The sequence below is a fragment of the Saccostrea echinata genome, unplaced genomic scaffold (genome assembly GCF_033153115.1).
Source record: "Saccostrea echinata isolate AGI-Se365-2 ecotype Australia unplaced genomic scaffold, CSIRO_AGI_Sech_v1 ptg000057l, whole genome shotgun sequence".
Classification (NCBI taxonomy): domain Eukaryota; kingdom Metazoa; phylum Mollusca; class Bivalvia; order Ostreida; family Ostreidae; genus Saccostrea; species Saccostrea echinata.
The window spans coordinates 7,782,166-7,854,254 of record NW_026889806.1 but is presented as its reverse complement, the minus strand read 5'-3'; the positions used below and the strand labels follow the sequence as shown (position 1 = coordinate 7,854,254).

At 34.0% G+C, this 72,089-nt stretch overlaps 1 long non-coding RNA gene across 2 annotated transcripts; it reads left to right on the top strand.

Moving 5' to 3' along the window:
- Positions 1-42,590: 42,590 nt before the first annotated feature.
- Positions 42,591-57,680, top strand: LOC133174225 (uncharacterized). 2 transcript variants are annotated; one of them, XR_009719093.1, is made up of 6 exons: positions 42,591-42,728; positions 46,927-46,996; positions 47,980-48,123; positions 53,269-53,378; positions 53,596-53,761; positions 56,108-57,680. It is a non-coding gene; the product is annotated as an uncharacterized LOC133174225 (long non-coding RNA). The 2 variants fall into 2 exon arrangements; XR_009719094.1 differs by lacking the exon at positions 46,927-46,996 and having other exon boundaries at positions 42,701-42,728.
- Positions 57,681-72,089: the final 14,409 nt, after the last annotated feature.

The window sequence follows — 72,089 nt, the reverse complement described above, 5'->3', positions numbered from 1 at the left end:
TATGGAAACAATCAACCTGTGGTTTCCCGGAAGTTTCCCAATATGGGAAACCGTGGAAACATGCAGTAGTGGTTTCCACGTAGATTCCCGATATGGAAGCAATCAACCTGTTGTTTCCCGCATGTTTCCCAGATATGGAAAACACGTATGCTGTGGTTTACACCTATTTTCCTGGTAACAGACATTTTGGAAACGTGTATCAAAAGAATAATTTAAAAAAAAAAAAACTGTTAGTGTAATTTTGTGTAATAAAATTGAACATTCTGTGACCGTAAACCCAAATTAAATTTTTTTTTTTTAACATTTTATTCTCGGTAAAACTCATTAAAAACACGTGAATTGGAATTAATCGAGAAGATTTAATACAACTTTTAATTTTAGAAAACTCGGTGTAAACTGGTCAGATAAAATTCAATCACTGTGCTGACCCTTGTAATCGCGGACACCTGTTCTCACGTGCCACAGGTGGAGACACGTGTCGCGAAGACACATGCGACTGTGTATTTTTTTGTATATGCTATGTGATTTGAGAGTTTTTTCTACCTAAGGGGAACAATTGGCTGTGGTAAAGCATGTACATACACATAGTCTCCGCAAACTCAGTTTAAATTTAGGTGATAATTTCTGGCCATTTATATGATTTAAAAAAAAATTAAATTATCAATTAGACCACAAAATATTGATAAAATAAGCTACTAACATTAATTTTAAGATATTCAATGAGAGAAGACAAAGAATTCTATTAAATTTTCAATTTTCATTACTGATTAAAAAAGAAAATTTCCTAACCGTTTAAAAATTATATATACTTTTCTATTGGTCTAGAATAAACCTAAATTTTCGTTATGTGTTAAATCATAATTCTTTTTTAAATAAATTTGAAAGTGAATAAATAAATGAAATGAAATTTCTTAATCGGTAATTAACGATCGTCCTTGTGTGACATCAATGTAAACATCAAATATTGTAAACATAGAAAGAAGAATTAATTATCAACTTTGTTGCCTGCTTAATTCGCAAATTGCTTATGAGAAAGGATGCAAATGGATCTATTATACAACATAACAACCAGATTACTAATGTTTTTGTGTGAAATTCTAATATAGTCCTCTTCAAAGAAATTGATAAGATAATACAGCAGAATAATATTCATATACAGAATTAATGAGGGTTAACTAAATAACTTTTTTTTATTTATATCTGTACACAGACCTTGATGTAGTAAATGTCTTCATTTTTCGCATGAAATTACAATAATGTTCGTCTAAAATGCATACATGCACGTATATTTAAATTAGCCATTTTGTACACAAAGATCTAAATAAAGAAAAGTCTATTATATTTATATAACATGATTTTCTTCTTAAGAACAACGTCTACTGAAGAACGGCATGCTACGGCTATTCATTAAAGAAAAAAAACCCAATAATTTATTGTTTTACACGTAGTTGCTTAGCGAAAATATTTTTTTAAATCGTGTATTGTGTTAAACAGAAGGTTACCCTAATAAATTTAAGCCCCCTCCCCTACTTCAAAAAATGGAGAGAGAAAAGTGTCTTTCGATATTTAGGTATCATATACTAATGTGGTGATTGTCAATACTATTACATGTAAAAACATTTCTTTATATACGTCGTCCATTTCTTGATTTTTATACGCCGACATGTACCATTACTTATTTTAAAAAAAAACTGCACTTAAAACTGTCTACTCAAACTACAAGCCTGTAAGAAAGTAATTTCAGTTTGGGGCACAAACTTTACCAGAAAGCTCTAAACTAGCAAACCTTACCAGAAATTACCAGAACAAAGTTATATATGAAAGATACAGGGCGGTACTGGCTAAACGGCTAAAGCCACATATATACAGCCCTGCACATCAACGAGTATACACCGGGCAAAATTTTCCAACAAATCAGATGATCAAATATTGACAAATTGTTACCAGTCACAACTAAAATTAAGAATGCAATGGACATAATTGTAGGTTACCTACAATAATTCATATAATAAGTTTAACTAACACTTGCAAACTTCAGACTTTAACAGTTTAATGTATTCAGGTTTTTTTTAATCGAAAATGGTTGCAAATATTTGTCATTTTTTGTCCACGTAGTTTTCTATTATACAATAATGTAGAAATATAAACAGATTAGCATTTAAGTCTAGTCTATCATGGTAATGGTTTATATTGTCTGCACCATCTATTGGGAACTATGAGAGAGATTTTATGAAAAGTTTTTAATCAATTCTTTACAGTAGTAAATTCTTTACAGTAGTAAATATCAAAGGATGAAAATCCTGTAATTTGAGGGTCTATTTCAGGAATATACAGTGTAAATATTTTTAACTACGAAATGTTCTCTGTCTTATTATAAAATTAATGTAAAGTAATATAATATATATATATATATATATATATATATATATATATATATATATATATATATATATATATATATATATATATATATATATATATATATATATATATTAGTTTCTTTACATGAAATTACAGTCATGTTTTTCTATTTATTTTAAGTGACAATTTTTCATCAATCAATCTCATAAAGAATAAAAAGAATGGCCCATCAAAATTACTATTGTAAAAGAAATTCACTAGTGTCACTATATGAAATGAATGTTCAAATTACTTTCTTCCTCTATGCATCTCAAGACTGTACAAGATACTATTTGCATGTTCGTCGAGAAACTGATCACACCTCTGATGTTTATCCGTGTTTGCTCTGCTCCTGATTGGTATTGTTTCAATAGACTTTTGAGTTTAATTTCTATTCATGATCTCCATATTTTATAGGGCAAGTTTAAGAGGGTTGTGCATCACAGCTGCATGCAGATGTATGTCTGCATATATGAACTGATGACAGTTACAAAAGACCTTGCACAGAATTCAGTGTTGAACAAAAGTGCTTTTAATTATTTCATTCTGCAAAGAGTAAAATTAAGAATCCTCCATCTACATTACTGTAACACTTGTAGAAAAATGTTGTCACACCCTAATGAATGCCCCCAAAACTACCTGTCCTATCACATCTTGCACCGCCCCACATTATTGATAAATAGTGTCTAGTCCTTAAAAAGAATCGCTTTGGTGGTGATGGGTCTTCAGAATAGTCATTCTTTGTGTAAATATAGAGATGGGATCAGGTGCGATGAAAAAGTGAGCATTCCCTGCCGACCGGTCACACCAGCCGTGTACGCCTTGTCATAATCGTAAAAAAAACGGAAAAAAATCTGTAGACAATATAGTGTATAAGTAATGGCCTAACAATTAGTATGGAAAACATCAGTCAGCATTTGACTCAATGATAGGTTGTATGTTCTGACAAGGTCATTTTATCGACCGTAAAGCTTGCGAAATGATAACTTTGAACGAGACGCTTGATATCCTTGTTTCATTTACTTGTTTATCAATAGCTTGCCTCGTTTTAGAAATTGTTCATACGTAGAGCATGCTCTTGCGTATCGAAACAACTCAGAGACAAAACCCCATATGCAGGTGATAAGGGTATAATGCTACAGGTAAAAGGCAAAGATAACGAACGGTGATCGATCTCGAAAAATCCATAAACAATACAAATATATGAAGAGGGCATAAAACAAGGACCCCTTGAAATTCTAGCGGTAGGATCAAGTGCCTAGGAGGAGTAAGCATCCATTATTGACCGGTCACAGGTAGAGAGAAAATTCGCTGTCAATTCAGTACAAAAACAAAGGCTTTACAATTGGTATGAAACAAGTCACCCAAAATACACCCCAATGATAGATTATATTTGCTAACAAGGTCATTATAACGACCATAAACTTTACGAAACGCTGACGTTAAACGAGGCTGTTGAAATTCCTGTAACATCAATATATCAGTGAGTAGCCTGCCTTTGCTCTAAAAATTGACCGTACTCAGAGCCAGCTCTTTAGTAGCGAATTAGCTGGGAGACATAAACTCCATATGCAGGTGAGAGCGGAATATTACTACATAATAGGGAAAGTTAACTATGGAAAAGCTAAAGTCATCTCGTTTGACATACAATTTAGTTGTTATTCGGAATTTATGGTCTCTATTCAATAATCATCTAAATATAAAACAAAAGTGTCAGATTCTGTGGTGTCTTTTATTTCAAGTTAAGTGAGATTTCTATTCTTATGTCTATACGATATATCCTGGTGAGCTTGAAATAAAGAATACCACAGAGTCTGACACATGTATTTCATATTTGGACATTTTACTTGAAAAAGACGTTAATGGTAATCTATCCAAGCTTTATGATAAACATGATGACTTTAACTTTTCAATCGTCAACTTCCCTTACTTATGCAGCAATATACCTTCATCACCTGCATACGAGGTTTATATCTCTCAGTTGATTCGATACGCAAGAGCATGCTCTACATATGTACATTTTCTTAAACGAGGTAAATTATTGACAAGTTGATGAAACAAGAATATCAACAGCCTCGTTTAAAGTCATCATTTCGTAAGTTCTATGGTCGATACAATGACCTTGTCAGCAAATTCAATTTATCTTTGAGTCAAATGCTGACTGACGTTTTTCATACTAGTTGTTAGGCCATTATTTACACACTGAATTGTCGACGGATTTTTCCGTTATTTCCCAATCATGACAAGGAGCACACGGCGAGTGTGACCGTTCGGCAGGGGATGCTCGCTCCTCCATGGCACCTGATCCCACCTCTGATGTTTTAGAGGTCCGTGTTTGCCCTGTAAAAGTTTTTGAATAAATTCTGCTTCATTAAAATATAACAGTCGCAGGTAGGTTAAGAACGCCCATGAAATATCCGCCTTAAAATATTCAGAGAAAATTAATACAATCTTAATATTTTTTAACAACATTAGATTTCATGAATGTGAATTGTGATGTTTGCACTTGTATGTTTGTCACGTGACAGGTTTAAAATTAGAACATTTATGTACTACTACAAAGATCGTAAAAGTTCAACGATATACGGGTAACTTTCCGCTATATGATTTATTCTGTTTTGTTTGAGACAAATTTCTTAACATGAAAAGTGCTGGGGGCAACTTCCTCATGCTCGGGAATTGTGTAAAATTTAGCCGTCTTTCTATAAACTCCAGACATAGATCTAATATAACATTACGCAATAGATAAACAATGCACAACCAGCTCCCAGCACTTTTCAAAATAGTAGGAATAATAGCTACACGTGCTTAAAAATTCAGAATTTATAGTGAAGCGGATATCGTTTAACTTTGGACATTTTCGAGGGGCTGGACCGGTCATTCTAACACGTCACTGTACAAAGTGCTCCCTCCGGCTATATATAAAATCTACACAATATCAATTTAGTTTGAGAGTAAAATGTTGATTAATATATCTCAGAATATGTCTCTAGTTTGGTCCGATTACGCTTGTTTCGTATTTAGTTTTATTTTCGCATACACCGATAATAGCTTGATCCACGCCTCAAGTACAGAGAAACTGCGTATCAAAGTAAGAAATGACGTCATCTCAGTCAGTACAGCGAGATCAAGCTGGCTTTCATTCTACATTCGCTAAGTTCTATTATGGCATGAAAAGTTGCACATTCATATATCTTTACAATATTTATGAGAAATTTAAGTATTTGAGTGTGTTTTAAAAAGCACATATGGTTTTTATTCATCAAGATTCATTTGTATTGTTTCAACGTGACGTCATAATAGCTTTCCCGAACCTCTGCCTAGGCTGACGTAAATATGGGAGTCCTTAATCTAGCTGCGGTTCAGCTAATAAAGGAGCACAATTAGTTCCGATCGGTATTCCAACAGTTTGTTGTAAAACCTGGTCTTCGAAGACTACATAAATGTTTTCAATGAGAAACTCCAGTATCCTTTTAATATTAACATCAGAGTAATTGTGTGTACAATTTTGCTGATGACCAATCACAAGATGTGAAAAGTTCCGAGTTACGTTTTTATTTAAGAGGCAGTTGATATCAAATAGTCTAGATTTCAATTTATGGCGAGGAATTGTTTCATAAAGTGTAGAAAAGTCGTAAATTTTGATGTTATAGACCATTGAAAAATTTAAATGTTTCTAAAAGTTCTCTCGAGTTTTCGATGATCCATGTCTCTTTTACACCACCTCTATAATAAGCTCTTACGCAGTACATCTGAGGATTCTCCTTTACAGCAGTTAATATTTTTGTAAAGAGTAAAGATAATGGCTTGGCAGAGCATTTGCTGGACCCAGCAATGTATCTTTGTTTGTAACGATTTTTTGAAATTAAGGAATCCAGTACAGGGAGGATAGATCGAACTCACCTTGAATGACTAGTATATTAAATGCATTAAACATTAAAATATGATTTTGAAGAATTTCTTCCTTGGAAAGTGAACTGTAAGTATATGTAGGATTTCCAGACGTAGAATTAAAACCAAGTTCTTCCAAAATACAATTATAATAATGAGCCTTACAAACAAAGATGACATTCTTACCAGCCTTGTTGGCTGGAATCATAACATATTTTCGTGTAGTCGTTCTAACTCTTTTATCAATTCCGGGTTAGTAAAAACGTAATGGTAGATGGATCGCATCTTGCCTTTAATAAATTTCTAAAACACTTTATCAATACGCTCTATTTCTACTTCAACTTGAAATATCATTGAATACAAGACTGAATATTTTTATGATTAAGAATATTATATATGTTCACAGCATCTATTCCTTTGTTTGCTAATTTAAGCTGCTTAAGGAACCGACGGGTAGGGTCAGAATTAGGTTCCAACAAACGTGGTGGTTTTAGGAGCCAGTGCTGGGCAACATCCATAATCACAAAAACTAGCTTGTATTCTGCAGATAAAGAATCTACGTATGAACTTGCTTTAGCTTCTTCAAATAAGTAAGGAAAGATGACGATTGAAAAGTTTTGTTGTTAGGTTACCATTAACGTCTTTTTCTAGTAAAATATACAAATATGAAACAGATGTGTCAGACTCTGTGGTGTCCTTTATTCAAGCTCACTGGACATATCGAGTCGAAATATGAATGGAAGTAACTATCCTTAATTGAAAATACGTCATCGATATACAGAAATGTCGAGTTGAAGGCCACAGCAAGCGTTTTCTTTTTTCTCATGTAGAAGTTTTTGAATGAATCCTGCTTCATATGAATACGAAAAGAACTCTGCTAATAATGGGGTGCAATCGGTACTCATGGGAATTCCAACATCTTGTTGGAAGACCTGATCTCTAAAAGCTGCATAGATGTTGCCAATCAGAAACTCAAGCATCTTTTTAATATCAACCTCTGAGTTCTTGTGTGTACAATCAGAATGTTTTTAACAAAATAATTTTGCAAATGACCAATGACAAGGTAAGGTATTTACGAGTTCCATTTTTATTGAAAACGGAGCTGTCTATGAAGTAAAAGCCTGGACTTCAATTTATTGTGGAGAATGAATGTATAAAGTGTTGAAAAGTCTTACGTTTTGATGCTATTGATTTTGTTAAAATTTTTTGATTGCAAATTTTCTAAAAGTTCCTTGGAGTTTTTAATTATCCAAATCTGATTTACACGACTTCTCGAATATACTGTTGTACAGTACTCCTGAAGTTTCTCCTCCATTGTTGTAAATATTTTCGTGAGGAGTAAAATAAAGAGGCTTGGTAGAACATTTACCGGAACCCGCTATGTTTGTAAGGATTTACATAACTTATCCGACTTTTTTGATTATTTTCGCATCACATCATGTTAGACCATTTAGACTGGTGTATTTTTTCCCTAAAAATCGATTAAATCAAAGTTAATCATAATGTATCTTGAAGTTTCTACACTTTTATCACATTCATCGCTTAGTTGACAGTTTGTCTCCACAAAGAGTCTGAAGCTTTTGTTTTTTTCTATACAATATTTGTCAAGCCTCGTCTTCCACTTGTAGTTGAACACAGATCAGCAAACACACGAATCTGAGCTTTTTCCCGAACACCTGAATTTGTTTTCTATAATTTCTGACAAAACAGACTCATGTTTCGTTCTATTGATAATTTCATTTCATTTTACCACCAATGCGTTTGGCAGACAGCACATCTTTTGCCTCTTGGATAGATTTGACGGCGTGTTACGGTACTCTTAGTCGCCCGCGTGGCGCAGTTGTTAGAGCGTCTGCTTTAGAGTCCCGACGTAAGGAGTTGATCCTTACGTCGCGCGTTCGAATCCCACTGTGGGACCTGGGGACCGGTCCTTCGGATGAGACCGTATAAACCGAAGTCCCGTTTCGCAGTAGGTGCTGGCACGAAAAAGATCCTTCACTGCTCCATGGCCGTAAGTGCCGAGTATAGGACAAAATTTGCAGCTCTCCACCGGCAAGTGGTGGCGTCTCCATATGAGTGAAAAATTCTCGAGAGGGACATTAAACAGCATATACAACAAACAAACGATACTTTTATGTTATTTATAGGGGTGTTGAGTCAGCTGTTTGATGTTTTACTTTTTTTGTGTGACGTCACTTATTAATCTTCGTGGATTGTCGGATGTACGGTCGCAGCCGAGGAATAGAAGCACTCGATCGGTTGCTAAGTGGCAGAGTCAGCAGAATAGCATAGTCAGAAAGCTTAGTCTTATACGAGAGGGAGAGGAGGAGAATAAAGAGTTATTTCCTTCATGTGCAATGGCTAAGAAACTAGGGCATGCTGAACAGAAGTTAGACATAGGGAATGACTAGATGAGACATTTTGTCAGAGATATTAAAAACAAAAGATCTCTTTTCCCTTGATTATCTACAGTATCAGTCTAACGGTGATGTTTTTGTTTTACAAGAAAAGTTAAACAACATATCTCATACAAGAGATAACTTGATATTTGAACAAGAGTCAGATGTTGAACTGCAAGGTCTCATTGAAGAGGTTTTGTCTTCAAAGGAGACAGAGAAGGTCCGTGTTTGTTACTATAAGAATAAGTGTTTGCTACTAAGAAAATGGCGTCCCTCTGATGCTTGAGTGGAGGATGAGTGGCAACTCCACCATCATATTGTTGTACCTAGGGCATATCATTGACACACCAATGTCAGGTCACTTGGGGATCACAAATACCTACCGTGAGGTGTTGGCTCACTTCTTCTGGCCAAAGATGAGAAAGGACAGAATAGACTACTGTAGGTCTTCTCATGTCTGTCAAGTAGTAGGAAAGCCTAATGAAAAAAGATCTCTTATTGTTTAAAGACTATCCCTGCTTTTGAGTAGTCGTTTACAAAGGTCATTTTAGACTGTGTGTGACCCTTACCTAAAACCAAAGCTGGTAACCAGTACCTGTTGACAATCGTATGTGCATCAATGCCCTTCCCAGAAGCAATTCCCCTTTGTAACATTAAGTCTAGAATGACAGAATGAAGATAACAAACAGTGAACGATCTCATAAAAATATATAATCAACATAATCAATATATTTGTGAGCAGTGCATAAACCACGGACCCCTGGAAATTCCAGAGATTGGATAAGGTGCATAGCAAGCATCCCCTGTTGATAGGTCATACCCACCGTGAGCCCTATGTATAGATCATAGAGAATAGTTGTTAATGCTTTGCCTAATTTTTGTTACAAATTTTGGTTTGCCTCAGTTAGTACAATCTGATCAAGGTTCCAACTTCACTTCTCAGGTCTTTAGAAAGATTATGCAGGAGTTAGGAGTTTACCACCATACATACCGTGCATATCACCCAGAATCCCAGGGGGCTCCCGAGAGGTTTCACCAAACCGTAATAATATTATTTGAACCTATTGTTTATCAAAAGAAAAGGAGTGGGATCAGGGAAATCCCTTTCTTTTAATTGCTCTCAGAGACGAAAAACAGGAATCATCGGATTTATTCCCTTCGAATGTGTATATGGTCAGACTACGAGAACAAAAAAACTGTTTGAGAAAAATGGTTGGTTATACAAAGTCAGGAAAGTCTATTAGATTATGTTGCAAAATTCAAAGAGAGACTCAGTCTCGCTTGGAAAGTAGCCAGAAAAAATTTGGGTAAGTCAAATTAAAATGAAAACCTGGTATAACATATACACAAAGACGAGAACAGTTAAGCCTGAAGACAAGATCCTTGTTTTGCTACCCATTCCAGATCAGACTTTACGTGCTAAATACTTTGGCCCCTTTGAATTTGAGCAAAAGTTCATTGACTTGACTACATTATTAAAAGCAAACAGCTCTGCCTGATCTACAGAATCAGACAATATCATGACCCGAACTGAGATAGATTCCCTCAATGTAGAATTGGTTGTTGTTTCAAGCCCGGAAGTCACTACCCCAGATCAAGACCAATATGCGCCACCCACGAATATCTAAAACGAGGCAAGCTATTGACAAACAAGTTGATGAAACAAGTAAATCAATAGTCTCATATAAAGTCATCATTTCTCAAGTTCTATGGTCGGTACAACGACTTGTCAGCAAATATAATCTAACATTAATTCGAATGCTGACTGACCTTTTCTCATGCTAATTGTTAGGCCAATATTTAAACATTGAATTGTCTATGGATTTTTCTGTTTGCCCAATCACGACAATGAGCACACAGTGGATGTGACTGGTCGACAGGGATGCTTATTCCTCCATGGCACCTTATCCCATCTCTGATGTTTTCTTTTTTTTCAGATGTCCGTGTTTGCTCTTCTCCTGTTTTGTATTGTTTCAATGGACTTTTGAGTTTTTGACTAATGTTCATTATCTACATATAAATTCTTTTGTGTATATGAATTGACCTTGAGAATGTATAAATGTGTAATTTAATCATGAGTACAGGGCGGTTGTGACCGGTAGGCAGTTGATGCGCACTTTTCCATGGCACCTGATCCCAACTCTTATGTTTTTAGAGGTTCATGTTTGCTCTGCTCCCGATTTGTTTTGTCTAAATGGACTTTCAACTTGAATACTGTTCGTTATCTCCATATTTCATTGACAAAATAAACTAGTTAATTTTATTAACTAGCTGTCTCGTTTAAAGTCATCATTTCGTAAGTTCTATGGTCGATACAATGACCTTGTCAGCAAATACAATTTATCAGTGAGTCAAATGCTGACTGACGTTTTTCATACTAGTTGTTAGGCCATTATTTACACACTGAATTGTCGACGGATTTTTCCGTTATTTCCCCATTATGACAAGGAGCACACGGCGGGTGTGACCGGTCGGCAGGGGATGCTCACTCCTCCATGGCACCTGATCCCATCTCTGATGTTTGGAGGTCCCTTTTTGCTCGCTCCTATTTTGTATTGTTTAATGGACTTTTGAGCTTGAATACTGTTCGTTATCTCTATATGTTTCATTGTCAGAACGTGATGAGGTTAACCGACATGCAATTTTGTTTTATAAATGCCACCCTTAACCAGGAAGATAATTCTTTGGTCAAGCTATCAAGGAAAAAAAATAAACACCTTTAATATTTTAAAATTATATCTTACATGAATTCCATAAACTAGTACTTTTCAAATACTGTCTCATAAAAAAAAAGATTTTGATTACCAATAGATAAACAACATGTCCAAAACACATCAAGCCTTTTTTGGAGCAAGCTTTAGGTCAGAAAAGTGTTAATGAAAAGATAATAGAATAGTTAACAAATATTTTTATTGTGTATATGATGCACAATAGCATATTCTAGGCAATTAAAATAGTTTGCGAAATCAGTTGCAACTTTCAGTATACAGGTAAGAATGGATATTTTTAAGTTTTGCTCCATGATCAGAAGAACGCGGATTCGAACTCCAGCAGCGACTGACCTTAAATAAAAATGGTAGCAACTGTTCTTTCGCAAAGCATCAGGCACTTTGAAGTGAAAATTGTACGTGTTTCAGATGAGACCTTAGAACTGAGACCCCGTTTCATGACAGGCGTTGGCACGATAAAGATAAAGATAAAGATCCCTCACTGCTCAATGGCCCGAGTGAAGAGTAAAGGTCTAAATTTGAATTCCTCCACCGGTTTTTGGTGAATGTAAAATTCTCGAATGGGGCGTGAAACAGCAATAAATCATTTTATCAAATGTTGGTTTACACTTACAAAATACATTAAAAAATCTATTTTTGCAAGGCAATATATGTTTTGATGTTTTGAAGGATTTTATTTTTTAAGTTCATAATTTAAACCAGTTTTATTTCAAAAAAATATGAGGTTTTGAAGAACGTCTGGATATTTTTTTCCTCTTACTACAGCTCTTTACCTGATTGTGTGATGCACAAATCAGGTAATAATATATCCAAAAAAGAAAAAAAAACATATGGAAATTATTATCATTTCTTTGATTTAATCATATAGATGTGTCAGAGGAATGTCAATTTGAGGAAAAAAGTTGGATTGCATGGCTTGACTTCTAATCTAATTTTGCTATTTTCTCACTTCCCTGCGGTTTTATTGGTATATAATTTAACGTTTACCAAATTAATTTTCAAATATATATTTCAAAGTACATTTGGAAAAGCATTCATGAGGAAAAAGTGCGTACCTCACCTGGGGACGTCTCTTCCCCTTAAATCAATGTCATGTATGACTTAATATCCAATTTAATAGGTTATTTAAGCGCAAAGCAATGTTGATCACAATCACAACGTTCTGGATGACTTCCTAAAACACATTCTTAGAGCGCCTTGTTTTATTTCCTATTAAATCGTAAAATTTAAATTCCATCTACGTATTAAAAAATCATACACAATTCTCTTTTCTTTAGATAAACAGGATATATGTTTCGTTGCCTCTAAATCTTTAAAACATTTTTCATTGTTTCTCTATATGCAGATTATAAAATGTGACGCACAATTAATCACAACAAACATACATTAGAAATTGCTTCTGAGACGGTTAAGAGATACCTTTATAAAGAACTGTATTAGATAGATAATCATCATGCAAAATTAGTCGTAAATATTCCTAGAAATCGAAAACAGAAAAAGTGCTTACATTTTACCAGACCTAAATTTGTAAATCTGATCATTACTGATTGAAAAAAAAACACCTTAAAATCATTATGGATGGGAAGATCAAAATGATATCTAATTCGTAGTCTTCTCAAAGTGCTTTATATAATTATGTCGTATGACATTGTCGAGTATTATACTGCAAATCTAATCCAAAATTGCAATATCAATAATGTTGCTTCAGCCTAGTTTGTTTTTCTTTTTGAAAATGACATATTTAGGTTTCTGGATGTTATCAAAGTATACATTTTTGAATGATAATAATAAAAATACAACCTGGTGTTCATTTAGTCTTTTTTTTTCTTTCAGAAGTTTCAAATTCTGAGATCCATTCCCATGCTACAACCTATAATTAAAACATAAAAATGTCGGTATATATTTTATTGTCAATTTCTCAATTTGTTTATCTGATAGGATTGTTATTTTGTGTATATGAATAGATCTTAAGAATAAATCAAAATTAATTTGATACGATAAACAGGTTAATTGTCAGACGTGATTAATCAACAGGCAATTCTCTATTTAAATGCCAGTCTTAATTATTAACCAGGGATGAAATTCTTTGCTTAAGTTTTCATAAAAAAAGAGAACTTCCCAAAAATTTTCTAATTTATCTTGCATAGATCCCATGAATATGTTACTCCTAAAAACCATCCATTAAACTTACAGAAGTACTTTTCAAATACTGTGTAAAAAAAATCAGATTTTGATTACAGGTAGATCCACAACTTGTCCAAAATGCGTCTAGCCTACTTTGTACCAAGCTTTTGGTAACAAAAGTATGATGAAAAGATTACATAATAGCTGACAAATATTTTGATTGTTCTCATGAGGTACAAAATCATACTCTTAATCTTTAGAATTGCTTGTCGCATTCAGTCGAAACCTTTAGTATATAGGTAAGAATGGATAGTTTAAAATTTTTGAAATGTCAGGGTAGCTCAGCCTGTAGATCGCTGTTCCTTTGCCAAGTGCTCGGAATTTTGAAGTGAAAATGCGGGTATTTTGGATGGGACCTTAAAAAAACGGGGACCCTGTGTCACGGCAGGCATTGAAATGATAAAAAAGCATCACTGCTCAATGGCCCTGAGTGCCGGGTGAAGGTCAAAATTTGAAGCCCTCCACTTGCATACGTTGACATCTCTATTTGAGTGAAAAATTCTCGAAACACACAAATAATCAATCAGTAAAGTAAGGATTAAGTTTAATAATACATCCACAAAGAAAAATGTATTTTCGCCAGACAGAAAATATTTTGGATGATTTTTATTTGAAGTTCATAATTTAGAACCAGTTTCATTTTAGAGCAAAAAAGAGATTTTCAAGAACGTCTGTGTACTCATTTTTTTTCTCTTACGGCAGCTTTTTACTTGATTGTGTGATGTACAAATGTACAAATAAGGTATATTTTATCGAAATTAGAAAGAAAAACATATCAAAATTATTATCATTCCTTTCGGTTTAATCATAAAGATGTTCCAGAATAATTTCAATTCGAAGAAAAAAGTTAGAGATAAAAGGTGTGATTTCCAATCTAACATTCGCAATTTTCTCACATCCCCGCGATTTAAGTCGTTTATAGTGCATCGTTAAACAAATTCATTGTTAAATATAAATTTTTAAAATATATTTGGAAAAGCATTTCTGAGAAAAAAAAACTGCATTTGTTACCTGAAGACGCCTCTTTAGAACAATGTTATGAATGACTTTAAATGCAATTTAATATGTTATTAACCTCCTTCCCCTCAGTCACGCATTTTAACGCATATACTGTTACCCGCAGTCACGCATTAACGCATATATATACCTTTACCCCGCACTTTAACGCACATTTCGTTTTTGATGTTTCCTGCTCTGATAACGCGTGAAGTTTTGATGGTACGATAATAAATGATTAGGTAATAAATTTTGCAATTCTATTCTAAAATATTTCGCAAAAAGAGAATATTTTTCCCATTTTACTATGTTCGAGTCGTATGATTTATTTGGCAAAACTTCGGGGAGAGTCAAGTAAAGTCTTTCTATTGACACTTAAAAAGCTCACCACTGGAACTACTAGCTTGCTGATGTGGAAGCCCTTCAATTTTGTGTGAGGTGGGACCCTAGATCCACAAGTAACCCAATTCGACAAATGAAAGTTTCTTGTTTTTTTTGTTGTTGTTTTTTTATTTATTTTTATTTTTTTTTTTAATATATTAATTTTTTTAATGTTACTGTTGGATGGAAAGCGTGCACAGAAAATGACGGAAGGAACCGATAAAATTACGACAAAAGTTCATATACTCGTACAGCTGCAGAGAAAAGGGGTTTTGAACATAGAATAATGCCTTGTCTTAATTAAATCTAATTTCTTGTTCGATTCAAATTCAATTTCGTAAAAACACAACCTGTTTTTTTTTTTTCGCCTTCCACTCTAAATCACACTAAATACACACACACAAAATAAAAAAACACGAAAATCTTGCCGAAAGAAAAAGTCAATATAAAACGTTTATGTAGATCAATTTAAATTTAGATTATTTCATTATGAAGTCAGCGTTCCCAACCTTCATAAAAAAGAAGAAAAAGCGTTGGAATTATGTCTGTGAATTGACAATTTGATTTTCAAAAATATATAGAAAAAGAAGGTATTCAGAAAAATTTGATTGCAAGTTCATGTATACTGGATACCTGTTTGATATTTTTTTTAAAACATGGCTTAACGAAATAACTGCACACGGATAAAAAAATAATAGACATTCTATGGACGTTGGCGTTTTCACTAGATTGAATTGGTATATCTTGAAAGTTTTGATTTGTCAACAGTTTAAAAATTATATTTATTTGTTGATAATTATACTTGTTTGCTTGTCTGCCATACGGATATAAAATATCTTAATCAATCTTCGTTAGTTTTTGAATACACCCCCCTTTTCTTAACGTCAAAGTGCTCGTATGAAATCATTGTAGTTTTGATGCCTCCGGTAACCCTTCACTTAGAATCTCTCTAGTCATTAGCAATAATATAGACGACAAAGTCTACAAACTTAATGTCTACAAGGGTCGACATCAGGTCTCGTTATCAATTTTTGTTGTCAATGAAATATATGGAGAAAACGAACAGTATTCAAGCTGAAAAGTCCATTGAACATTACAAAATAGGTGCAGAGCAAACACGGACCTCCAAAATATCAGAGGTAGGATCGGGTGGCATGAAGGAGTGAGCATCCCCTGCCGACCGGTCACACCCGCCGTGTGCTCCTTGTCATGATCGGGAAATAACGGGAAAATCCATCGACAATTCAGTGTGTAAATAATGGCCTAACAATTAGTATGAAAAACGTCAGTCAGCATTTGACTCAATGATAAATTGCATTTGCTGACAAGGTCATTGTATCGACCATAGAACTTACGAAATGATGAATTTAAACGAGACTGCTGATATTAACTTGTTTGTCAATAATCTACCCCGTTTTATAAATTGTACAAACGTAGAGCATGCTCTTGCGTATCGAATCAACTGAGAGATATACACTCCGTATGCAGGTGATGAAGGTATATTGCTGCATAAGTAAGGGAAGTTGACGATTGAAAAGTTAAAGTCATCACGTTTATCATAAACCTTGGTTGTTAGATTATCATTAACGTCTTTTTCAAGTAAAATATCCAAATATGCAACAGATGTGTCAGACTCTGTGGTATCTTTTATCTCAAGCTCACCAGGATATATCGTATCGACATAAGAATGGATATAACCATTGTTAATTGACACTACGTCAATGTAATAACCCCATCCCCTACTTTTTTTTAAATAAACAAATACTTTTGCACCAAAACATGGCGATAATGAATCCTATTAATACTTCTAAAATGTACAAAGAGTTGAAAATGAAAACACATCATGTGGAAATATAAAGGAGGGAAGGGTTCAGGAAGTTGATCCTCCTTTTTATTGTTACGGCCATTAAATCTATCTATAATTACATAAACTGAAACGCAAAAGTAACACAACAATCAGTAATCTACAAATATTTGATTTTTTTTATCTAATGATTTTCAAAAATGAATACACTAAAGTAAAACTTGATTTGGAAACATCAGAGATTTGATAAAAATGTTAAATGATTATCTTTTAACTTTAGAAAGTAACACATGACTGTTAAAACACCCCCCATCTCTGCCATTCAATTACAGCTTGCAAGACTGCCATGCACAACAGTTGCAGCTCGATTTCTACGATGCAATAGGTTCATCAATCTCGAGATCTGAGCGGAAGAAATATTCTTTGCCATTTTTTAATGTCTGTTTTTCAGAAGATGAGGTCGAATTTTTTCTAGCCAAGCGCAGTGTAGTAACCCGTGGACTTCCGGTCCACGGACTGTCATTCATGCTAATGATACGTAAGAGCCTGTCGAGGCGTGATGTGGGTCATATTTGCATCTGCAACTCTCTATCACCTTTATTATGAGATTTTCCAGCTAGAACAAGGGAAATGCGTATTTAAGTTATTTTCAGGAAGCTATGGCATCGCTTACGAAAAAGAAAGGGGAATTTATTTTTCGGAACATTGCTGCATTACTTATGATGAACAGATACAAATCCTTAAAACCCCATATTATTGCCAAATGCTTTGTTAAACATGCAAATTATAATTTCTGTTCAGCAGACTCAAACTTAACTTCCGGTAATGGTATGGAAATCATTCAACCGTTAAATTACCGATATTTGCAAAGTTGAAATTGTCATTAATTTTTAGATACAAAATTATATCCTATATGTAATATTTCCCCCTAAAATATAATGTTGCGTTTCTTTTGCGTTTCAGTATATAAGTAGAATCCCCCTCTTTTTTAGTAAACACAAGCATTCTGAGAGTATTGCATTAGCAATACTAGTCCCCTACCGGCAAGTGTAATCTGGTTCCCGATAAAAAATTGAAACTGCCATAATTCCGTCAAAAATCAATGAAGCGTAACGAAATACAAAGTTGATCTATAACTCATCAAGGTAAAGTCACATACCAAAAATCAGCTCAATATCTTCAAGCGTTTAGATAAAAAATTGCGGAAAACTCTGAAAAATTGAAAAGGTCGTAAATCCGTCAAAAATCACTGAAGCGGAACGAAATGTTACTTTTTTTGCAATTCACTGTTAACCTGGTAGGTGGAAATAGAATCTCTAACATAATATTAACAATTCGTTTATTTCAAACTACATTTTCCAAATACATATATATACAAACATTGATTAAATATGCATTTTATGTCTACCAAATTTACGAATGATCGCTCTAAAATGTCAACTACGCTTGCATAATGTTATGTCAGTGACTGCACCTAATTTATGTCCGAGACACTTGATACTGACTTCATCAGATCTCAGACTCAACAATGTTTCTTTAAAAGCAAAGCAAAACATGTACCTAATTTGAATGTCCATGAATTATTGTTTAAAGATTTTGATTTTCGATAAGGAAAGTCTTAAGCCTCAGTTTTATTGCTATTCTATTAATGTCGGAAAAGAAAACTTTAAAATATAGGAAATGAAAAGAAAAATGGAATATATTTTTTTTTTCATTTTGGAAATGAAATGCAGCAGAGTAATGAGACATTCTGTTTATTTTCTACATGAATTTTTTTCGGTTAAAATTGTGTTTATGTGCTCTCAAATACTGAAACTGATGAACAATTAAGTTCATATGAACCTGAAGCACATTTGCAGCTCTGTTCTGCAGCAAGTCAAATAATAAAGAGGGTGTGTGTGTATAGAGCATTTATTACAAATGCCAAATGAGAATACAAATTTTACAATTTCAGAATGCAGCAGAAGGTGGGGCTCAAAAAATATCCCACAAGAGGGACAATGAACTTACAGAGAAGGGTCCCTCACCCCACCCAAAAATGTGCTTCAATTACTTAATGTATACAGCGTGATAATGATGTAAATACTAACAAAACTATTCACAATAGAGATCAATGGAATTCTTAATGATGGACGATAAATGATTCAGTTTTCAAAATTAATAATTCAAAGGTTGTAGATAAAATGTATCTCATATGGATTTTACACAATACTCATTACAACTTAAATATTACTAAAGTATCCAGCTACACAGCATTGAAACATTATATACAGTCTTAATGAAATTCTATTTCTATGCTACATTCACTCCTTGTTTTGCCCTGCTACGTACAACAATGACACATTCAGAAGAATTAACGATTTCTTTTTCTTGTCTGTTATCAAAACATCATGTAACATGAATCTGCACAGCCTGCTACACACTGGAGGGATGATGGAAATGTTCCAAATGTTCATGCACATATCATTAGTTCTCACAAATTAACACACTATGCTTAGTGCGTTATGGTTCTTCAGTCCATACACAACTCGAAAGTCATTAATTTACGCACCAGGATAAAAATATTACATATCTTGACAAAAGCATTTAAATAATTCAAAGTGATATGAAATATTAATACAAATCCTCAATATCATACTCAACAACGAATTTTTTCGGTGCCACCTCAGATAGTCACCGAATACTTCGTGTACATGTATGTAAGTGTAGTATAAAGTAAAGACAGATAAAATATTCAATGTCAAGCTCTCTAATGCATTATTCATGATATTTACAGCATGAAATTGATATCAAAACAAGCATACATGTTTATGAGATTATTATATTAACACTCTAATTCTAAAAAAGAAGCAGAAAAATAGAGGATACCGCCTCAGACAGAATCCCCTTCATTAGACTACATTTAAATAATACAGAATCAGAATAAAGGATACTTTCTCAGCCATTTTTCTTTTACAATCGGACTTTCTGCCACCTTAAATGAAAACATCTATGTACTAAATAAAAGGCTAGGAATATTGGGACCCTAATGTATCTCTGGAATGACACCAGATGCAACCATCCCATGTGTCTTATTCTGTGAATGTTAAAAACCCTGTAATGTGCCCGAGTTGCTGCTGTAGCAAGAACAAAGGGGTCCTTTTCAACTAACTTCACATAGCTTGCCCTGCACCAAAGCTGCAATTGGGTTGGGAATTTATTTCTAAATAGACTCTATTTTATTGTATTGAAAGTTGATTCATTGTAAGAATCCTTTAGACTCCTTTTAGTCATGCCTGAAAAGAAATATTTCTTCCAAGCAGCAAGTTTGGGCTTGAGTCTGAATAAACCACAATTTCCTTTACTCTCAGCAAAGCATAAAATACTGAAAGGAAACCATGTACAAACATGCCTGTTACTTAGAATTGGCTACCTATGGTATTGCAACTGTTTTTTTTTCTTCGAATATCCAAAATAATAGGCTGTCACACATAAGCTGACCTGGCAAGCTGTTTTGTCCCACTTAACATATTCCTAATTACCAATTGGTGTAAGAGATCTGGGGTGTTTGGCATTTAAAAACAGTATGTCCATGCTGCCAGGTGAGATAGATCTTGGTGATTTTCCTAAATTGAATAGGTACATGTAAGACACAAGACATAACCTGTCCCAGGAAGACCACTTTAATGCAGTTGGTCTCTTAATACTTCTGAATAAAACCCTTAAAACAATTTAGAGCATGCCTGTACACTTCTTTGGGTTAGGAGCTAACAAAATACAGGCTTTGTTTGGAGAGTTGTAAAAGATAGATTGGTATGCTTAAATATCCACAAGCACCTCTTTGAATATCTTGTTCTTAAGCATGAAAGTAAATCTGGTAAATTTTTTACATTCCTGGGATGTGTCATAAAAGCCAAACTTATCTTCTCAGTGAATTTTCCAATGTTTGTAAGTTTACAATATGCAAACAAACAACAGCTGCACCATCAGAATGGAATATGACACATGAATTCGTTGAATGAAAGTCCCATAACTCAACAGCTAAAACAATTGGGATTAATTCCTGAGGGTAATATTGTAATCCATCAGATTTTTTTTTTCTTTTTGGCCAAGACCCATAGAACTATATATATTCTTTTTCTTTTACAGACATAACTTTGAACCCTAAAGACCCAGCTGCATTTGTTTTGAAGTAACCTGTATATGTTCAAATAATAATAACTTCCCATTGATCTATAAATAATGACCATGCACCCAAATCCTATCTACTCTCTCTGACCATGTCCTTGTGTTGGTGAGGTTTTGAAAGGCATTTTGTTAGGTCAATAGGCTGTCTTAAGAAAGTATGCCCTCGCACAACCACCAACATGGAAAATTTAGGATTTCCATTTCTTGGATGGCAACGAAATTTCCATTGCCAATGTGTCAAACTCAGTTTCAAGAAATACCAACTTTGTAGCTGCCCAAGAAGTTTTTTATACATCTAGAGTTTCACAGAGAAGTTTAAAAACTTGAAAACTTTTATTACATATACCTGATGCCAGTGGATCAATAAATAATCATCCAACACATGAATAAAAAAGAGAATATGTCCTTTGACTTTACCAATCCGTTCTAAGGCCATGGAAAAATTTTCAAAAAAAATAGCACAAGAACTCGACAACCCAAGTGTAAAACTTATCATAAAATAAGACTCTCCCATAGAAAGCCCAATAGTTCATGATCCTCTTTGTGAATGCATTATATGAAAAGCTGATTATTTAGCATCTGTTTTGGCAAAAAGGTAATCTTTCTCCATGGAAACAATAATATTTACAGCATGATCCACAATATATCCAGAACATTATCATTGCTTTACATATATATATATATATATTTTATTTTTTTTTAAAAAAAGATTAGCAGTGTTTGAGTCTAAATTGACTGTGTTCTTTCTTTGGTACAATACCAACTGGGGAAATTTGAATGTTTCAAAGGGAGATGAAAGAAAAAAGGCCCAGCAATTTTATGAGCATTAGCTCTTTCTGTAGCTTGGTGCAAACAATGACTGGGTTGTGTAAAGCAGACATGCCATACTCAAATGATCTAGCTGAAGATCTTGCACCCTGATATTGTAAATCAAATCCATACTTAAATTCTGAAACCAATAATCATAAATAATGACATCATAGCCTAAAATATATATTGTGGGACATTGGGGATAATATGCGTCAAAACATAACTGCCTTACCTGCGGGATAATGTCAATTGTTTGTGCTTTGCAATTTGATCCTACACTCTACACAAATGCACTGAAATTTGCAGTTTTCAAACTTGCATACCCCTTCCCTATTACATGGCCAGCAAATTTCTCTGGAGATTCTTTTTTTTTTGTTTTTTTTTTTTTTTAATTTTTTTTTTTTTTGGAGTCTTTGTCCAAACTTTGATCAAAAGGGGGAGGCTCTGTAGTTTCCTCTCTAGATCTCTGTGCCTTAAACACGAATTACACACTAACCTTTCCCAAAGACGTACCCCTAACCTGCCTATACATCCTAATTTGTTTCTCAAAAGTTTGCCAAGATATACTTATAGATGATGCCATATCAGGACCTGTCTCTGAATGTTTCATTTGGGAATTTTTCAGTATAGATAGCAATCAAATGCAAAATTGCTGTGTTCCATTGAAATATAGTGTTAATTGTTTGTTCTGTCTTTTTGGGTGCTACTGAAATGTTACGAGTTCTACCATAATTTAAATGTGTACCCATTATTTTTGGTGCTCGGTACAAGATTGTTAAAAGGTGGTGCTCCCAAGGTCAATATATTGCTCTTCCCAAATCTTCTGTTTAAGCATTTAGGGAATCAGTGCCTATAGCTATATATCCACGCTCTTAAACATAGATGCACATCTTAATACAACTGTATGAGTCAATATATTCTAACCTAACTATCCATCAAGGATTAATAAATGTACAAAACTATCAGTGGTCAAGAAAAGTAATAGGTCTGTAAATTTTTGTCCTATATACACAAGCATTATATCTGCCCAACCTGACAGGGCTAATCTAGCTATGTATATCAAACCATACGGGATATGTCAAATAAAGTGTCTAACCATACAGGACGAAGTAAGCTATCCAAACCTACAGGATACAGTTATAAGCATATCCAACCATACAGGATATGTCAATCAAATTGTCCAACTATAGAAGACAAGCCTGCTTATCCAAACAAGGCAAACATACACCTGAGGATATGTAAATATCTAAGCATGTCCAACAAAGCAGAGCATGTCAAACAGAGTGTCGAATCATAAAGGACAAATTTGTTATCCAACCATATATGATAAATATATATATATCTATATATGTGTGTAAGCATATTAAACCATACCAGATGTGTCAAATAAAGTGTCCAACCATACAGGACAACTTCTTTATCCAACCATTCATGATATATAAATATTAACATAGCCAACCCTACAGGATATGTCAAATACCTGTCCAACCATACAGGACAACTTGTTTAAACTATACAGGATTAATCCTGGATATATATACACATATACTCTATACAAGCATATCCAAACATACAGGATATGTTAAATAAATTATCCAACCATACAGGATAAATTCAGTTACCAAATCATAAAGGATATAAAAATTCTGTATATAAGCATATTCAGCCATACAAGACATGCCAAATAAATTGTCCAACCCTGTAGGACAAACATGCTTACCCAAGCACCCATTCTATACATATAAATAAAAAACTCTTATACTAGCATATTCAACCATACAGGATATCTTGAATTAATTGTCCAACCATATAGGACAAATTGGTATCAAACCATAACAGATATACACACATATATATATATATAAATATACAAGCATTTCCAACCATACAGGATATGACAAATAATTGTCCAACCATACAGGACAAATTGGTAACCAAACCATACAGGATATATATTGTATACAAGCATATCCAACCATACAGGATATGTCAATTAATTGTCCAACCATACAGGACAAATTGGTTACCAAACCATACAGGATATATATATACTGTATAAAAGCATATCCAACCATACAGGATGTGTCAAAATAATTATCAAACCATACAGGATATACATATACTGCATACAAGCATATCAAACCATACAGGATATGGCAAATAAATTGTCCAATCATACAGGACAAGTTGGTAACCAAACCATACAGGATATATATTGTCTACAAGCATATCCAACCATACAGGATATGTCAATTAATTGTCCAACCATACAGGACAAATTGGTTACCAAACCATACAGGATATATATATACTGTATAAACGCATATCCAACCATACAGGATATGTCAAAATAATTATCAAACCATACAGGATATACATATACTGCATACAAGCATATCCAACCATACAGGATATGGCAAATAAATTGTCCAACCATACAGGACAAATTGGTAACCAAACCATACAATATATATACACCATATACAAGCATATCCAACCATACAGGATAGCTAAAATTAATTGTCCAACCATATAGGACAACCTTGGTTACCAAACCATAGAGGATATATATATATATACATATATGTATATACCGTGTACAAGCATATCCAACCATACAGGATATGGCAATTAATTGTCCAACCATACAGAACAACCTTGGTAACTAAAACATACAGGATATATATACACTGTATACAAGCATATCCAACCATATAGGATACATCAAATTAATTGTCCAACCATACAGGACAAACTAAGGTACCAAACCATTAAAAAAAAGCGATATAGTACCCAACCATACAGGACATAACACCATGGTGAAATGTGCCCCCATCATTTTTTTTTTTTTTTTAATTATGAGCCCCAATAAATCACCTTTTGGCAGTTCCAAAAACAAACAAAGCTTAAATAATATACAATATTAATACCTGAATATGTTTACCAGTGTAATTATGCATCCAGCCCCATGGCAAATCATGAAATCAAAATAAACGACTGACCGTAATAGCTACATGATGAACAACAAATGCAATTTACTCTAGCTACATGCATTTGCAGTGTTAAGTTTTCATCATATGCCATCAGTAGCATTTGCCTGACAGGCCACAGGCCTAAGTTCCTTAATGAAACCAAAAACATTGAATGCACTTGTAATCTACCCAAACCGGGAAGTTTCTAGTATGCCGGTCCCCAGAATAACGCGATTGCGCATGAGCAGTTATTTCCCTTGCCGTTGCTATGCAGAATGTAAACAAACCGCCATTTTCCCCTCGCTTCAACAAAACGCATTTGATCGAGTGATTAGGGTTAGGGTATATTGTTTTAAGATTGGAACTGTTTTATAAATCCACTCTTAAATCTTCCTGACTTAGGGCTAATTCATGTAATTTTTGCTTACAAAAGGCACTGCCAAGTGCCTTTTGTGACCAAAAACTTGCATGAATCAGCCTAATGTTGAACCGTGCCGATATACCATCTTATAGGAGTAAAGCATGAAACATGCAAAACTTAAACAGACCGTTAATTAAATATGGCATTGTATGCGATCTACGAATTAGGGTTAGTGTATATATAGCTCGGATATTGTAACTGTTTTATATTCACCCATGCTCGCATCTATACCACTTTGGGCTTATTCATGCAATTTTTGCTTACAAAGAACAGGAAAGTTTTGCGAAACTTGGATGAATTAGCCTTGGTCTAATGTTGAAACATGCCCGATATTGTGCGCTAAGTTTTGGCAAGTAATTGGTAAAAGCGACTTACCGTTTACTTAAGCTCGATATCCTAACCTCCTAATGTCCATATTCAGAATATTTTTTCTTTCAAATCAATGGTGATGCACAATTCAATCAACCAATTACTAGTAATTAGTTATCACTTGTTAAATCCCTGCATTTCTCACAAAAATCTCGCAATTTTAGTAACATTTCACTTTGAGTCCTATCAGCTACTTCTTCATCAGTCTTCATTACGTCAAAACACAAGTGACGCACGTCATGAATATTTATGAGATTACGTCAAAAACTGATCATGTGACCACATTCCTAAACAACGCAAAATGGAGTTTTATCTACTAAACAAGTACGTTATTTTACGAAACCTTTTAATTCTCATTTAAAAAACTGTGTTTAAAAACCAGTTTTTTAAACCCAATTTTTCACAAGGAACACGATTTTTGGCTCAATTTTGCGATTTGTGGCCTTTTTTATCGATTTTGTCGATCGCTCACGCGATCGTATTATATTGTACACCGCCTTCGGCGGCACCTATTTTAGCGCCATATTTATAGGGACCGGTATACTAGAAGTGTTCCCCCAAACCTCACCATATCAAAATAAATTGTTATATAGTATTAAAGTTTTATAATACTGCCTACAAGCTTTTACGTGCTGAAACAACTGACACCCTAACACTATTCTAATACTTTGTGTAACCATGTGTTCCTTTTAGGTGCACACTATAACAGTTTACTTTATTCTCATTTCTTGATGACCAAAATCTTGAGTGATTCAAAAGTCGTACACCAGAACCAAACTCTCTGCCCGATTTAGCATTTAAAAGCCTGTTTACCAACGACACCTTGACATTGAACCATTCAGATTCTCTTAAGAACCTGCCAAGATTACCTGGTGGTTTACTATGGAGAATTCGTTATGTACACATACACTGTGCACTCCATGACCCCGGATTTTTCTCAGCGAGTGAAACATTCTCAACCCAGTCGTATAACTGAACATATAGACTACTCAAATCATTAGAACCTGATTGTGTACTTACTAAAGCGGGTTTAATTTTATCAACTTCTCCAAGCCTACTAAAAGTATGTCAATTTAATGCAACCCGAATATCCTCTATATGGAACCTTCTCGCCGAGATACAGATAGAAATTGACATTTAACTGTTCTAAACAAATTTTGCAAACGAACAAAGAATGAATGTCCTTGAATCAAAACACTATTCTGCATGACTGAAACGATATAAATACTCACACCCTAGTAAAATTTGTAAACCACCTTTTCGGAGCCAAAAGTTATTTTGATAAGGATGAGGCTAATAGCCGTAACTAGATGGCGCTTAAATATAAAACCCGGAAAAACCCCTCAAGACCCATGAATTGACACAAAATAGTGATAAATTAAAATAACACAATCTTGTATGTATTTAGATCACATAAATTCATTTATATACATAAATACACAAATTTTACAAACACAATTAATTAAAGATTTTTTTTTCTGCCATTAAATTGTTTATTTTAATAATATGATGATCGTAGGGATAACGGCGCAATCACGAAAGCAGACATTGAAAAATCGGTGTATCCACTACGCACCAACTCCTGATAGCTTATGAATAATTGATGAATTAATTTTATTGTATATACCATGTTTCTTATTTTGACTAAATATTTTATGCAAGTTTGATTGAATTGGATATAAATAATCATATTTATAGAATTCATCATGCCATAGAAATCTGAAAAGAAGGCAAAATGTATTCTGCTGGCAGGCCTAGCAAACGTAGTGGAATATTTTCTATAATTCTCGATAAATACAGCTACCATTAATTAATTTCTTATAGAAACCCTTCCAACAGTACAAACAGCCTAATTTGCTCAACAACTAATCGGAATACTTCGGACACCATCGGAAAAAATACTATCGACTATTACCTAGTATATTGTTTTTAAAAAAAATTGTTTCAAATCCATTCCAAAGAAAAGAAATACTGCATTTCGATGTGCTTTATGCGAGGTTCGCCTTTCGGAAAAATGAATGCTTTTCTTTATTTCATGGCTTTTTAATGTACTGATTTTTTTTTACAGTAGTCGACATGTAAATTTAGTTGTAAAGTTATTGCTTATTTAAGATTGATTATTGTTTAATGCCGAGTCGGAGGTATATATATTTCAGCCGTGCATGTATATCAGCAATAATAGTACTAAGAAACTGTCAGTTAAAATAAAAGTCCCCTTTTGATGAATTGCTATTGTCCAATAGAAAATTAAGAGATATTCAAAACTCTCTTTTGTTAAAAAAATATATATTTTAGATGAATTTTATGTTGAAAGCTACAAATACAATATATAGTATGCCAATTTTTTTCTCCTGATAGATCTGTAACATAACTGTTATAAAAATCTTTACGAGTGATACTCCTTTTCTTCTCATTTCTATTTTAATTATTATTTGTTTGTTTTTATGTTGTTTAACGTCCCTCTCGAGAATTTTTCACTCATATGGAGACGCCACCACATGCCGTGGAGAGCTGCAAATTTTGTCCTATACTCGGCACTTACGGCCATTGAGCAGTGAGGGATCTTTTTCGTGCCAGCACCTACTGCGTCACGGGACCTCGGTTTATACGGTCTCATCCGAAGGACCGGTCTCCACGTCCCACAGTGGGATTCGAACCCGCGACGTAAGGATCAACTCCTTACGCCGCGACTCTAGAGCAGACGCTCTAACCACTGCGCCACGTGGGCGACTATTTTAATTATTAGAAGATTCTGCAAATTCAATAAAATGATTATGCATGCATGTGACCGAAGAAATAAAAAAAAGGGGGGGGGGGGGCGATTACGAGTGTCGTCGTCTCTCATTTTATTATGAGCACGGAAATCGAACCCTGTCTGGAAAATAAAACAAATATTTTGAACAATGTTAAATTTTAGATTTTTCCGTTATTTCCCGATCATGACAAGGAGCACACGGCGGGTGTGACCGGTCGGCAGGGGATGTTCAATCCTCCGTGGCACCTGATCCCACCTCTGATGAGTTAGAATAATCTAACTGTGTCTCGAGACAAGCCCTCACCACAGTTAGAATACGTCCCATATACTTGCAATGTAGCAAATCGGAGTGGATCCACTCCGAAATGATTTTGAGGAATACAAAAGGAGTTGCACTGAAAATAACTACCAAATTAATCATAACAAACCTTTTTGAGATTGTAGATGCCTTTTAACCTAAAAAATAATCCATATAAATACGAAAATTCAACTCATTTTCTCAACGTTTTTCCTCGCTTTAAATTTAACGCCATGTTGACATTCGGAACTGTCTGGATTGTTCATAAAAAATGCACAGAGTTCGAGTTATTGCCCGTGTTTATTTTGCAACATTGCCAATACACAAAACGAATTCTATCGTTAAACAGGGTCCGTAGGACAATATCATTTTAACGATAGAACGTTCTATCTAACCTCTGATGTTTGGAGGTCCGTGCTTGCTCTGCTCCTTTTTTGTATTCTTTAATGGACTTTTGAGCTTGAATACTGTTCGTTATCTCTATATATTTCATTTAAACTTTTTTTTAAAAAAAGTACAAGCTATGATGTTATACTAAACGTGTAACACAGTACTCGCAAAAGAATGATTTAAACAGAATAAACAGGATCTAATCACCATCAAAAATAATTGAATTCAACTTGCTGATGGTTGCCTGAATTTTGATGATAAATATGACAACCTAATTTACAATAAATCGCTACACACAATGTACATATTCATGTTTAAAATCACGTCTTTTCTGCATTTAATCGCAAGTGTGCTGCGGGGAAAAGGATAACGTCATCAAGGATTGATAAATGTATTACGCAAGGGACAAAGAGTTTATAAAAGCACATGGCAATAATGATCTCAATAACACGTTCTGAATGACATCATAAAAGAATTCTTAGAGCGCCTTGCTTTATTTGCCATCAAATGGTTAAATCTCCTAAATTCCAAAAACAAATTACAAAATCTTACACAATTCTCTTTTCTAGACATGAGATAAACAGGATATACGTTTCGTTGCTTCTAGATCTTTAAAATACTCTTTATTGGTTCTTTATATGTAGATTTCAAATGATGTCACACAAAATTAATCACAACAAATATAAGTTAGAAATTGCTTTTGAAGTGCTTGAGGGATTCCTTTATAAAGAATGATATTAGATAGATAACCATCATGCATAAATTGTAAATATTCCTAGAAAACGAAAATAGTAATAATTTCGTTTATATTTACCACACCTACATTTGTAAATCTGATCGATAGCAATAAAAGAAATCCTTTTAAAAATTCTAAAAATGATTCTCTATTCATGTGCCATCCTTACTTATTAGCCAGGGATGGAATTCTTTGGTTAAGATTTCCAAAAAAATTTCTAATTTATCTTGCATAGATTCCATGAATATGTTACTCCTAAAAACCATCCATTAAATTGTTATGTTCAAGGTGTTAGTTGCATAGTCAATAGTGGCATGATTGGTTCTCAAAAAGTCTAAGCCAAGTATGAAGGCATAATTTAGATCTTGTATGACATGCACAGAATGAACAAACACCATACCATCAATAAAAAATTTTTACATCTAACATTCCCAGCACTTTTGAATAGTTTCCTGTGACACCTTTGACTTTCGAATGTTTAGCACATCGAAGGGGAGAGTCTTTATAGCAAGTCTTACCTAAAAATTCTGACTTACCATGGCCGTAGGAACCGGGGGGCACGGGGGCCGTGCCCCCCCCCCCCAATAATTTTGCCGATATATAGAATACTATAGAAAACATAGCTACTACATGCATGTGCCCCCTCACTAATAACGTCTGATGACCTTTTTTTTTTTTTTTGCTTGTCAAGGAATTTTGGCAGTTGAAAGTGCCCCCTCAACTGAAAATGTATGGTTGTGCCCCCTGAAAGTGAAATTGCTTCCTACGGGCCTGCTTACAGTTGTTATGCTAGCACTAGTATCTAATAGAGCAGGAATACTTTTGTTTCCTACATTGATAAGCACTTTATTTTCTTTTAGTGAAGATACTAAACAGATTTCATGGCTTTTGCCTTTGTGTCCATCCCTAGACAGATGCCTACGGACAGGCTCGCACCCCTAACGATTTTGATTAAATTGAAGGGAATTTTCAATAAACCTCTTGAGACATACTTTAACCAAATGATTCTTAACAACACAATAAGAACAAAATTGGTCATTAGCAGGGCATCTCGACTTGTCAAAACAGGACTTACCCCAACATCTGTCCTGGTCCTCTGCTCCTGTTGGTCTGTCTGTAGTTGTTCCTGTCCCTTGAGACTGGTTGTGGCCTTCGTTGTTAGGTTTGGCCCGCAAACACACCATTGACATCTATACGCTGATAGGCGGAGCGTCGGCATCCTTACCAGTAGCTGCCATTTTTTGGAGGTCTTCCAGGGACTTTGGGCTCTGTGGGACCACGATTACCCTCAACTTCTGAAGAAGACCCTCTGGAGCAAAGTATGTGATGCTGTCCTTTTCCATCGAGCAGTCAGCAGCCAGTTTCCGCACTCGGTATAGATATTTATCCACAGATTCGTCAGCTTCCTGCTTGACCCGCATCAAAGCTTGATTTATGGAGACTGTCGGTCGGAATCTAGAAAAGAAAGCATCCCTGATGCTGGTTAGTGAGGTTTTTGACAGGGCGTCCAAGTTTGTGAAGAATTGAAGGGCTATTCCCATTAAATAAAATGGTAACAGCTTTATGGCTTTGGCTTCTGTGATAGAGTCCAGGGCTATGTAGGCCATGAATGTGGTCCGTCCACCATTCTGAAACAGGAGAACTGCCATCGAATTTGTCCATTTGTGGCACTGGAATCCTGGGTGCTGGCTCCCAAACCTGCCTTGGTGTAGCTACCGGTTGAGGTTGCCTGTCAATTTGATCCTCCAATTCTCTTCTCCTGTGATACTCCGTGTCCTGGGATGCTTTTAAGGCCTCCAGTTGTCTCCGTAGGATCTCTACTTCGTTGACTGAAGCTGTGGCTTCAGTGACCCCTTGTTCTGGTTGCTCCTTCTGCTGTCTGCCTTGCTGAGAAGAACTTCTCAATTCTATGTTTGATGGGCCTGGCATGGTAACAGTGATGATTTGATATTGATGATGAATCTGGAATTTGGGGAAAAAGCTCGGATCGATCCACTACCTCCACCAGTCACACCCTATCGTTATTCGTCTTGATATGTCTTGTTATTTCGGTTATAGACAAAGACTTGAGCAGCTTTTCAACCCAATGGATATATTCGTTTGTTGAGGCTAGATAAATTAAAAGAAGGCAGGAAAAAAGCAAACGTCCGGCTGGTTTTATTCAATGATGAAAAGTGTTATAAAACAAAGCTATAAAGAGCGACTCAAGGCCTTACAAACTTACCAATGTAATTAAAAATTTCATTTCATTAAAAACTTACTAAATTTAAAGATATTTATAAAAACAATCAAAAACAACAAATCATAAATCAATATCTTATTTAAATCAAACCAAAAATAAAACATTGCTATAAAACAACCTGACTTTAACTCTTTTTTATACCCGCACCTTCTAAAAAAAAGTTCGGGTATATTGTTGTTACTCATGTCTGTCCGTCCGTCTGTCACACTGTTGTTCTTAAAAAGAAGAATTTTGAAGATTTTTTTCTTTTATTCCTATATAACACATTGACCCTTATTGTGGCCTGACCCTATCCTCGGAGGTCATGATTTGAAAACTAGAAATATGTCCATAGGACATAAATGCCCCGCCGAATGTATATTACTAATGCAACATGAAAATTTGTATGAGTGTATGAAGTTTGATGAGAATATCTTGAACAGTTTCTTTAAAATTGAAACTAAAACCTAAAAAAATTGGATATAGATGATAAATTCTCACCAAATTGTAGGGCATAAAAAACTTGAATCTACACTACACTAGACAAAATTGCTAACGCACCACTTGTTATTCTTATTTGTAAATTGATCATTTGTCAGAACAGTAATAGTATATATAATATGCCATCTTTTCCAAAACAGTAGGATTGACAAATATCTTGGTATCATGACAAGACCCTTAAATGAACTTCTTGTCCGAAAACCAATTTCCCGACGTGCACTGCGCACCGTATTTGCCCAGATATGAAGTTGGTGATCACCAAAGGTGATCCGTGAGATTGCCACAGAAGTAGTCTCCCAGTTAAAAATCAAATAACGTACAGCTATTGACTATCATATCGCTTAGTAGTCATCCAGTGCCTTGGTGTCCATACCAAATCCACCAAACTTCCGGGTGACCCAATTTTGTGGTACAATTTTCAAATTATCGTGAGCTGCTTACTTAATGCCTTGGCTAACTATAGTAAGCATTTTTATGTTTGTTAATATATTTGTAACAATTTCTCATAAAAGGAATTCATAATCTTTTAATTGTTTTCATGTTTGTTTTACAAATTTCTCTAAAGGAACCCCCTGCAGCCACCATACTGTCTGCTTTAGCGCGCTCTTCTAAGGTCAAACACCGCATACGGTGTAACTTTTTTTCTGAGTTTTTAATCAGTTCAAATATAAAAAACACAAGCACAAAGAAAAAAAATGAAATTTATTCTTCCAAAAAAGAATGGACAAGATTTTAATTTTGAAATGGTTACGCTTCAGTAAACATTGTAATTATCTATCAGTAAAGGCGTTTAAATGCCACATTTTTTTATTTGATTAACATAATTATATATCAAAAACAACATAAACAAGTTTTGAAAAGTAAAATATTACTTTTCTTTGGTGGTGCGTTAGCAATTTTGTCTAGTGTATATGAGGATGCTTCCATATCAAGATGACTAACAAGCAAATTCAAAGAATTGTGGTCCCCTGCTTTCCGTGTCTTAGTGCGATTATTTATGGTATATTGTTTCAAATATGTACGCCCTATCATATGTCATTCAAAAGTAATCACCAAAGTTAAAATTTTTGAAAATTAGGTAAAACATCAAGGTCAAGGGGTAAAAAATCATAGCATGCTCGGAAACATATTGTTAAAGGTAATGTACCTGTCAAATATGAAATTAAAGTTCTATCTCTTCTCAATCAAAAGTTATAAGGAAATACATTTTTGAAAAGTAGGTTAATATTTAAGGTCAATGTCACAGAGTCAAAAGTCATGATATATTTAGAACACAGGTAATATACATGTATTATGTGAATGCTCTACCTTTTCTCTTTCAAAATGATCAATTTGAAATAATGTTATTTTTTTTCAAAAGTAGGTCAAACTTCAAGGTCAAGGTCATGGGTTCAAAAATCATAGTATGTTTAGAAAGTTCTTGTAGGTAATGTATATGTGAAATATAAAATCCCTATCTCTTATTATTCAAAAGTTATGACCAAGGTTAAATTTATTGTGACAGACGGACAGACTGACAAACGGACAGACTGACAGACAAATGAGATTTAATGTCCCCTAGGTCACTTCCACGAAAACGGATGACAATAATGCCCTTGCTGTTCTTGAGAAGAAGATTTATGATAGAAAAAATCCCCTGCATTTTTTTATGTAAATCTTTGGATCCAAATATGTGGCCCCACCCTACCCCAGTGGGTCATTATTTGAATAAATTTGAATCTACACTAAGTCTATGTAAAGAAAGTTTCAACTTTTTGGGCCCAGTCAGTGGTTCTTGAAAAGACTTTTTTTAATGATACCACCAAATTTTCACTAATTCTTGATTATCCCCCCCCCCCCTTGAAAGAGGGTGTGACCCTTCATTTGAACAAACTTGAATCCCCTTTACCCGAAAATGCTTTGTGGCAAGGTTGGTTGAAATTGACCAAATGGTTCTAGTGAAGAAGACAAAAATGTGAGAAGTTTACAGACGGACAAATGGATGACAGACAAAATGTGATCAGAAAACCAGAAAAACTCAAGTGAGCTAAAAACGTTTGATCACAAGTACCTGAAAAGAGTTACAGTATTTGAAAAGCAGTTTTTTATGCTTTGTTTTCAGAAGCTGAAAATGTATGACTTGTATCCATGTTGAAAAAACTGCATATTTCAGAAAACAGTATGATTAAAAATAGTTAAACAAGGTGCTTTGAGTAGAAAATAAGCTAAACTGGTATAGCTAATTCAACCACAGAGCTTAGTCAATTTTAAGATGCACAACCTTTTCAACTCTTAATCATTCTTAAAAATATTTATATCATTCATTTCTGATTCAAGGGAGAACTAGAGATATTACCAGAAGTATATCCGTTGACTAATAAACACGTACATGTATACTGTGTTTTTAAAGTCATTAATGTTTGTTTGTTGTTAAATGTCCCTCTCGGGAATTTTTCACTCATATGGAGACACCTGTCACCACTTAAAAATAATGAAGACGTACAAGTCGGATTTGAGGTTAACATTCATTTTAGGAGTTTTCAACAATTAAGACGTAAAGAGATAACTCCTTCCCCTCGCCCCTTCCCCTTCCCAGACCCCTCTTTGTTCACGTAACTAATACTTTGTTTTGACATAAAAAATGTGAATATACATGTATACAAAAAGTTTAATGGTCCATCTCTTTGAATGAATTTCATTCCTAATTCTAGGAGGGTACATGGATTGACCCAAATTCATGAATGAAATGTCAAGCAATCTTATCATTAATGCACTTTTATTTAATTTGATGTAGTCACATTGTGAACATTTCCAGTTCATTAAGAGAGTGGGGATGACCTCCACGGGTTCATAACCTTAAACCATTAGATGTACATAATATAATAACACAAGAAACCAAATTATGTATAGTCAAATGGAAAAGTATTCTACTATTTTGGAGTCACATGATCATTTGTCATTTCAGGGACAGGGAGCGGCTAGGGAGATTGGACCCCCCCCCCCGGAATTATTTAAATAGGACTATAAACTGATTTACAGAAGCAAATAAAAAATGACTTCCCCCTTTAAAAACATGGACCCCACCGTCATTATTTTTATTTTGTTTGTTTGGTTTTTTTTTCCTGGAAAAAAATTCCTGGATCTGTGCCTGTAACTGAATGTAATGTCTACAACTGGAGATAATTCTTTAGAATGTGAAATTCGTCTATAGTGGAATCCAATGATCTTTGATCCTTTTTAAACTTTAACCTAACTATTTGCATTTCGGTTATTTTACCCCAATCTATACTTAAACCTGTACTTACCGACTGTCATAGGACCTGTCAACTTCATGAAATATAAAACACCAAATTAATTACTTCCTACGGACATACATGTAATGACGTGTACACCACACTGCACCATGTGCAAGGTAAAAATTATAATGGTCAGCCGCGTAGCCAGAATAGAAATTATGTGTACGCAGAGAACGGCAGGGGGTTGGGTGGGTGGGGGGCTTTTGAGCCCTACCCCCCACCCACCCACCCCCCACCCCCCACCCCGCCAGTGTGTAAGGGCTCTGGTCAGGCACGTAATATAGCTTTTGCCAGCCAGGAAAAAATTACAACTTTTTGTCAAGCAAGGACGAAAAAGTACTATTTCTTGTGTGTGTGTGTGTGTGTGTGTGAGGGTGTGTTGGTTTCACCGATCTCCCGAGGACTATGGTGTGAAAAAACACCTTTACTCCGAGGACGTAAATTTCTTCCGAGGACTTTTTCCACGTCCTCGGAAAAAAATTGCTTGTATCGTCACAAAATATCGAGCTACATCACGTGGTGAAATTTGGTGAAAGTCCTCAGAAGAATAGTAAGATGTGAAATTGTGTTACACCATCACACACTTTTATCGTCTGTCATAACACACATTTGATATTTTAGACGCGCGCTGATGCGCGCGCATCCAAACAGGATATTTCCGATGCGCACTGATGCATGCGCATGGGAATGGCGGAAATGATGAAAGGTCTTGACTTTTACGTCTCAATATGTAAGTATTCACAGTATATTTACTAAACGTTGTTTTCATTAATGAAAAATAAATAATCTTAGATAAAAAAGACATTTAACAAAGAATTTTAATGCTAGTATCTGTACTTACATGTAGATGTAAACAGATAGGACATACACGAACATTAATAGGAAAAGACATAAACAGATAAATGATAGATCTCATTTGACTACTTAAAAACGTGTAATTGAGGAAAAACTGTCAATGAAGAAGGGGAAATGATAAGTACGGAAAACATATGTTTATACATGTACCGTGTTCATTTCTATGAGCCTTTCAGGTTTTTAGGTGACATTAACTTGTTGACAAAACGCTTGCTTATAATAACCCCCCCCCCCCCACCTAAAGATTTTTTTAAATGACAAAACACTTGTACAAGCAATGATACGTGGCACTGGTTAACTTAATTCACACGAATTAAGGTAGGATTATTAAAAATGGCAGTTTGTAAATTTAGAATTTACAGAGGGAAGAGCCAAAATTACTGAAAAGGGAAACTAAAATTTCGATCATTTATCTTCACATGACAATCTTAGATTCCTCACTTTTTCATTGTAGAGACTTTTTATTTGGAATTGAAAACAATGTATAGTTCCTTTGACATAGTATTCAGAAATGGAGCAGTATATTAACTTGTTAAAAAAGTAGCATGCATGCAAATCTTTAATTTATGGAAAAGCAAAATTAAAAAAAAATATTCTATTCTTTTGGAAAAACATGGTTAAGTTTTATGGGTCTGAAAAGCAGTGGTGATCAAGAAAACAAGACCAACCGTACACAGTATTTATAACTTAACAAACTTTCAGAAACTTATAAATGGAATATTAAGGTAATGGATTTTGTTTATATTTGTTGTTGTAAAACTCGAGATTAGTATGAATACTTTTGCACACTTCAATTCATTTAATGTTCCTTACCTTTCATCTTCAAAACACAAAACTGATCTCCATGTTTGTTTCACGTTCCTTTGAGAATTTTTCACTCATATTAAAAAGCCACCACTTGCTGGTGGAGGGCTGCAAATTTAAAACTGTACTCAGTACTTATGGCTTTTGAGCAGTGAGGGATCTTTTTCATGTCAGCACTTACTGCGACACAGGACCTCAGTTTATAAGGTCTCCTCCAAAGACCGGTCTCCACGTTCTGCTATGGGATTTGAATCCACAATGTAAGGATCATCTTACTCCTCGACTCGTCGCCCGCATGGCGCAGTGGTTAGAGCGTCTGCTCTAGAGTCGCGGAGTAAGGAGTTGATCCTTACGTCGCGGGTTGGAATCCCACTGTGGGATGTGGAGACCGGTCCTTCAGATGAGACCGTATAAACCGAGGTCCCGTGTCGCAGTAGGTGCTGGCAGGAAAAAGATCCCTCACTGCTCAATGGCCATAAGTGCCGAGTATAGGACAAAATTTGCAGCTCTCCACCGGCAAGTGGTGGCGTCTCCACATGAGTGAAAAATTCTCGAGAGGGACGTTAAACAACATAAAAACAAACAAACTCACTCTTCGACTCTAAAGCAAATGCTCTAACCATTGCACCATGCAGGTGACTTTGATCTCCATGCCTCAGAGGAAATGACTTGATAGCCTCTTAGAGGAGTAATTGTCACTGACTATATGCACTACCTATGTAGTCACATAAACCAAATACTGCTGCTCTTTGAGACATAGTTTATAAGTCTTATATAATGCACTTAAAATAAGTCAAGATTCCAAAGAATTTCAAACATCCAATTCATTCTCAGAGTTAAAAATAATCAATACCTCAGGAAGTTTCGACAATTCTTAGATTTGAAAAATATTTGCTCAAATTGAATTAGATTTCATATTTTATTCTGTTTATGTCAAATATGATGTTCTATTTATTAACAATTGATTTCTCTCCTTGGTAAAATGATTTTTTACTGTTTATTTAACGTCCCTTCGAGAATTTTTTACTCATGTTAAGAAGCCACCACTTCCCTGTGGAGGGCTGCAAAATTAGACCTGAACTCAGCACTTATGGCCATTTATATTAGCATTAAGGGATATTTTGTGCAAACACCTACTGCAACAAAGAACCTGCTTTATACGGTTTCATCCAAAGGACCGGTTTTCAGGTCCCACAATGGGATTAAAACCCTTGAAGTAAGGATCAACTCCTTACTTTGCAACTCTGGAGCAAAAGCTCTATACTCTATGCCACGTCGCGACTGGTAAATTGATAAACATGCACTAAATATGTTGACTCTACCACAGGCCTCTATGTGACCTCTAAAATTTAGGCACCAACTGGCTCCTTATGAAAAAAAAATTTAGTCACCTATGCAAATTTTTTGCCGCCAAGTAAATTTTTCTTAGGCACCAATCTAAAAACTGATATTAGTCAATATTAATGACATGTCCATTGCTTCTTTTCGGGTCTTTCTAAAAAAAAAAAAATTAAAAAAAATGTTTATAATTCAGTAATTTGATGATCACCAAGCCAATTTAAAATGGTCGCCAATTTGGCGAATTCTAGAAAAATTTTAGGCACCAATCATAATTTTTAGGTGCTATAGCGACTTAATTAGTCGCCAATTAGACCTATACCATATATCGCATATACCCTGTAATTGTTTTCACTATCTGCACATTTTTGATTTTTTTGCCTTTACAAATCAACTTGGTTATAAAGATACACGACTGTATGATTTTTTAAAACAGCTGGATTTTTAAGTTAAATTTCTTTTGGTTTAAAGCTAAGAAAACTTAGATATTATAGCTAAAGGACTGGTTATTAAGGGACAAGCTTAAGTATTTCTGACACATTTATTCTATCCCCTTTAAAATTACCATAGGGTTATAGATACAGGTTGGTCATGTGATCAAATCCCATGGAATCCAAAGGGCTTTATGGTAGGTAACAACATATGACTATAGTCCCATAGATGATAAAATATTATACTTTTTCATGTTACATTTTGCCCATATATGAAGCATTAGAGTATTATAAATTGTGTATAAAACATTAATGTTTTTACTTTGAATTTCAAATGTCAAGCGTCACCTGTGTGGCGCAGTGGTTAGAGCATTTGCTCTAGAGTCGCGGAGTAAGGAGTTGATCCTTACGTCGTGGGTTCGAATCCCACTGTAGGACATGGAGACCGATCCTTCGGATGAGACCATATATATCGAGGTCCAGTGTCGCAGTAGGTGCTGGCACGAAAAAGATCCCTCACTGCTCAATGGCCCTGAGTATCAAGTACAAGTCAAAATTTGCAGCTCTCCACCGGCAAGTGGTAGCATTTCCATATGAGTGAAAAATTCTCGAGAGGGACGTTAAACAACAACAACAACAAAAAATCAAATGTCAAGCTAGAATAAGGAACTACAGCATTGAACTATTGACCCTTTTTAGTCATTCATAGTTATAAATGAGTCTCCTTGAATCCTAATATTTCTCAGGAGAAAGCACTGCAATTTTAAATAAGTGTTTATTTTCTAGAAACTTTTGTTTGTGCAGGTGTATCAGATGCATTCCAAAAGTGTTCAGTCACTGAAAATTTAAATACAGTTGAACTTTGGTATCTCAAGCACTGATAACTTGAATACGGTAACCATGGATATGTCAAAGTTAACTGGAAGTCCGAACCACTTATTTTTTAAGAAATTAACACACGATATCTTGAATACTCCTATATCTCTAAGTTTTTTCAGTTCCATCTATTTTAAAATAATGAGGTTTGACTGCATGTGCATGTTTCTTATTTAGCATTTGATGAATTTCATATGAATCACCAACAAGTTTTCACATTTTGATGCATACTTTTATAGTTCTAAACAACCACCCACTCATTAATCAATTACTACATATAATTTAAATAAAATAAATTAACAATTAGTTAAAAGTTCATAATTATATACATTTTACCAACTCTTTTTATGTATTCAACTACAAGATATTATACACATAACTTAAATTGATCAGAAATGTCAAAATGGAAAGTTTGAGAAACCTGGCTTCATTTACTGGTCAGTACTGAAATTGTAGAAAAGAAGTTCATTCATTTATCAATTTTATGATTCGTTCTAGGAACAGATCAGAAAATATGTTTCAAAAATAGGTAGTATCTATTAAAATAATTAAAAAATCAAAGTGAAGGAACACTTTAGCATATGTGCTTGCCTGTTCATCTATTTGCAATCATACTAATAAATATACAAAGCTGATGTATCAAGATAATAAATGCTACTATATAAGTGAAGCATTTCAAGTAAATCTTTTGGTTGTAACCATTATAGCATTTTGTCGTGTTAAACAGAAAAAGTAATCTAACTATGAAGTAGCTCCCAAGTAGTCCATGTGCAAGTACTTCCAAGTTTTTTTGTAACAACCAGTTTTGTACCCATTTTTGCAGATGAGTAGGGCAGTATACATGGACCATATTCAAAAGCTTTAGAGATATTTATGAAATAATGAAAAAGTTTGGTAAAATAATTATAATTTCATTGCCTCAATTGATATAATTCATGTTTCTTTGGATTGAAAAATCTTTATATAACCTTCAATAAAAGTCCATAATTATTTCCTATGTATCTTAAAACACGAGATCTGATTGGTTAGCAAGCGGGGTGTAAATTTTTCCTTACACCCAGCTAAAGCTAGGGTGGGGTGGGTGGGGTTAAATAATGTGACATCACAATGAATAGTTTCTATATCAAATAAACACCATACAACATGATGTCACGATGTATTGAAGCATGTAGTAAATCTTAGTGGAATTGGGTTTACAGAGAAATTATTAGGTTATATAGGAAATAAAGATTTGTTATCCAGGTGTAATCAAGGGTGTACAAAGATTTACCTGTTAGCAAATATAACCTATCACTGGGTCGTATTTTGGCTGACTTGCTTCATACCAATTGTTAGGCCTTTGTTTATATACTAAATTTGACTATCGAATATTCCATCTACTTGATCAATATATAGGGCTCACAGTGGGTGTGGCCGGTCAACAGGGGATGCTTAATCCTCCTTGGCACGTGATCCCACCTCTGGAATTTCAGGGGGTCTGTGTTTATGCAGTGTTCAAAGATTTGTATTGTTTGTAATTTTTATGAAATAGATCACTGTTCATTATCTTCTCTTTTTCACTCCATATCCATACCCTGCAATCATAACTTTGACCTTTTGACTCCAGAATCAAGAGGAATCATCCTCTCCACTGGAGTAGAGACTGATCTAAAAGCCAATTTGAAAGCAACTAAATCAAAGACACAAATTTAATTTCTGATGTACACATACCCTAAATTAAATTAGTGACTATTGTCTGCCCCAAAATAAATACAGGAACCCAAGACTTTATCTTTAAAATAATTAAAAATTCTTTTAAACAATGTACAAGTACTGCACAACAAATGTAAATCACATAACACATAAATATGCATAGACATTTAACACATACAACAGGGTGATTGGGCTATGTGTATGTTTAAGGTGTGCAATAGAACATCTCCTATGACACGATACATCATTTTACAAGATGGTGTGTATATATCGAATAAATTATGTGATATTTTGTTAGTATATTACTATATAGGTCTCTGGGTATTGCTAAGAGACCCCTAACATAGAATGAAATGCAAGTTGGGACCCATGCATGTAGTTTTCTCGTTTATTTAATTGGAGTGGACGCATGCAATTTCTTCACTTTAAGAACATATTTTATGATTCAACAAATGTCATTTCAAACTCTACCAGATAAACTGTAATACAGTGCCCTACACTCAGTATGTATACAGGGTGATAAAAAATACATTATCAATATTGCCATTTATCATGTTTATTTACCAATAATTTCAAAACTTTTTAATTCTGTATTGCATATTTATGAAAAAATCATGACGATACTATCATCAATTACTTGCAATAGGATTAATCAATAAAATAAATGAATTGTGCATTTCCGTCCTCATCACCATCTTTCTTCAGCATCGACTGATGCGAGGTTCGACATGGCAATTATAAATAAATATTTATCTTTTAATTCTGTCTTCAAATGCTGTACAGCTGGTCTGAAAAAATGTGATGGATTACCAGAGGAAATAAGATCTGATTTATTAGAATTAAATGTTCTGTATTTAAGAAAAAAAAAACGGGTTGGCAATTTACGAAACAATAGTGGGTCGGGTTATTTAGCCAACCAAAATGGCAGTACAGGCTCCGACCGAGGACTGAGGAAGCTTAGGATGACTAATAAGAATGGTTGCGGCGAGTGTTTTGTTGTGAAAGTATTAGAAGAATGTGTAAGAAACATACGGTTAGTCGCCTACGTTCAAATCTATCAAATTCAAAGTTTTAATAAAAAGATATCTACAATTCTACACTTGGACGATACACTGATGCACAATCATTTAGCTGGTACAATCACTAGTGGGGTTAAAAATAATTTAATTCATAGTTTTACTTGCTTTAATCCTTGTAACAACAGTAAAGCAGTGGAGATACCAAACACCAAAACCAAAAAATATAAAATTCATTTTTTGTTTGCACTGCAATAGACTGGAGTCATCTGGAAGAGGAAGTAGTTGTAGATAGAATTTTCTAATCATTAAAATGATTAATGTGCTTCAGACCCGGTTTAAGAGAGGTGTGGTGAGGGCTCGTCTGGAGACGCAGTTAGATTATTTAACTAATTTAAAAGTAGTTCGTGCCCCAAAGCTATTAAAGAGTTTTAAGACCGCGTTACAACATCCTGATGACTAAATGCACCCTCCTCCATGACATTAAAACCCAAGAGGATTCTTATAAATTTATACTGGTACATAAAGAAATTGATTGAAGAAATGCCCATGTCGAAAACGCATGGTTTTTTCTCGTCAATGTCGTAGCATTATACTGGTGGATGAAACTTGACATATTAGTATTGATAGAATACTTCCAATTACAATTACTTGTTTTTAATTTTAACCTAAAATCATTAAAATCATGACTGTATTTGTAGACCCCTACAGTTTGGGGTATTTCGAATCCAGTGTGTACATGAGAGCAGATGAATAAAATACACATGCTGCACACTTGTTATATTAATTTTACATGTCAGATGTACACTCAATTTTTAGACAGGACCAAACTTTTACTAGTCAGTGTCGATCAGACATGCCTGTGTCCGAATGCATAAATATTTTTTACTTTTCTGATTCTGAACAGATTTAAAGAAATTTGTTGAACTTAATGAAGGCTAAATTAGCTATAAAAATAACTGACTTATTTAGATTTGTGTTATCATGAAGATAAAAATATTAATTGTGTTCCTCCTCTCATTAGCAATATTTATCGAGATATAACTGAGCGTTAAAGATGGAAAATTTATGCTATGCTACAAGTACATATTTTAACTTCAGTATCTTGAATCGTAGGATATCATAAAGTTTTTTTCTAGGACCCATTAGGTTCGATGTTTATATTCTACTCTAAAATGCTTAAAAATGAGTTTTTATTACATTTTCAACAGTGAAATACTGTGATTTATTTATTGAATAAAAGTGATATTCTCTCACAGTGTGAAAGGATACCAAAATGATATTCTCTCACAGTGTGATTTCAAGGAAATCAAAGAAAGTAAAAATTAATTTCTGGCCTGTCATAAGATAGATATTAACTAAGCATCTTGATAGAGCTAAAACTGCAAATTTCTTCCCAAATATGTTGCTAAAATCCATGCTATGTAATGTTTTCAATCACATAACTGCAGCGCTAAGCTATGACGTCTCAACCGCTCAACTACGACGTCAAGCCTATGACAGTGTTAAGAAAAGACAGAGGCAAAGGGAAAATCAAAGAAAATGTAATAAACAGAAAATTCAATGTTTTGTAGATGAATATGGAATTTATTTCACTCGTGAGACAGGATTTTTTTATTTTTTCACTCGTGCTTCGCACTCGTGAAAATATCAAAAAATCCTGTCCCACTCATGAAATAAATTCCATATTCATCTACAAAACATTGAATATCCTCTATTTATACTACTAGTATCATTTACATTTTTGAAAAACATTTTTTAATAATTTTTTTTATCATGTTTTTATCACAAATATAGTCTCACTCTATATACCATAAAGAATTCATATCATATCAGAAACAGTTAATAACAAATACTAGAAACAAATACAACAAAACAGAAACAGTTGTAACACCCTCTTGATCATCCTCGTGTGCTTTTATGCTACATATTATAATAGCTTGGGTTCGAGATTTAATGCTGTTGTTTGCTAAGGCAAATATAAACAAAAAATGGGGCAGAGTTCCTGGGCTCGACATTGTATGCTCATCCACTTGTCCAGTACATGTACCAGTAAAATTTTTCATGAACAAGTGATAATTACTGACCACTTGTCCGATTTGACAAGGGATATTTTTCTAGGAAGAATTTTTTTTAGCTGAGCATGAAAACTTAAAGAATTAAAATTTGTTGTCAACTTTTTATCGGAGGTTCAAAGTGAAAACATGCCATGCATGCGGTTTGTAAATAGTTAAATGTTGAATGATCCTGCTCGTAATAATGATGGCCCTGGTTGTCAAACTTGATCAGGAACAATGTTACTATGAAACTTGTCTGAAATATCTTATGTTTTTCAGGCATTTGTCACAATTTTAATTTTAATATTTAAAGTACCAGGAAGTTGACTACTTAGAACTACAGTAACTTTGAAACGTGTACTTTTACTGAAGGAAATTTGGGTTTTTATTATCTGGCAGGAGAGCTTTAGCAAAAGACAATTTAGGCTACAAAGGATAAGCAAAAGAAGGCAAAGAAAAATTTGAAGTCATATAGTCAGCTATTTCTTGTTGTTACTATTTTTCTTTCATACATGTAATTATATAACATGATTTACATCTACTTTAGGATAGGATGATACAGTTTAGTAATTTGCAATAGATGTGTCCACTCAAAATCTCAAAAACAGACTCAATGAATGTATTATAGACTATTGTAATGTACAATATTTTTTCAAATTGTTAAATAGGTCTTTTATGAAATATTTTTATACCAGTAAAAGTTATGTTCAGACAAGTAAATTTCACAATCACTTACTTCGAGGGTAACATGCCAGAATATTTTCCCCAATTGTGTCACCCAATGTTGAATGCATATCTTGTCATTTAATTATTCAGTTTTATTTATTTCAGTATATTAATATCCAAAAACATTATTGCTTATGTAATTGCTAGTCATGAGGACCCCCTGGAGATAAGCCTATTATGGCAATAGATGGGACTGAAAAAAAAAACCCTTTGAGAAACAGATAATTGAGGTTTCAAGAATAGCGGGTAAAGTTCATAAACTCACTGAACTTGAGCACTTAGACATATCCATGGTATTTGAGAAAGAGTTTTAAAATACATAGTTAAACTGTCATTAACAATAAATTTTATTTCTCCATTTTTTATTTTAGCGCACCTGAGCCAAAGGCTTAAGAGAGATTTTCTGATCAAAATTTGTCTGTTGTCTGTCACTGTTGTTGTTGGAGGCAGCGACACTTTTCACATTTTCATCTTTTTCTCCAGAACCACTTTGCCAATATTAACCAAACTTGCCACAGAGCATCCTTGGGTAAAGGAAATTCAAGTTTGTTCATATGAAGGGCTACACCCTCTTTCAAGGGGAAATAATTAAGAATTGTTGTAAATTTAATGGCATCTTAAAAAACATTTCTTCTCAAGAATCAGTGGACCAGAAAATGAAAATTCTCTGAAAGCTTCATTACTTATTGTACATTCAGGTTTGTTTAAATCATGACCCCCCTCCCCCCCCCCCCCCCCTAGTAGGGTGGGGCCACAATGGACAATCAAATTTTTACATATGAATAAATATACATCATCATGTGTAGTAAAAAAAAAAAGTAGAACAGCAAGGCCATAGTGACTCGCGTGAGCATTGTTGCCCATGGCCACTTGTTCTTTTTACAGGCATTTTTTACTTTGACAAATTGCACTTTAATAATATAATTATAAGCTTAAATTGGATGATATTTTATTAACCATAACATTGTTAATCAAACTTTGGGGAAACTGTGAAATTAACTTGTCAAATGACTAGAAATTTCTTACTGAATCTAGATATGGATATACAGTTCTACAACATTTAAAATTTTACTGTGGCTCAGCACACATAAACAAAAATTTTTGGAGATCAATAACATTTTGTCGAAATCATAGACAAAACCAAGTGCTTGGGTATTTATTTACAAAGTTTGATTTGTTAATTTTTTACCATATGAATAATTTACCGTTTCTTTCCAGTAGACCCTTGTTATGCCATGCTTAGCTTAGAGCCAGGAATAGCAAATCAAAATGAACTTAGTCAGTTATTGTTCTTTGTAGAAAGAGACAATTTCTTTTCAGGTTTTCTTTTTCGGTTTCTCATTTTAGGCCTACAGTATTTATTTTTTACTCAAATATTAGGAATATTATACTTGTAGGCAATCAATGAATTTAAGGAATACTCTTTTTTTAGGTGCTCATGATGCAACTTCCTGGATGGTGTGTAAACTGTTTATCAGCATGTGAAATCCACATGATTGAAGGTATCTTACCTATCAATAATAACAATTTTCTCTATTAAAAGCTGCATAAGGAATTATTTTATTTCTGGTCTCAAATTTTTGTCCAAGCATCATTCATTTTTTCTTCATCTTTTATCTAGTGAGGGTCATATTAATTGATTAATTTAATCAAGGCTTTATAGTAAAATATAGTGAATTATTTTCTTGTGTATGACCTTTAAAGGGGCATAGACTCAGATTTAAAGTTAATATTTTCTAAAATTTTCGACTAGATCATGACATGTTTGGCTATAGTATTTCACATGGAAATATCATAAAAAAACTTATTTTACCTGGAAATTATTGAAACTACGAATTTAGGGACGCATTTGGTTGACATCCTTGCACTTTCACAAAGTAAAACTTCATCTTTGATACTTAAAAAAAGTAGAAATTTTGTTGTGTTTTAGTGAAAAAAATTAAAGATAAAATCCAGAAAATTCACAGTTGAAATGTGAGAAAGCAAAACCAACTCATCAGTATTGTCAGTCCGTGCTCAGTGATGTGTGCAGAGTTTAACAAATTGAACACACCCAATGGAACGTAATCTGTTTTGTGTTCAATTTGTTAAACTCTTCACACATCACTGAGCATGGACTGACAATACTGGTTAGTTGGTTTTGCTTTCTCTCATTTCTACTCTTAATTTTCTGGATTATATTTTTTTTTATATTTTTTCATTAATATGTATCAAAAAACCTACTTTTCTTAAGTATTAAGGATGAAGTTTACTTGTGAAAGTGCAAGGATGTGTCAATCAAACGCATCCCAAAATTCATAGTCTCAATAATTTACAGATAAAATAAGTTTTTTATTATATTTCCGTGTGAAATGCTATAGCCACATATATGTCATGATATAATACAGACAATTTGAGAAAATATTTCAAAATGTCGAATCAGTGTCTATGTCCCTTTAAGAGTAACAGGTAACTTCACTTTTGAAAATAATTTTTCTTATTTCAGGAGAAGTCTTCCTTGTTAAAGATCAGCAACGGCAGATAAACAATGCATGATGCAATCTGCTCACTAAAAAGATTACACCAATACATCCCATGACATGTATTTCTACCTATCACCTATGTAACCTTTGTCATGCTCTTCAGAGAGGTAAGAAAACAAAATAATTATGAAAAAAAATTTTGGTAAAAGCGACACTTAGAGATCACTTTACATGGTGTCTGTCTGTCTGTCATACCCTAGATCTGAGAACTGTAAGAGGAATGGATTTGATACTTTGCACTTGCATTGCTTGGCACTTTGGCTTAATTTGTAAAATACCATATACAGTCAAACTCGTTTACATTGAAATTTAAGGGACCTTGAGATTTATTTCAAATTAACCGAATTTCATTATATCTGTGTGCTATGAATTACATAAAAAATGTAGATACAGTTGAACTTCATTATCTGGAACACTGATATCTTGAATACCATGGATATGTCAAAGTGATTTGCTGTCCCAACCACTTATTCTGTAAGTATTTTACCCTCGATATCTCGAATCCTCAGATATCTCAAAGTTTTTTCTCAGTCCCTTCAAGTTAGAGGTACCGAGGCTTGACCGTACAGTAAAAAAAATATACATGTGAGAATTCATATTTTTTACATAACATTACATGCAGTGTTTCAGAAATGTACTTATCTCTATTTTTCAAAAAAGTCCTAAATTTTTTTTACTGTTTTATTTTATTTTATTTTTTTTTTGATCTGTGTTAGAAAACTATCAAGACTATTTATACATGAAAAAAGTTCGTCCTGAACATTGCCGCATAGATGCAATCATTTGTCAGGTTCGAATCTATAGAACAGCCCTGTCTCATCAGCATTGAAAACATATGCTTCATATACTTCAATTCAAGAATTTTATTTTCCATCTACTTAATTACAGTGGATTTATTTACTCCTGCACTTTCTCCACTAGGGCTGTGTCAATATATTGATTAATCAATACATATCGATATTCAAGAATTTATCGTATCGACAAACTAACTTCCAATACGTATAAGGCAGACAGTTTTTCTTATAATGCTGTGAAAAAGTTGGGAATTTCAGTCACCAAAGATAATTTTTAACTGTTTTTAATTAAAACTGGTCAATAATAAAATAAACATTAAGGAGATAGCACATCTTAATTAACTATTGCAAAATTCATATACAACTATATTTTAACATATTAGCTAGTGTTCTTTGTAAAGACAGTGAGACATGTGAACTTCCAATTTGGTATTAACACCCAGTTTTTATCAAATTTATGCATTAAATGATTTACAAGACCTTTTTGCTAAACTTATTTAAGAATCCAATATATTGCATATTGCTTTATAAAATATCTTATCAAAATATTTTGGTCAATACACAGCCCTATTCTCCACACACCAATGTACACATGACACCCCTGCGTATTTTATCCATGTCGGTCTTAATGCCGTAGTTGGAAAATAAAAATGGCAACTAATATGTTCTGGTGAGAAATGCTCAATGATTATTGTTTTATCTATACAACACATAATTAAATTTGTACAGGTCCACCAACATCAAATCACCTGTGAAAAATTAACACGTGCTAGACTTTATATATAGTCAGTCACCTGAGTCCACGCGTCGCAATCGGCAACTTCAATGTACCCGTTATCAAAACTGCTATAAGCTTTGTGTTCAGCGGACCCCAAAATCACTTCAAATTAACAGAGTTTTTCAAGTTAACCGATTTCAGTCTAAACGAGTATTTATTGCAAAGAAACTGTACCAGCATTTTAGAAGAAACCCAGTTCATTTCAAACAAACCGATTTTTCAAACAAAGAGAGTTCAATGCAAGTGAGTTTGTTACATTACAATTCAGTTGACCTTGACCTTTGATTTTATAAAATCACTCTGGCGGTTGATTGAATTATTATTATTTTTTCTTTGTTTTTTGATTTTGAGAGGCAGGATTTTGATAATTAGCATTTATATCACATGTTACTGTATATGAGCTCATGACACTGTACTTTGAAACTGTATGCAATATAACCACACAAACTGAAATTTAAATACAATGAAAAGACATCAGGATGGGTATACCAAAAGTATTGTTATAGAGTGAATAGAGACTGAAATCTCTTTTGGAAGATATCTGGGATAAAGATATATTTATTAAAAATAATTATTTTAATTATTATACCCCCACTCCGAAGGAGAGGGGGGTGTACTGTTTTACCCTTGTGTGTCTGTCTGTCTGTCCGTAACAAATATTTTGTCACAGTTTTCTCAGCAACTACTCGTTGCAGATGCTTGAAATTTTAGTACACACTTTATTGAGGTACGCCATATGGTGGGATTCATTTTCGTACGAATCTGATTTCAACTTCCTGTTTATCCGTGCCTCTGTCTGTACCATACATAACAAATTTTGTTTGCAGTTTTCTCAGCAACTACTCATTGCAGATGCTTGAAATTTTAGCACATTCTTTGTTTAGGCATGCCATATGGTGGGATTTATATTTGTAAGAATCCGATGTCAACTTCCTGTTTATCCGTGCATCTGTCCGTACCATACATAACAAATTTTGGTCGCAGTTTTCTCAGCAACTACTGATTGCAGATGCTTGAAATTTTAGCACATTCTTTGTTTAGGCATGTCATATGGTGGGATTCATTTTTGTACAAATCCGATGTCAACTTCTTGTTCATCCTTGTGTCTGTCCATAACTGAACTTGTGTATATTCACATCAGAATGTATATTCACATCAAAGCGGGGGTATTACTAGTGAACATTGGCTCACAGACTTCTTGTTAATTTCAATTTTATAACTCACTGTAGCTTTGAAGGGTGGAGAATCATATATCTATTTTCAGATTTTATATGATAAATGCTTTTCTGTATGGGTCTTACTATTTGTGGATTTTTTTCTTTGCTATATAAGGGCTATTTTGAAATTAATGAGACATTTACTTTTACTCCATAAAAGAAAGACATAAATTCATGAAAATTTGTCAACATTTTAACAAGAACAAATAAAACAGCTATGCAAAATTTCTAATTGATAGGATAATTAGACATGTCCCATTGGAATTATAAACTTGCATATGTCTATTGACCTAAAGCATCATTGCTTCTTCATTTTCATCTCATGCCAGCCATAGATCTTTACCATGTTGAGACAGTCTGGAAGCTTTAATGCTTCTTTCTCTGTCATCACAGAAACTACTCAACTGATTGAGATGAAACCTTTTTAGGGTTAACAGGCATGTTGTGTAGATGTGCAGAAGGAAGGTCATTTTACTCACACTTACATGCACATGCGTGCACGTGCAAGGAGTGAAATGACTGAAGCAATTAAAACACCATTAACCTTCCTGTTTTTTTTATGATATGCTTTGAACTTCATTGTATAAACTTATATTAGTGGTGTAGACAAGAAGAGGTGGTTGAATTAGTAAGAAAGCATGTGCATGCATGTGTGCTTTGCTCTGTTTGACTGACACAAAAAATCTCAATGACCTTTTTTTTTTTTTGATGAAATGCTTTGAAATTTAAAACATAGTCATACACAAAAAGGCTCTACATTTTGATATAATATATGAGATATTGTGAAAACACGCTCATGCAAGTGTGCTGCAATTTGATTGGCTTAAACTTTAAATGGCTGTTACAGTAGTAACTTTCTTAGTTTTTAACAAAACTGGATGGAATTTACAATATAGATAGGTGTAATGGGTTCTTACATTGTGCTACTATGAAAATTGAATGCAAGAACATGGATTCTGATTTGCTAATACTTATATGGCTGTATCTCTCATAGTTTTCAATGAAAATCTTTAGATTTCTTACATAGCTATTTACTGTGAGTCTCTTCACGAGGAAGGAATATGAAATATTTAGAAAATATGGGCATGTGCATGTGCTAGAGGTGTAACGATACAGCAATACATCGATGATAATCGTATTGATGGCAAGGGCTGACGATACGCGTATCGCCATGTATGTATTGCGATACAGTAGAAGATAATTTTCATTGTTTTGTTTGTAACTTCTACATTCAACCTAACAAATTTTAATGTTTTAAAATGGCTGAAAAAAGGTAGCAAAGAAAAAATACAATATCAAGACTATAAATCCACCTTTTATTAACTTTGATAAGGGTTATCAAGATATTCTTTGTATATTTTCTATAACTGTGGAGTTAGCAAAGAATTATATGTTAAGATAAAGCTTAATTCAATTGGTGACAGCTGTATCATGGTACATGTTGTATATCACATGAGCGTATCATGATATGTATCATATTGTTAGGTAGTTTGCGATACTCAGGCCTAGCATGCACTGAAATCCAATTGGCTAATACTCAAAGAACTATACCAGTGTTGTTTTTTGAATAAATACTACTGAAAATAAAGTATAGATTTATTAAACAAAAGAACTGCATAATTAAATGAAGCCTGTAATGAATGGGGCCCATAAGAGAATGGGGAAGTGTTTGGGGAACATCTGAAACAGTTCTCGTTACAGTTAGCACTAGTTGTTATTGTTTTAGCAGATCTTTTAGTCTGGAAAAGAGTTCTCCACAGAGCTACGTAAAATTCTATAGGTATGCTTGCTGTGTCGCGTTGACGTCAAAATCTATTTTATTGATGTAATCAGATATCTATACCTAGCTTAGATTTTTTATGATCTCCGTATTTCTGATTGAAATTCTAAGAAGCTTGCACAAAATGAATTGAAATGAAATTGAAAAAATAAATACCGATATATAATTTGAATTATTTTCGCTCTTGCTGTATATGGGTCCATTGTGAGTTTGAACTTTGGTATAACATATTTCAATATATGATTTCGTGACGGCACCGGGTACCCCTTCTATTTACCCATTAATATACCATTGAAAAGAAGAAATAAAATATTTGTAAAATATTTGTAAAATATTTGTTGCTTTTATTAATTCTTAGTGTTTGTCAAACATATATGCCATTTTTCACCAAAAGGCATTACTTGGAAAGAAAAATAAACACTATGTAGTAATAATCTCTTAACAGCCCTCATAATGCTTGTATCAAATAATATTTGACCACCCTTAGATTTTCTTTTAATCTTAAATAATGATGCTGTTCATCAGGTGACACATGTGTTCCTTGGAACACTCTTTTAATTTTAGCTAGCAAGATTATTTGGACTTAAAAGTCAAGTTAATAATCTTCTAACAAACATTTTCTTCTGTCATGTTTAATTCATAGTCACTAGGCAACACTGAAATTTCCACTCATTGCTTTTCAGTCATCGACAGGAAAAGGAATTACCGGTAAGTTGACAGGACTTTCCACACTGTTTCTGGTAGCAGCTTATGATTGAATTGATGGTAGAAGACATGGCCCACTTAATCAAAGGTAAATCTCATGGAATAGTGCTAATAATACTGATATTTTTTTTTACTCTGTTTTGCATTGAAGCTTTAGGTCAAAGGCAAATTTTCATTGTGTGGATTCTTTTATTCTTCTCAGAAATGTGTGGCTGCTAATTGAGCCATAGCTGTCTGTTTTCTTTGAGAATCAAAGAATTGCAGCAAGTCTTTTAGGTTTTCAATGAAATTTCCTTGTTTTTCAGATAATCTGTATAGAGTGGCACCTTAACCACCACTGGTGAAATAGAAGATGACTAGTGGATGGTCATCACTTTGCAGCTCACTTTCACTTTCTGCAGCCCATCTCTTCTCATCCACAATCATTGTCTTTGGAGGAATGGTGACAGTACAGTCCTCATGGCTGGGCAGGTAACTTCCTTTCCTTTATTTCTCAGCTTTCACCTTTCTTACAAAATTTATTTCCATAGAACACTGCTACAATTTTCTTCCTCTAAGAACACAGTATATGTCACTTGGGTAGCAGCTTAGAATTGGGTTTTCCCAATGGCACTGAAGGTGGCATTTTTGTATTGAGCATCTCCTTCCACTCTGATACGTGTATCAGGAGTCCCCATTTTTCATTTAGATCCTGAATGTTCTGTCTTATATTCATCATGCTGGTCTTCTACCCCCACAATAAAGGTTGGGGGAATATATAAGAATCACCTTGTCAGTCTATCGGTGCCAACTTGTTGGTCATTGGAAGCTCAAACTTGGTACAAAGAATGTTTATGACCTGTTGGTGTGTCAAGATCTTGACCCAAGGTCATTCCGGCTAGTTCAACAGGGTTTGACACTAAGGCATGTTTGACCCAGTCTAGTAAATGAGTGGTCCAGTCGTGTAAAAGACCAATTGGTCGTATTGATAAAATTACTGTTGAACCCCCATTTCGCCTTCAAATAAATAATCTACAAACTTTTAAAGAAAGGACAAGGTATGGTAACGGCCGAATCTGGCCCCTTGTTTGATGTGAAAATCAGAACACAGTTAAAATTGTGATAGTTTGTAGGTAAGAATTAAAAATAATGCTTGTTTTAAAACCAGCACTAATTTTGATTCAAAGCTTACACGGAGGCCACAAAAGGGTGTAGAAGTAGGTTATTTTCCGGAATTTCCTCAATTCTGGTTGCATTTTGCAAATTTGCAGGGGTTGAAATATATGGTAGCCCGATGCCCGGGGCTAGTCAATTTAAGACTCGGGCTAGCTAATTCAGATGTAATGATAGTCCATCGGACTAGCAAAATGGGGAAAAAATCTCAACAGTTTACTTTCACTTTTCTATGTCGAGTGGTTTCATTAGACTGAGAAATACATTGTAGTTTAATTTGTTTCTGTCACCACAGCCTTTAAAACTTTTACTTGTTATGTTTTCATTTCGCATGAAAAAGTTGTTGGGCTAGTTAGTTTGAGGTTTGGGCAAGTAATTTTTTACTGGTCAATAGCCCCTGGGCTAGTGGGTTTTCCAGGAAAATTTAAATCCCTGATTTGAGATACTTTTCACTTTGGGAAATATAGAGCACAAGGCTGCCTATCTGAGATTTTTATACATAAGATGCATCTGATACTATTGTATGAAATATATAAATTTGGTAGATAGGCAAGCTTGTGCTCTATGTTTTTTGAACCCAAATGTGCTGTAAAACCAATGAAAATTTACATAAAATGAGAAAATTCGGAAACTGACATTTTTCTTGACCTTCCTGTGGCCTCTGTGTATCCCATAACTTAGAAACAATACTCAATTTATGGCAGGGGTGACAACAGGTTTTTAACTGAAAAACTGGTGCAACATTCTAAAAGACACCTCAAACCAGGGGCCAAAAAGGGATCTTAGCCTATCTTATCCTTTCTTATATGTTAGATTGTAAACAGTCATTGCTCTGTAAAGAAAAAATCCCCACATGACCCAATCACTATTTTTAGCCACAGCTGTTATTAACAAGTCGAGGGCAAAACTACTTTTGTTGAATCTTTAAGGCTTATATTGCTCAAATGTCCTGATGAACCCGACTTGATTGGCGGGATCCCATCAAACAGTCTGTCAAAATTCAAGGTCACTGACAGAAATGATATAAACTTCTTGTCCAGGATATCAGTTTGCAATGGAGAATCATTGAGGCTCATTCTTGGTACAAAGATTATTGAAGACCTGAGAGTGTGTCATGACCTTGGCCCATGGCAATTCTGGCAAGTTCAAGGTCACTGGCTTAAAAGGTATAAAACGCTTGTGTAGGCTGTAACTTTGTAATGGAGAATCATTGGAAGCTCTTACTTGCTACAAAGATTGTTTATGACCTGGAAGTTTGTCTTGACCTTGACCAAGGTCATTCTGGCAAGTTCAAGGTCACTGGCAGATAAGAGGTAACATTCTTGTCCAGTCAATAACTTTGTAACTGAGCTTTAATTTGCTACAAAAATTTTTTTCTGACCTGAGGGTCATTGTGACAAGTTCAAGGTCTCTGGCAGAAAAAATGTAAGTCTATTATTTTGTATTAATGGAGAAAAATTGGATGTCCATATTTCACTCTTAGATTAATCATGTCCAAAGATCTGTCCTTTTTTTACCAAAGTCATTTTGGTAAGTTCAAGGTCACATTTACACATTCTAAATAAAAGAATTGCAGCAGGGTTATAACCTTATTATTTTGTTAGCTCGCTCACAGCACCTTTAGCTGACACAAGTGATGTAATAATTTTTCTCACTTTGTTTCAGGTCTACTGCATGTTGACAGCTGATACTTGTTCTCTATTTACTCCAAGAGGCCTACTACATTGTACCTCAGTTATGACTGTACTCGTGCTGGCTTCTGTGATGTTAATTTCCTTTACCTGCACTGCATTAAACTTGGTCAATTCTGTTACTGTCGAACACCAACAGATGAAAATAAGATTAAGCTGATCTTGCCAACATTGTGACATAAGCGGTCCAATGTCCAATATCTCACTCTGCAGTCAAACATCATTTTTTTTATGAACGCTCAGTAAAACATTGGAAATGTTAGACTTTTTTAGTATTGATTTATATAGTTACACATTTTTTAAGTAATAACAATTCTTTTTATGCCCCCGGATCGAAAGATCCTGGGGGTATATTGTTTTTGTCCTGTCTGTCTGTTTGTCTGTTTATCTGTTTGTCTGTTTGTCTGTCTGTCTGTTGTCACCTTTAATCTTGCCCATAACTTTTGATTGGTTGGAGCTATGACATATTTCACATGTTTATTTCTTGTGACAAGACCTTTCTTTGGGTACCATCATATTTGACCTTTTGACCTTGACCTTGGAGTTTGACCCACTTTTGCAAAATTTTATGAGACTTTAACCTTGGCCATAACTTCTGAACAGTTGGTGCTTGGGGTTTCAAACTTCACATGTGTATTCTTTGTGACAAGGCCTTCCTTTGGATACCAACAACTTTGACCTTGACCTTGGAGTTTGACCTACTTTTGAAAAACTTTAACCTTGGCCATAACTTTTGAACGGTTAGAGCTAGGGCTTTCATACTTTATATATGTAATTCTTGTGACAATACCTTCCTTTGGATACCAACCACTTTGACCTTTTGACCTTGACCTAGGAGTTTGACCTACTTTCGAAAAACTTTAACCTTGGCCATAACTTTTGAATGGTTGCAGCTAGGGCTTTCATACTTCACATATGTAATCCTTGTGACATCACCTTCCTTTGAATACCAACCACTTTGACCCTTTGACCTTAACCTAGTAGTTTGACCTACTTTTGAAAAACTTTAACCTTGGCCATAATTTTTGAATGGTTGGTGCTAGGGCTTTCATACTTCACATATGTAATCCTTGTGACAAGACCTTCATTTGGATACCAACCACTTTGACCCTTTGACCTTGACATAGGAGTTTGACTTACTTTCGAAAAACTTTAACCTTGGCCATAACTTTTGAATGGTTGCAGCTAGGGCTTTCATACTTCACATATGTAATCCTTGTGACAAGACCTTCCTTTGGATACCAACAACTTTGACCTTGACCTTAACGTTTTACTGACTTATAAAAAAACTTTAACCTTCGCCATAACTTTTGAACAGTTGCAGCTAGCGCTTTCAAATTTAACATTTTTTATCTTTTGGCCTGGATTTTGACTTGCATTTGAGAAACTTTTACCTTCGCCATAAGCTGCCATACGGGGGCATCAGTGTTTCACAAACACATCTTGTTATTGATGTATGTTTAAGTATGCAAAAATGAACATTGATGATATTAAAGGTGAGGTATTTATTTGTGATTTCTCTTCTGAATAAAATTTTATATCAATAATTTATGCTCTTGTTTATACAAACCGCAAATGAGGCTTTCTATTCATTAGGAACTGGACCCATAATTACTTCCTTAAGGAGGAATGCCACACCAAAATTTAATTCCATTGGTCTTAAGACATCCATGTTAAGGAAGCTCTAAACACTAATGAAAAATGCTTTTTGGGCTTTGAGAAAAATATATCATATAAAGGTGCACATATTCAGTGTATCAAGTTCATTTTCAACATAGGGTACCTGCCTTATTTCTGCAGAAAAAATGTTCAAAGACAATGAACTATTTGTGAACAGAAATCACTGTTTTTTACTTGCATCAGGAAAATTAATGGAAATAATGTATTCAATTACTTAATCTTGGTCTAACATAACATTAAGAATACTTTAATTCATAAGAAATTATGTCATTAACTGTAGATTCCCATTTATACTATTTTTCTTCTAAGGGCAAATCACCCAATAAAACTACCCTACAAATAGAACTCTTTAGTGTGCAGTGTTTAGAGCTTCCTTAAGTCATGGTTTCAGCATTGAAAGGCCTAGCTCTTAATTATTTTATAAGAATTTTCTCCAATTTTTCGTAGAAAATGAAAAAAAAATGTTTTATTTGCAAATAAGATGCTTTATAGTTAAAAATTTGATGTTAATGAATGCATAATATAAATATCTCATAAAATATGTGAAGAAAAGCCAGATAGACATTTTAATTTTTTTACTAAAAATTTTTTTTCGAAAAAGTACATTATTTGTGAATATTTTCAAAACATATGGATAATATATTCAAAAAACAAGTCACAGCTACAAAGGATATGTTAGACAATCATATTTGAAAAAGAAATTGAAACGAAATTGCGAAATTTTAGAGAAATTATTTTTTACAAATTTTAGCCGATCCCGATCCAAATTAAACTGATCCCAACCAGAATTTTATAATAATTGATAATAGATAATATTTTCAGAAGAAATATAAGTTTGTTAAGGTGTAATACGCATTAAAAAGTAATTGAACTTGACAAATAAATAAATTTCTTAGTGGTAAATACTTAAAGAAGGCAATAATTTCATCTTATTTATTTTGTGTTAATTTTGATCGGGATTGGTCTAAATATTGAAAAAAAAATAGTTTCCCTAAAATTTTGCAATTTCATTTCAATTTCTTTTTTAAATATGTTTGACTAACATGTTCTCCATAGTTCTGACTAGTTTTATGAAGATTTTATCCATAGGCTTAAAAAATATTCACATATATTGTGTTTTATTTTCATAAATAAATTTTTTTACTTAAAAAATTTAAATGTCTATCCAGGTTTTCTTTAGATATTTTATTACACATTCATATTATGTATTCATTAACAGCAAATGCTTAAATTTGTTGTTTATATCAAAAATATTTGTAAGAAAAAGCTTTCCAACAACTACATGTGTAAAAGTTTTTGGTCAGCAATGATGCATTTCATGCGAGAGGCGCACCAGTCATTGTCGGATTATTATTTTTTAATATTCACTGGTATTAAGCCGATATCTATACCAGTAGGTACGCATATCCCAAGATGACGTCGAGCTTGACAGGTTCATGAGTTTACACCGCTTGATTTTGTTATTTTTGTCATATTTCATTAAATGAATCAAAGTGAATTGTAGATATATTGAGTCTTAACAATTAGCTAGTGACAAGCAGAGTTGAATAAAACCGACAAATAAATTATATATCTCGTATGAAGGTGATAAGCGTACCTTGATGTTTTGGACATAAAACCATGTGTAAATGATATCGGTACCTGTTAGTTTTATTTTTTCTAATTCTTTGCATTTTAACAATTTGCGCATAAATGTATCTGTCAAATATTTCACAGGAACGTAGCATCGTTTTTGAAAAAAAGGGGGGTTGGGGCAGCAAGAGAAAAAAATTCAACATACTCGAAAATCCTATTTCGTGGGAGGTGTAAGGGGGGAGGGTAGGTGTTCCATCTTTCAGTACCAAATTTTATTAATACATTACCTTGAAATGACTATACTGCAACAAAAAAGAATGAATGAAATATATGTAGATAACGAACGGTATTCAAGCTCAAATGTCCATTAAACAATACAAATCGGGAGCAGAGCAAACACGGACCTCTAAAATGTCAGAGGTGGGATCAGATGCCATGGAGGAGCGAGCATCCCCTGCCGACCGGTCATACCCGCCGTGTGCTCCTTGTCATGATCGTGAAATACGGAAAAATCCGTCGACAATGAATCTTTTCAATCGTGAAAAGTAAAGTTTGTAGCTTCAAGTCTGTAACAATGTTTTTTAAGTTGGAGAGGGGTTGAGCCACAGGAAAACATTCAGGATTTTTTTTAAATGTTAAAAAAGCAAAATGTTTACAAGCAATAAAGGGAAATAGGCTGTTGACTATTTTACAAAACTTAAATTCTTAAAACTGAGAAAGGAGGGGAAGGGGGTGGTGTAATACTCTCATTTTCTTTTCTGCACGAAGTATATTCTGTACAATACGGTGCAAGCGGTTCAACGCTACCACAGAAAAGTGTGGAAAGTGTGTGTTTGGGGGGGGGGGGGTCTCAGATTAAATAATACCATGCATACAGGTGTATCTGCAAAAGACAGATGAATCCAAATCCAAATCTAATGTAGAGAAAGAATACATATACTTTTACATGTACCGAAAATACAATGTATAAAAATGTTTGTTTGTTTGCTTAGTTGTTTAACGTCCCTTCGAGAATGTTTCAATCATATTGAGACGCCAACACTTGCTGGTGGGGGACTGCAAATTTAGACCTGTACTCGACACTTGCGGCTTTTGAGCATAGAGAGATCTTTTTCGTGCCAGCATCTACTGCGACAAGGGACTTCGGTTTATACGGTCTTATCCTAAGGACCGGTCTCCACCTTATACAGTACGGAAATAATCCATACATTATAAAAACAGTTTAGAAATGAGGCAATAATAATAATTATATACATTTTTGTAAGCTACGAAGAGATGCAAAAACAGATATATTCGAGGAGCTGTAACATATTTGGAGATTCGACCGTACATTATTTCGCCTACCACAATATCGAAGTGTATGCTTAAATCTTTGATAAAGTCCCAATATTTAATTACATTGTGACCCATATTCTTTTTCTTGAAATGTTGGGTTTTCTTTGGTGATTATTCAGATTTTGAGCGCTTGAATCATTTCCTTTGATTTAATGTATTGTATAAAGGTATATGATGCAAATTTCTCTCTGCTTTATAGGTTTAAAGACTATGTATATGTATATATCTTCAAATCATTTTAATTCACCAACAGATTGAAGGGATATATAAGTATATCTATAGATGTAAACTCTCGAAGCTGTGGAGCTTTTCGACATCTGAGGACACATGTATGCGTACCTACTGGCACGGATATCGGCTTAATACCATTGATTTCGGTCACTGGAGGAGAGATTTTTTATACATGTATTTTCAAGAACAGATTCTTTATTTCCAAATTATGCCAGCGTCCCCCTCTTAATTAGCCCCCCCCCCCCCAATAGAATGAAAATTGTCGTGCCCTAAAAGATATTGATGATTTCTTTAAAAGAATAGATTGGATAGAAGTTTCTAATCTGAATTGAATTCAAACTATTCGGAAATTGAAATTATTATTTGTCTTCTGCATCAAGCGTATGAGAAAAGCAAATTTGGATTGAAAATTAACTTCAAGCTAGAATTTCAATCAATTTTTCTCAGACGTCCGACACGAATTCGCTTTCTATCACCTAATCATATGCGGCTTTTCCCCAACCATCTCAGAACCAGCAGCATACTTTGTACATATCTTAGGAATATCTTAAGATACGTCTTTGGATGTAAAACAAAAGCACCTTAGGAATATCTTTAGTTAAGATGTCGTAATTGGGGAGGGGGGGCGTGGTCATGGGATCCGGTCCCCTTGGGATTTTTAGAGTTGTTGAAATGATATTAATAGTAAACCCAATCCCTCTAGAAAACACGGACCCTGTTACAATGGCATAGAAAGTCACATACATTTATACATCTTCTGTATATCTATAAAGGCAAAGCGATTTAACACCCCCTCCCCCTCCAAAACGAAATAGCTATATAAGGTATGAATAAGTTTATGGTTTTTTATCCTTGCTTGACAATAATGTCTGAGTCTTTTTTTTTTTTTTTTTTTTTTTTTTTTTTTTTTTGAGTGCGCGGCTCTGTACCCTCCTTCCCTCTCCGGATAATGCCTGTATCCGCGCTTGATATGTATTGGTAATAATAAAATGTTTCAGAAATTTTATAAATAATCGCTATTCCTCGATTTTCATTTCAAATTTTTTATCAGGTTTGTCCATTCTTATCCCGTTTTCATGTATTGAGCTGTAATAGATATAATAGAGAAATAAAATAAAAAAAAAAAAAAAAACAGAAAAGAAAATCTATATGCAATTTTTTAAAACATATTTATATTAATGGATAAGTCAATTTGAAAAAAAAAAAATTGAAGCATTCCCTTTTTGAATAACAATAAAAATTAACATTATAACATTGTGATATATTTATAATTCACATATAAGGAACAATTGAGATTAGTAATAAGATTTATTTTCAAAATGCCACCTCTTGTGGTTGTTCGTCCCCAGATGTAACAGACCCCCCCCCCCTCTCTCTCTCTCTCTGTAGAAAGGTTGGAGGCAGTGCCCGTCTGCATCCGCGCCGTAGTCACGCTTATGAACGTTTTAACCTGCTACATGTTTCATTCATCAAGTAATAAATGTATTTTCATTTATCACTTTCTCTTTTCTATTTGTACGGTTAAATGCATACATATACAGTGACAAGGCACAGAGTCTACTTAATTGATTTAATTCATAAAAGAAATTAATATTTTTACAAAAACTATTGGATTAAATTATATAAGCTCTGTAAATTCAATATATTCTAGTTGTTTTCCTGGCACCAGTGCTTCTGATATCATTTAGATATGTCTTAGGATAAGCACATCGTTGTCTTGAAGTTAGGGCAAAGATAAGGAAGTCTCCTAAGATAGGATAGCTTCGTTGCCCCCCCCCCCCCCCATCTCTCTCCTCCCTATGATATGCCGTAAGCTCGTCCCAGGAAAGCTTCAAAAGCATGCCTGCAACTTTAGAAAAACATACCATTCTTTGACAAAGAGAGATAGAGAGAGAGAGAAATTTATGACGCCAAGTGCAAGGGGAAAAAAAAGTATATATATATATATATATATATATATATATATATATATATATATATATATATATATATATATATATATATATATATATATATATATATATATCGGAAATATCTATTTTAAAATTCTATTCTTAATTGCAAATATGGATAGGTTCCTACAGGCATTCAGTTACATGTAATAGGAACCCATTTACTTATTTAAAATAAAAAAAAAAACTCTAGGAAAGACAATAAATCAATTATTGTTATCAACATTATTGTATATATGTCGATATCATGTTACAATAACATTGATTTCATAAATGAAGTGTGATAAATTCATTTGATAGCTATTAGAACTTCGAAGATATAGTGACTAAAATAATTAAACTCTCTGATTGATCAAATAAAAAATTAGAAAAAATATTGAAATTTTAAAGCGAAATTATTTGTAGGTGGCATTTTTAAAATTTCAATTAGCCAATAATGCGCTTTTGGTTAGAAGAATATTTTAATAGGTTGAAGGAGTGGCAAACTGAATCCAGTGTAGGAATTCCTACCATTCTAGTTATTTCAGTGGAGAAAATCCTACAACTCTATAGTCATTTTTTCTTGGGAGAATCCTACTCTAGAGCAAGTTTTCCGCGGGGGGGGGGGGGGTTGAGAGGAAAAGCCTACTCTGAAAGACTAATTAGGAGGAATGAGACACCTATTTGCTAGGCATTTCGTTAAATTAACATTGAATTACAGGCGCGTAGCCAGAATAGAAATGATGTGTACGCAGAGAACGGCAGGGGGTTGGGTGGGTGGGGGGTCTTGAGCCCCCCCCCCCCCCCAGTGTTTAAGGGCTCTGGTCAGGCACGTAATATAGCTTTTGCCAGCCAGGGAAACATTACAACTTTAAAAATTTTGTCAAGCAAGGACGAAAAAGGAAGATTGTCAAAATTCGAAGTCCTATTTCTTGTGTGTGTGTGTATTTGTTGAAGGGGGGGGGGGGTTGTCCATCTTTCACAAACCAATTTTTTATAAATACATTACCAAATTACCATGATTTAACAATGGTGCAACAAACAGTAGGGGTCCACCCTTTCAATGTACATTTTTTCAATAGTAAAAGGGTAGGTTTTGGAAATAAATAATGGGGAGGCTCTCCTGATACTACGTGCCTGCTGGTGAGGGCCCAGAAGCTCCGGAGTTTTACCAAATATTTCATTCATTTTCTTGAAATATAAAAATTATACCATTTAGTTTTTGTTTAGGAAATAAAAGACATAATAATATTTATTGTTTTAAGGAGGGATTCTTGTTTGTTTTCTGACTAGATGAAATATTCCAAGTATATTTGCTTGTATGTCTTATAAACTTAGCTGTAATGTATTTGAAAGATCATATTTTTCTTTACTCATCATAATTGTACAATTTTAAATAGAAATGGTAAACTGAGTATGAAATCCATAAGGGACTATATTTTTGGCGCAACTGTGGCGCATGAAAATATCTCCTTTTCTGCCTATCAAAATCACTTACAGAACATTACATGTGGTTAATTTTTTAAACAATCAAAGACTTGAAGAAATTTTGATATGTAACTAAAATTAATAATAATGCCCTAAGTTTTAAAACATAGCAAATAAAAATGATTTTCTAAACAAACTACCATCTTGTTAGCTTTTGAAAGCCTCCGACCTTAAAACAGATTTGAGCAAAAAATCAGTAAAAAGTGTTTTTTTCTCTATTACTAAACGGCCAAAGCTTTTCGTTTTTGTATCATTTTGTATATTTGACTACTTTACCATATGTAAAAATAAGAAATATTTAAATATAAGAAGTATATAAAAATAACTAATATATCCTAAAAAATTAAGAAAAACAGAGGAAATCCGGATTAGCCAATATCTATTTAAGTTAAATAATGTCAATTAATTTGGTAGATAGACCCGATATGGTAGCATCTTTTGTGTAAAAAGAAAAACATTTTATCTTTTAAAATAGAAGAAGGCATCACATGATTAGCAACAGTAATTCTTTGCTCTAAATGTCAAGGAAAAAGATAATGACCTTGACCTGACCTTGTTTCTAAAATAAAACGGTCAAATTTAATCTAATTGATACCATCACTTAGTGATATTGTCTTCTTGAATCTATGAAAATTTCATCAATTTTTAAATACAAGAAATATGGGTAGAATAAGAGAAGAACCCCTCCTTAACGAAAATTAATATTCCATGTAAAACTTATTGTACATATAATTGAGGCTAAAATTTAACCGATATATTAACTGATATCATATAATCATTCTTAACGTTTAAAAACACGTATACAAAATTTTAATTATGAACAAAAAATATCGTATTGTAAATCATACTAGTAGACCATAGCATTCAACGATGTGGCTGAAATTTACTTTTTCAAAGATCTTTAAAAAAAAAAAAAAAAAAGAAAAAAAAAGAAGATCAATGTATGATAGAACAATGACAAAATAATGAATGATTTATTTGGATTTGTCAGTTATTATATAAAAGATTTCAGATTTTATCATACAGCCATGATAATTTAAAATTTAAATCGACACAGTATGACACAGAATAATTTGAAACACGAATATTTGTTGGATGGTACTGAGATTTTTTTCTCCGAATAATTCTCTCTTTTTTCTTATCTTTTTTTTCCCCTTTTTTTCTGAAAATGATGTGTACGCACTTGCGTATTTGCGTGTAGGCAGCTACGCGCCTGAATTAACACAATAATTCAATTTATATCTTCGAAGAATAGAGAAGGGGGAAGGGTTTTTTTTCCTCCATCATTTGTCACCAATTGACCAACATCTCACTCCTTCTAGATCTCTCTCTGCTTTACGACAGATTCAAAATGTTTAGTGGAAGGGAGGAGATTAGGGATGTGAGTCTGCAACTATATAAGCCAAGTATTCACGTAGTGCAGTTTTGATTTATTAACTATGCTGTATTTATTATACAAAGGCATGGAATAAAATATGATAATAATATACGTCATTATAATAGTGGTTGTTACATGATTTTGGGGAATGCGAAAAAGAATCTGCTTAAATGCATGTAAAATTTTAATTTTTGCACTCAATATAATTATGTGGGTTGCAAATTTCGAATGTTCATTACATCATACATGCACTGAGGTTTTCATCATCTCAACCCCTTAACAGCATACAATTCATCTAATTCTTGAAAAAAAAAAAGATCAATGTATGATAGAACAATGACAAAATAATGAATGATTTATTTGGATTTGTCAGTTATTAAATAAAAGATTTCAGATTTTATCATACAGCCATGATAATTTAAAATTTAAATCGACACAGTATGACACAGAATAATTTGAAACACGAATATTTGTTGGATGGTACTGAGATTTTTTTCTCCGAATAATTCTCTCTTTTTTCTTATCTTTTTTTCCCCTTTTTTTCTGAAAATGATGTGTACGCACTTGCGTATTTGCGTGTAGGCAGCTACGCGCCTGAATTAACATAATAATTCAATTTATATCTTCGAAGAATAGAGAAGGGGGAAGGGTTTTTTTTCCTCCATCATTTGTCACCAATTGACCAACATCTCACTCCTTCTAGATCTCTCTCTGCTTTACGACAGATTCAAAATGTTTAGTGGAAGGGAGGAGATTAGGGATGTGAGTCTGCAACTATATAAGCCAAGTATTCACGTAGTGCAGTTTTGATTTATTAACTATGCTGTATTTATTATACAAAGGCATGGAATAAAATATGATAATAATATACGTCATTATAATAGTGGTTGTTACATGATTTTGGGGAATGCGAAAAAGAATCTGCTTAAATGCATGTAAAATTTTAATTTTTGCACTCAATATAATTATGTGGGTTGCAAATTTCGAATGTTTATTACGTCATACATTCACTGAGGTTTTCATCATCTCAACCCCTTAACAGCATACAATTCATCTAATTCTTGAAAAATATTCAATGACTAAATTAAATTACATGAAAGTTTATACCTGTATGAAATCCGGGAAATGGAGGGGGCTAAGTATCTTATTTTTAACTCATCTTCACGTACCTAAATTAATTCTTTTCTTCCTGTTCAACTATATCTACTTTTGGTTTCGGAATTACATTGTAATTAGTTATCAGTTAGTTGATCAATAGTCAGTTAGGATTTAGAGCTGATGAGGGAATCCGTACACCTACCCCTGGGATTTTCAGTCTTAAACTTTATAGAGTCAAATAACCTTCCCCCCAACCCTCTAAGGAGAGGAAACGCAGAGCTTTCGGAATTCATAAAATGTACATGCATTTACAAGAAGGAAAGGGGTCTGTCAGTATAACCCCTTTCTAGTTAATTTTGTATCATTCATTTGATTTATGCCCAATTCTTTTTAGATGCATGTATAATATCCTCTAGTCCCTTACAAAGTCTTGTATGATGTTTCCTTTTTTATTACATGTGCACTGCATGCACCGCTTGATATTGAAAAAAAAAACATCTAGTTCAGAACATAAATAAAAGTGTTAAAAGTTCTGCCGGCAATTAATATTTCGTAGTAAATAAGGAAATTCTAGATACTATAAATTTGGAGATTTTTCAAATTGGTGCGCTCATATCTCAGTCCTTATCCCAGTTTATATCAAATCAATGTATTTAAGAATAGTTTGATTTATATTAAGATTTGGGTTGTTAAGCGCAACATCTTGTAATTTTTGCTAACATGCACCACATGCACCAATCATCTTTGCCTAGTGAGTACTGAATCTATAAGTATTAGTATGCTGTCACGGTTGTTAAATTCCTGTTAAAGTACATCATTGAGGGAGTTAGCAAGATTCCAGTTCCCCAAGGCCAGGACTATTTCCCGAGGCGAAGCCGAGGGAAATAGTCCTGGTCGAGGGGAACTGGATCTTGCTAACCCCCTCAATGATATACTTTTAACTGTTTTATTATACCGATACAAACGTAAAATTTAGAGGATTCGGATGGCGTGATTTCAAAGCAGGGATTAGCTCACTGAACTAACACACGGAGATAAGTCCATTCACATATCATACCAATGTAAAAGTAAAATCATTTCGGATAACCGGGAATTAGCTTTCGAAGGAGGGATTAGCTCATTTGACTAACGCACGGGGATTAGTCCATTCATAACGATTTCCAGAGAATTAGTCACATACAATAAATGCGATACAAACACTTCGTGGTCGTTTCATTTTGTAAATGAGTAGAAACTGTACATTAACAATACAGAACTGTTTAATTTTAGCGATGATGGAAAGCTGTATGAATCACTCAAATTACATGACAGCGCTGTTACGTATTTACTCAAAATTTTAGATGAATTTAGGATAGAAGTGAACAGCGGCGGATCCAAAATTTTAGAAAGGAAGGAGGAGGAGGAGAGCAGTTCACGGATGGTTTTCTTTGACAAAATAAAGAAAAGAAAAAAATTGTCCAAACTCTAAAATCGTATTTCCTAGGTTAGGGATACTAGCTCATCATTAGTCCTGAAACTATGTGCCTGGTCGTTACGTGTGGATAAATTAAAAGTGTATACAAGTTATGCAAACACAATTTACAAAAGCCAAAAAAAAAAAACAACTCAAAGTTGGGGGGGGGGGGATGCCCGACGCGCGCCAGTATGTGCTGGATCCGCCTTTGGCTACTTCTTTACTCTTCCTCCCTCCTCTTTCATCAGATTCTGTTTGTTTTAGTTTCGAGCCAGGAATACTGTACATGTATGTGACGACCGGTGGATAACATTTCTCTTAGAATTCAATCTGCCAGAAACATTTTTGCTTGATACTATTAAAGAGTTTTGACTGTACACATTAAAAAAAAAATCTTTGCTTGATTATAGCATAATCTATAGGAGTTTTGAAAAAAAAATTAAACAAGGTTGATCAAATGCATTCTTAATTTCTGTTAACCATTTGTCATTTTTCCTTATTCTTTCTTCATATATACACTCAATATACAGTCACATGAATTTTTGTGAGTTTAAGCTAAAATTTCAGTTTCCTTGAAAGAGACGGTCTGTCTAATTTTATGGGGTACATGATTTCACACCTACATGTAGGGCTTTCTTCCAAAAGTATGTATCTATTTTTTTTCACCTTCTTTGGCATATTTAATAAATATACATCCTTGCTTGCACTTATTCACATGGTTTATTTGTTTATCTTTTGGAATTTTTTAAAAGTTAGTGTAGCATATGCACTCAGAACATAGCACCTGCATGGAATTAGCATCTAGCACCTGCATGGAAATATCTCTTACATGTAGCAACTGCATGAATGAACGTAATTTTGGATATTGACGCCCACATTACCCCCACATTTATGTACATGTATAGTACTGTACTGTGATATACAGCTTTCTATATCATTTGTCTACTAAATTATATATACATATATTAATTCAGAATATATTTACTGAAACCTTGTTCTTTTTTTTCAATGAAGAACGTTCTTTTGAAAAATAAACTAAGATTAGAATAATAGTATATTTACTGAAAAATTGAAAAGGGGGGCTAATTTGAAAGGGGGGCTAAACCAACCCCCATCCCCAAAAAACGTTTGGGGACTATGGCCCAATTTTCAAAGCCTATATTATGTCTATCTTTGAAAAAATAAGTTTGGGAGGCTGCCCCCTCTAGCCCTCCCTCCGGTTCCGACGCCTATTACAAGTTTATTACACATCGCTTCTTATCATCAATATTTCACATTATCAATTTCTATAATGTAATATTAAGAAAGACTTTTTTGGGGTGGGGTGGGGGTTAATTTTTATTTCTTTCTTTCCTTGGTGTTTTTTTTTTTAAATTTATTTAACTATAATTTATTCATTTTGAGGGAAAGTTCATCCTAACTTAAAAGATGGAACAAAAATTCTCAAAAAACATGGGGCCAAAGTATACTTGTAGTTTGAGTAAAAAATCAATCCATGTCACTTGATAACCAGTAATTAATGAATCAGTTTTACATGATTTCTCGTAATTATGCGTAGAGAGGTTTGTAATCTATATAGAAAAGGAGAAAATTTAACGCATTAAATTATATGACAATTCTACATTGTAAATACATTCAACTATGGAAACCTATGTTATTGTTATACAGTACTTTTTGTAATGACAAAATGTACTGCCATGGGGGGTTGTGTGTGGACTTTTGTTGCGAGGATAAACATGGCAGTGCATGTCCATAAAAGATTTATATTTTCTTTTCAAAGATTTGCTTTTGTATTATAAAATGCATGTAATGAATTATAATATCTAATAATATCTATTTTCATGAATGTAAATAAAGGAAGAAAAAGAACACTATGGAAACCTAGCACTTTATATCTGTTCTATAATGCTTTTTGTTGGGCCAAATGCCATTAAAATCATCAGCCTTTGTAAGTTCACTTATTATTATAGTAGTTCAACGAACGGCATGGATAAAAAAGGGTGTTGAAGTTCTTTTATTACTTTCCTTAATCGGCAAAAATTATGAAAAATATAAAACAAAAGCCGAAAACTAAATTTTAGGTGGAGAGAAAATTGGCTTGAGGGGTAGTCACACTTTATAGCTTTTAAGCTGTGTATGATCTCTCGAAAATATTGGCTTTCTTTAGTAGAAATCCTTCTCTAGATCCAGTTTTTCCGGGGGACTCCCCCTCTAAAACCATTTTCCCGGGAAATACTTGAGGGGGGGGGTCTATCGTACAAAGTCGGTACTTTTGCTGGTTGGAACAATGTTCAGGTCTACATGAATATTTTATGTGTTTGAAGGGTCGAAGAAGGTCTTGATTAAAACTATGTAAATTAAGATTCACGACGCTATCACACCCCCCCCCCCCCCCCCCCGCCTGTGTATGACGAATGATGACCCTTATTGTCAACACACATGGCGCACGTTCTTACAGCGCACCGTAAGAATGATTGAAAACAGAAAATGTGTTTCCTAACTTTGATTACATCTCTTTTGTGGGGCATAAGCAAAACGTCCTCTATCGGATAACACATCATCCTCACAAGGTTAACACAGCGTCCTCTCAAGCTTAACACACCGTCCTCTCAAGCTTAACACACCGTCCTCGCAAGGTTAACACACCGTCCTCTCACGGCTAACACACCGTCCTCGCAAGGTTAACACACCGTCCTCTCACGGCTAACACACCGTCCTCTCACGGCTAACACATCGTCCTCGCAAGGTTAACACACCGTCCTCTCACGTTAACACAACGTCCTCTTACGTTAACACAACGTCCTCTAAAGCATAGTGAAAAAATCATGCTTTAATTTTCAAAATACAACATAATGCAACCCCCCATCGCGTATCTAGTGCCAAACCTTATAAATATACCAAATCTTGAAAAAATATCTCAATTAGAAAGTATAGTCCTCGGAGGAATGTGGGGTGCCATAGTCCTCGAATGGTCGGTGATGCATGTGAGGGTGTGTGTGTGTGTGTGTGTGTGTGTGTGTGTGTGAGTGTGTGTGTGAGGGTGTGTGTGTGTGTGTGTGTGTGTGTGTGTGTGTGTGTGTGTGTGTGTGTGTGTGTGTGTGTGTGTGTGTGTGTGTGTGTGTGTGTGTGTGTGTGTGTGTGTGAGGGTGTGGGTGTGGGTGTGTGTGTGGGTGTGTGTGTGTGTGCTTATTGAAGGGGGGGGGGTTGGTTCCATCTTTCACAAATCAAATTTTTATTAATACATTACCAAATTACAATGATTTAACAATGGTGCAACAAACAGTGGGGGTCCACCCTTTCAATGTACATTTTTTCAATAGTAAAAGGTTAGGTTTTGGGAATAAATAGTGGGGAGGCTCCCCTGATACTACGTACCTGCTGGTGAGGGCCCAGAAGCTCCGGAGTTTTACCAAATATTTCATTCATTTTCTTGCAATATAAAAATTATGCCATTTAGTTTTTGTTTAGGAAATAAAAGACATAGTAATATTTATTGTTTTAACGAAAATTAATATTCCATGGAAACTTATTGTACATATAATTGAGGCTAAAATTTAACCGATATATTAATTGGTATCATATAATAATTCTTAATGTTTAAAAATACGTATACAAAATTTTAATTATGAACAAAAAAATATCGTATTGTAAATCATACTAGTAGATCATAGCATTCAACGATGTGGCTGAAATTTATTTTTTCAAAGATCTTTTAAAAAAAATCAATGTATGATAGAATAATGACAAAATAATGAAAGATTTATTTGGATTTGTCAGTTATTAAATA